Below are 72,089 nucleotides of genomic sequence, written 5' to 3'. Positions count from 1 at the left end.
TTCCATGCTGTTTAGGACTCAGTGAGCCAGGATAAAACTTTATTTCCTTAACAAATAATTTTATGTGATCTAAGGTAACTTAGGTCTTATATTTGCCTCTCACAAGAAGAAAACGCAGAATTATGTTATCCTACTGTCCACAGTGTGCAATTTATTCAACAAATTGATCTATTTTAGTCTTAGCCTACTGCTTGCAAACATGCATTTGGAACATTTTCCCTATGCGAAATGGCTGGATGAGCTTGTTAGGTGGTTTAGAAGAACAGTTTCCTCTGCTGTGTGAACTGGCTCTTGTCTAAGTCTTTTGCCTTGCCTAAGACAGATTTTATTAAGCCATAAGGCACTTCTGAGTTCTGTGATGAATATTAGTGTTTATGCAGGACAGGTATACACCTGGGGTGAAATGGACTCTATTTAAGAAGCAGAATCAAGCCCGGAAAAGTAGGATTAAATGAAGGTTAAAAAGGTCCTATACAGGAGGAAGGGTATCTCAGACTGAAGCTGTTCTTGAACACCTGTAGAATGACAATATTGCTTTGCAGTGAACCTGAAAGGGGTTAGGAGGAGTAGAGCCACTAGTAAATGATGGAGACACTGTGGGTGCACATCAATGTGGCTCCACTGACGTATCAGTGGTGCTGTTAAAATTCACACAGGTTTCGAGCTGACCTAGGGTCTTCAATGACTTACTTGAAAAGTAATTGAGAACACATCAAAATATTCCCAAGCAGCTTCCCTGGGCTGGCTAGGAAGCAAATAGCCTGTACCTGAACAATCAGCTGGTCCAAGTGGAGCATTTGGGGTATGCCCATGGTGTCAATGAATGCAATTCCATTCTCAGCACAGAGCTCTTTATTGCTGTATGTAGGAATGATTTTTCTTCTCTCTTCTCTTCTTCTGAGCCCTCTCTGGCAGTAGTGGTGGCAGGGTGGTAAGATATGCCTCTGTTCTGAATTGCAGGTCACTGTTCTGAGTCACCTCATCTTCGCTAACTGCTGAATTTTGATCCATTGACCATTCTCCTTCCACCATAAAGGGATTTGTTCTCCCTGCTGCAGCAGCTCACAATGTTAGTTTTTATTTTGGGGGAAACTGTATTTTTTTTTCCACTGGTGCTGAATTGAAGCACCAGTACGCTTCTGGATTCAGGATTCTGCAATGGGAACTTGCTTAGACAAACTAATTTACACCCTTCTTTTTCTTTGTCTTCCCCTGGCTCTTGCAGGATCATCTTGTCTGGGTCTGCAGTGTTGGACAAGAGTTAGGTATTTTACAATAAAGAGCACCTGTGTCAGTAGGAAAGGCTGAGATGGCTTTTATTAGAGTATTCTGATCTGTCCTGAAAATGCAGCTCCCAAAACTGGTGCTTTCCTGTATCGGGAATGAAGCTCAGCATGAAGACAAATGTCAGTATTAGCTCCCCAGTAAACTGGGGTAGCAGCTGGTGACCAACGATAGTCAACCATCACTGTATGCCAAAGACAATGTTACCCAGCAATGAGAACATGCATGTCTTTGTGCTGAAGCAGGAGGGGGAACATTCAAGGTGACATTCACTGCTCAGGGGTGCAGCCAGAACTAAAATGACTGACTGTCTCTGATTATCTCCTCCAGCCTCCTCAGTGCTCTGCATTCATTGCATAGTTATGCGAGGATTTAGTGGCAGAATATCCGAAGGGAGAACTTGGGTTCCATTGTTTTAATTACTGCCATCCCCTACGAGAGGTGTCTTTGGGTCTTTGGACAGTAACTTCCTTCTTCACAGAGCACTGTGTACCTAATTCTGGCTTCTGGGCTTACTCCATAAGCCAGTGCTACCACAGTGAGGAGGACTTCCTTGTAATCAGTGCTGATCTGAGGAAGATATTTTCCCTGCCAGGTCCTCATGGGCTATCCCTTGTCACGCAGCCACTGGATTCAAGCAGGAATGTCTCTCTAAGTTATGCTCTGGTGTAACAATGCCTGGCTGTTGGTTGCATATCTGTCTGTGCCGCTCACCATCTGTGGTGCACAGAAGTTTGCTCTCTGGAGAAGATGAGGAATAGTTGAAGATTCTGGGCCTGACATTTGGGTGAAATGTCTGTACAAAGTTGAACTACATTACCTCTGGCCTTGAAGCATGTGATGGTCTAAAGGAAAGTAGAGGAACAAAATGTGGATCTGACCAGTAATTTAACCATATCACTGCTGCTGACTTTTCCTACCTTGCAACAGGTTCCATGCCCTTTCTGTATGAGAGAAATAAAAGCAGAACATGCAGAATCTTGCAGGAAGGAGAGTCCAAATGTCCAGAGACATGCCTAAGAGTTCAGATGAACTGGTCATGTGGATCTCAGCAGCTCCAGTCAGTCATCACGGAATCCAGAGAGCGGGTCTTCTCCGGTGATGGATACTGTGTGTGCAGCTGGTGGTAAGGGCACATGTAAACCCCTAGTGCTCGGTTTTGGGGTAAGCAGACCAAGCTCTCTGAGGAAGTGAGCACTGCAGGCACTTTGGGAAATGCAATTAAATACCTGGGTCTGTGACTTACAGTGTTTGGCCGCCTGACAATCTGCCACTTTATCATGAAAAATATGTCTTACTCGGGCCTAAACTGCTCCCTTCCTGCTGCCTGAAGAAAAAGATTTTTGGCAGTGTCTCCAACCCTGCCCAAGCCCTCTGTCTCTCTCCCTGTTCTCCAAGTCCTTGCTTCTCATCTTTCCCATCGCATGCTTGCTGTCTGCAGGCAGAGAAAGGCAAATAGGAGTTCAGAAGCAGGAGGCTTTATTTTTTTTCCCTATAGACCTAGTACTTCACCCTGTGCTGTCAGGTATCTTCAGACTAGACAGCCTGGCCTTTTTTTAACCCCTTGGGAGGCACTGGGCCTGCTCACCTCTCGGTTTTTCACAGAAAACATCTGCAGAAATACATCTTTCTTGAGATTTGCATGCAAGCTAGAACAAGCACCCTGTCATTCAGGGAAGAGGGACAGAGTCCTTTGTGGAGAAAATATCTCCATTCAGCCATGCAAACTAGCCCCAAGGAATGTCATACCTTTGCAGGAATGTGAAAGAAAGGCTTTGTCCTGCAAGCTAATGCAGATCCCGGGAAGAAGCTCAGCACTGATGGGATGTTGTGAGTGTACCAAAACTCAATGAGAGACTGCAAGGAAGTGGGAAAGGATTTGATTCCAAGGAAGTTGCTTCTGCCCACCTGCATTCTCACATACATATTTACAAACACCAGGATGTGTATGCCCAGGTGGCCTCAACAAGGTCACTTGTGTACAGGATGGAGGACAAAGGGTGTCAATTACAGTGACCTTACAATATTTCCCTGGAGGTTCTTGATTTGTGAGGAACGGGGTTTTTTGGACAGTAATCTTGACCCAGGAGTCAACATTTATTACAATGTGATCTTTTGCTTTAGAATTTTGCTTGCTTCTCCCTCTGTAAGTCTTAAGCAAGATTGCTTTCTGTTGCCTGGGTTTCCTTGTCTTGGGCCTCATGTGATCTGATCTCTTTGTTGGGAGAAAAGGAGGAGAAACAGCACATACATTATGGTGTGTGGTTGCCGGAGCACAGGCTTTCTGATGACAAGTCACCTGAGCCATTGGTCTTCCTTCAAGCAACTCTTTTTCACTGTCAGTCATGTCCTTTTAATCAGCCTGCTCTTACCTGAAGACATCTCACACAATTCTTCCGTGAACAAAGGCAAGATGGATACCACGGACAGTGGCAATTGGAAGAAAGCATTTAATTTGAAGAGCAGGCTCTAGATTCACGTGTGAGTTCGCAGCACCATGTCAGGGGACACCCTGCTTGTAGCCCTTGGCTGGATAGAGCTTGTTGTATGGGTTCAGTTCTCTGGGACTTTAGTGAGGAACTTTGACAAAGGCTTTTGAAAGACTAAGTAAATTGCATCCTTCACAACCAGTTTGCTGACACACTTAAAGTAGGCAAAGGAACACAGTTTTCTTTTAAAGAGGACATGCTGCATTCTCTAACTTACGTGCCATAACCAGTAATGAAAGGAACACGTTTCCTGCACGCTTGCAGGCTTGTTTAACCCTTCTTGGTACACTGCCTGCTGTGAGATGCACGAGGGAAGACACCAGATGGTTAAGAACCTGAGTAACTACGCAGGTGAAACAGGTTAAAAGGCAGTGAACAAAATAAACCAAAAAAGTCTGATTCCAAACAAGGAGGAAGAATGGATTTTGAGGGGTGAGTAGGGCTATAAATAATGTTCTATTCTTAGACAGAGATCACATTTACAGTTTACCCTCCTAGAGTTTTAAGAAGTTAGCTGAGCAAATTGCTAATTAAAAGGTACATAGCTTGAAAAACCTAACTCTAAACATCTGTTAAATATTGTTTGTAGTTAAAACTTGCATAGTTAAGTATAGCTATATTTACCTGCTAACAGAAATTTCTCTGATTTTCTTTCACATTTTAGTTGGTTTAATTAAAGTCAAAGATATTTCTTTATCACATCGGTGGCTGATGCTGGGCTTCTTGAACATCATGTCCTGGCTGTAATGTGTGCTTTGCTAGTACTGTCAGTAAAATCTCACTGTTCCCCTTGTTTGGATCTTACCCCATAAGAGAGAGGGTGAGAGTAATGAATTTTAACAATTATCCTTCTCATTCTTTAATCACAGACAAAATGCACTTGCTCAGTCCTATCCATGGGAGCTGGCTAAGAGCTCCTCTTCCAGCTTCACATCCTTCAGAATCATCCCCAAACTGTCCTTTATCTGTGGCAATGGAATAACTTGGCTTCTGCTAGAGTCTGAACTCCTCAAATGATTCCTTTTGCAGAACTCCCTGTGGCAAGTCCCTTGCTTCAGGAGGAAGTCCTGTCTCAGTGAGTCTCACCTGTTGGCATCTATTTATATGCCAAGCTTAGAGTAATCTTTAGGTCTTTCTTAGGGGTTTGATTATACAATTTAGGTACTTGGTTAGATTTGTGCTTTATATTTAATAGTAAGTATATGTAAAACTAAGCATGTATTCCACGTGTGACTTAAAAACAGGGAAAGACTGTCTCTTAGCATGGTAGCGATGCTATATAAAGGGGAGAGTCTGAGACATCACCATCTCCTCTCCTCTGTCCCACTGACTGTAAATAGTCACTTCCTGATCATTGAAGTAGATTTTCATGATTAGCTAAATAGGCCATGTACAGATACCTTTTTAAAGTCTCCTGCCTTTTCCCTGAAGCATGTAAATCAGTACAGAAACACACTGTAAGGCACATGCTACCCTGTGCTGAGATGGCAAGTAACTGGGATAATGCCTAGCCAGAGAAAACAGACCGACATGGGAATGCATTCAGGCTTCCCAAACCTTGGATATGCACCCCAGAACATGGCTGGGCAATACATGTCTCACCAAACCTGCCTGTACCTGGGTGCTCATTGGGGGGAAGGCTATGGGAGATGCTTATCAAGCCCATCTGCTGCCAGGACAAACAATCACAAATCATGGGAAGGGGCAGTGATCCCAGAGCTGCAGATAATATGGCAGTGATCCCAGGATGGGAAGAGTCAGACCCAGGCAAGAGGTGAGGAGTTAGCTGAGATGGTAAGTGGAGGGAGTGGGATGGGAGACGCTGGAGGTAGCATGAATGTGGTAGAATAGAAGACTAGTTTCAGGTAAGACTGGACACCATTGAGCTAATACAATGAAATAAATCTTGAGTTAAAGGCTGCAGTAATGGACCATCCATATCAAAGAGCAGTAATCAGTGGGTACAGTTAGACTGAGGTATGACTGACTTTGAGTAACAAGTCAAATTATCCCAGGGTCAAGCAGTGAACTGATATAGTTCAATATCTTTATATGCTTTATGGACAAAAACTCAGATGCACCCTCACCAAATTTGTAGACAACACTAAATATGAGCAAGTAGCTGGCACATGAATGTCAGGCCTTCAGTGCAGAAGGACCTCAACAAACTTCAGGCCTGGGCTGACAGGATCCTCAAAAAGTTCAGCAGGAGGAGAGTGAAGCTCTGTACCCAGGGCAGGATGGCCCCAGGCATCAGTGCAGGCTGGGAAGACATCGATCAGCCTTGATGAGAAGGACCAGGAAGAGGACAAATTGAATATGAGTCAACAGTGCACTCTCATGGCAAATAAGGGAAACCACAAACTGGACTACCTGAGGACTGTGACCAGCAGGGAGGAGTTATCATATCCCTCTACTCAATGTTTCTTTTGCTGCATTTTGACTAGTCTGTGTTTGTTCATCCCCCAGGCCTCCTCCCTCCACCCAGAACAAGAAGGATATGAAAAAAATAACAGATGAGGTCTGGCAGAGAGTGACTGAGATGTCAGGGGTCTCAGACACATAGCCAGAGGACAGGTAGAAGGATCTGTTTTGTGTTGTCAGACAAAGAGGATGCTGAGGGTCTGGTAATCACAGTCCACAAATACTTGAAGGCCAGTTAAAACAAGAATGAAGGCAAACAATTTTCAGTGATACCAAACAACAACACAAGGCTGGAGAGACAGCAAAGGTTCAGGTAGGATATTAAGAAAACATATCAACATAGCAGTAGCACTTGCTTGGTCAGATCTCACAGTGACCTCGAAAGCGACCACAGTGACTTCCCAAAACAGCTGCTTTTCCCCAGAATAACACTGCTTCATGCAGAACAGACATTCTTAATCTACAATCTTGCATACAGTTCTCTCATCTGCAAGCAAATACCTGTCAGGATCATTTTTCTTCATTTTTTTTTGTGTGGAATTCTACTTACCTAAAACTTTTCACCAAGCAAATTTCAGGCACATGCTTGAGACCTGTTTATACAGGTAAGGAAATGAAAAAGGAAGCAGCATATTAAAATTAGTCTGTGAACAATCAGTGCTGTCTAAATTGGCTAGTCAATGCCAAGTTTGGGATGCTACCTGCTTTGTGAACAAGTATAGAATAATTTTTCATAAAAATATTCATACAATGTAAAAAAAGAATAGATCACAATGATAGCTAAGGGTGGAAGGGAGGTAGAAAAGGAAGAAAATAAATCACCAAGAAGCTAAAAAATTAGTATCAACAAAAGAGAAAACATAAGAGAAGTAGAAAATTTTGACCCATTTAGACTAGAAAATATTTTACTTGTTCTTAAAGTCATGACAGGGAATGAATGCAAACTGAGAGGGAGATGTATGCAAATTCATGCAAATTTATATGAAAATCATCACATACCATCAGTCTCTTGGCAAGTTACTCAATGTTTCTCTGCCTTAGTGACTGTGTATGACTAAGTTGGAGGGTAAAAGTGAGCGACAATATAAATGTTACAGTGCATTATAGCAAGGATCCACAGTCCTGGGACAGGAGCTGATAGACTGCATTTACACAGAAAAGGCTGGGGCTATATTTCTGCGGCCCTTCTCTCACTCCAGAATTAACATCATATCCTCACTTTTCCCACTGACAACATGGGAAAGCCAGGTACAGAGGGCTGAGGAACAAGTCAAGTCAGGGGACTAATACGTAGTTGAATTTGCTGGTTACTACAACTTCTTCCTCCAATAATTTTACCACTGTGTGAACAGAAATGTTCTGCATTTTGGCTTCTCCAAGATCAGTTCATAAGTATCTGTGTTTGTACCCTCACGTGCATGTTTTCCTGTATTTCAGACTGTATTTAAGGATTCAACTCTTCTGCTTGTCAATATCATTCCTTACACCCACATAAAAAAATGCTAATAGTTGTTTATTCTTTGCCTTTCTTTATGAATTTCATTTATGAATGTTCGTCACTATGGGCTTTGTTTTTATCTCCTGAGACCAGTGGTCCTTGCATGTAACTTCCAAACAATAGGACTAAACTCCTTCCCTTTCTTGTAATGGAGTATAGCAATTTATTGTGGCTTTGGGGAGGTTTTGGTTGGTTGGTTGGGTTTTTTTGCTTCCTTCAGCTTTGTATGAATTGTTCTGGGAGACCAAAGTATTAAAATGTGTAAAGCTATTCATCTGAGGACACCAATAATTTCACCAGGAACCATCCGTTTGGAAAGTGTATGTCAGTACCAACATACAGCTTTGGAGACTGAGCAATTGTCTGAATATCTTCCTAATTCCTTTCATCATCCTGTCCTTACCTCATGTGATGCTGACCTGTAGATTTTTGTCTGTTAGGATAGGAGAAGGGACTGGCAGTAACACAGGGCAGAGACTAGTATTAATAGTTGCCTACAAAATAGTAAGCACATTTTTAGTTTTTTTTTTTTTGTTTCGTTTTGTTTTGGTTTTTTGTGGGTTTTTGTTTTGTTTTTGTTTTTTTTTTAATTAAATGGATTTGCATGCATTTAAAAGCTCCACAGATAAAGGAATAACTTGCATCTGTTTTTATGTGTACAATTAAGTCTTGAAAGAGATTATCTAGAGAGGCTGTGCCATCTCTGGGGTTGGAAGTTTTAGAGACCTGACCGGAAAAAAACCCGAGAAGCCCTGTCTGACCTCATAGCTGACCCTGCATTGAGCAGGATGTTGGAGCAGAGAACTCCCGAGGTCTCTTCTAACCCAAATTATTATATGAATTTGTGAGTGGGAATATTTCCATAGGCAAACTGTATTTCCAGCATATGTCTACCTCCGAAGTCGCAAAGCTTTAGTGTGATAGCATTCCTCTGCCACAAGTTAATGCACATTCAATTAAAAAAATCCCAACGGTCCCGAAATTCCCAATCACCCCAAAATCTTAGTGGGACTAGGACAATAAATGGTAAAACTCAGGTTCTGCAGAGACTTTGCGCTTCAATGGGCATGTATATGCGTATGTCTGCATTGGGTAGCGCTGGCAGGAACCACAGTCTTGTGTCGCTGGGCACATGATGTTGCTCACCAGCAGCAAGAATGTGAAGAGAAGTTGTCAGCCAGATTCTCCTGGTGGCACACAGAGGGCTTGGAGCAAATGGTTTTTAAATCTGCCTCATCTTTGTAAATGCATGTGAGTGCCCAAATCAAGAACTGCAATCCTTGCTGTGCTTGCCTTGGCCCTGAATGTCTACATATGCCCTATATGAGCCTAGAAGGCATGTAGGAATCCAGATCCAACTCCACTGCATATATGTGATCCAGGTAAAGCTATTTTTAGACAATAGGGGGTTCCTAATGTATCAGCTATTTTCAAATAAATTTTAAAGGAACCTATTCTTTCACTTCGCCTTCCCCTGTACTGGCTTTGTTCAGAATTGCATAGCTTTCATTTAGATCCTTTGTTTGACATTTTTCCTCTGGTAGCTTCTGGGATGTTATTTCTTTTCTTTTCTTTTTTCTTCCCTCCTTAATCTGAGGGAACTCGGCTTACCTTCTGAGTTTATTCTCTGCTCCTTTCATTTAGTAACCTGCTGACTGAAAATCTCTGTGATCTAAGACACAGATCTGTTAACTGTATTGATCCTGCCAAAAGAGTAAAACCAGTGTCTGGAAATGACATATGAGATGCTAGAGCAGGTTGCCCAGAGAACCTGTGGATGTCCCAACCCAGAAAGTGTTGAAGAAAGTGTTGGATGGGGCTTTGAGCAATCCTATCCAGAGCAGGGGGGGTGGACTAGATGGTCCTTCCAAACAAACCATTCGATGATTCAGTGATCCCAGGCCAGACCTTGTACTTAGTCCCAACTCTAAGCTTTGTGCAGAGCTATTGGAAAACCTGTGAAGACCTGTCTACCATTGCTGCAGAAGAACTAATGCCATTTACAAGGGCCCATGACTGAGTTCCTATTTCCTCTGTACCAAGTTTGCTTAGTATTTTTATCATATGCAAATGATAAACAGTTTAGTGTGATCAGTTTTAAGTTAACACACTTTCCCTGTTAGACAGGTGAAGCACAAGAAATTAGTATGAGTCTCACTAAGGCCAGACTTAACAGTCCATATGCTGTTTCCATAGGTTTGGATGTGGTATCAACATCATGACTGTCTTAGCAGAGAAAAGCTCTGCTAAGATAGCAGGTGCAAGCTATGGTCAGCCTGGTCAGTGGGACCTTCTGACAGGCTGCAGAGGAGCATAGTACCGCACTGTGACCTTGGAAATTTATTTTTTTAAACATCTCATACTCCCACCTGCCCAATATAAAGCATCTGCCAGAATCTGTTTTAAGTATGAGAGAAATATTCTTGCATTACTCAAAGAAGAAAATGTTCTTTGGCATCAACATGTAGGACAAACTAACCTAGGTCCTGTAACAGCATATCTGAGACTGCTGCTGACTATCTCTTCTCCTGAGGCATGACCAGCATTTCCTTGTATTTTCTTCTCCTAAGCAGGTATATCTGAAGACAGACCGTAGGGTAGCAATGAGAATGTGTGAACTTGAAGTGAATGGGCCAGTGAAGACCAAATAAATAAAGAGTGCAGATAGATTTAATAATGTACATTGTCATCTGCATCATGCATTTCAGGAACCTCGGGGGACACAATCTACTCATGCCCTGCATCCATCCCATGGCAATAGGGAGGAGGAAAGCCTCCTGCATTGGTAAAAAAACAGTCCTGTGTCACTGGGCTGCTGAACTACATCCATGCCACAGTAGAAGTAGGGTGCCCTCTTCTCCTCCGTGCCTCAGTTTTGCCAGTGTTCAGCGGGCTGGACATGGAGCAATAATGTCCACTCTCTTCCCCAGCTGAGAGCCAGGAGATGTCACTTTTTACAGTGTTTAAATAACATAGTCAGGCTATCACCTGGGTAAGCTAATAGATTTATGTCATAGCCCTAAAACCCAAGCCAATGGGAAACAGTAGTTATTGTCTATACCTTTCAGCGTGATCCTTCATTAAGAAAACTTCAAAGGAGCAATATTGATACCAAACTAGTCATCAAAAGACCAGAATACTTTGGAAATTTCCAAGACCTTACAGGAAAAAGTCATAAGTAACCTGATGTCGCCTCAGAGCTGGCCTTGGATTTAGTAGTATGTTGGACTTAATCACTTCCTAAGGTCCCTTCCAGCTTGAAGGACTCTGTTATCCTCTCATCCTATGAAAAAAAACATGGAAAACTCTATCACATCTCAAGAGAAGAGGCACAATGTCCCTGCTGTGCTGTTACAGGACCTGGGTAACCTTGTCCTATCTATTGAGGCAAAAGGAATTTTCTTCTCTGGATTCTGCAAGACTATTCCTTTAATAACTTCACATCTGCAGCGTTTTTCCAAGGGTGCAGTTTTAAAAGATTCAGTGATGTGACAGCTCAGCACAAGGGGGAGGTCTTGCTTTACCTTCCACTCCTCCAGCCCAGTAGACACCTCAGTGGTGCTGAGCTCTCCTAGAGTAGGCTTGTGAGTTGAACCCCCTTGCAGAAAGTTTGACAAGCACATGAGCTACTGCAAGAGAGAGAACAGGGACTGGGGTCAGGAAAGACTTGGGGAGGCAGGAAAGGGAAAAAGAGAAGAAGAATCATAGAATCATAGAATGGTTTGGGCTGGAAGGGACCTTAAAGATCATCTTATTCCAATCCCCCTGCCATGGGCAGGGACACCTCCCACCAGACCAGGTTGCTCAAAGCCCCATCCAGCCTGGCCTTGAACACCTCCAGGGATGGGACAGCCACAGCTTCTCTGGGCAACCTGGGCCAGGCTCTCACCACCCTCACAGCAAAGAATTTCTTCCTGAGATCTCATCTAAATCTCCCCTCTTTCAGTTTAAAACCATTCCCCCTCGTTCTATCACTCCACTCCCTCATAAAGAGTCCCTCCCCATCTCTCCTGTAGGCCCCCTTTAGGTATTGAAAGGCTGCAATAAGGTCTCCCCGGAGCCTTCTCTTCTCCAGGCTGAACACCCTCAACTCTCTCAGCTTGTCCTCACAGGAGAGGTGCTCCAGCCCTCGGATCATCTTCATAGCCCTCCGCTGGGCCCGTTCCAACAGGTCCATGTCCTTCCTGTGTTGAGGACTCCATAGCTGGACACAGTACTCCAGGTGGGGTCTCACCAGAGCGGAATAGAAGGGTAGAATCACCTCCCCTGGATCTGCTGGCTACACTTCTTTTGATGCAGCCCAGGATGCTGTTGGCTTGCTGGGCTGCCAGCGCACATTGCTGACTCATGTTGAGCTTCTCGTCCACCAACACCCCCAAGTCCTTCTCCTCAGGGCTGCTCTCAATAAATGCTCAATGTAGAGAGAGAGTGGTTTTTTCAGCATTTTCAGCACTTGCTGAGGCCACGCATTCGATGTTCAGACTTCTGCAGGCCAGTCCACTCCTAAAATGGAGAAATGTAGGAGAGTTGCAGAAATCCCAGCCTCAACAGTGCTCAACATGGGCAGCATGAGAGGCTAGAACCCCTACTTGGGAATTTAACTTCTGTTGCTTTTGACTGGCAAATCGAAAGATGAAAACTAGAGTTGACGATTCAAGGCATTGCCACTGCTGCCCTCAGGGGTAATTGTCAGCCTTCCTGGCTGTGGGACATGCAGAAGCACAGGCCCCTCTTCTTTGTCTTCTTGGGACCAGCTAAGACAGATTTTTCAGTTTTATACCATCCCATTAAATACTATTGCCAGTCATAGGGTACCACTCAGATGTGTGCTATAAATGTCTACCTTAAAACATGGAAATGATGCCCTAGGCTCCCTTGGGTATGCTTATTTGATCTCTTCTGGCTGCTAAAGGAGTTTTGGGTGGTAAGATGTGAAAACAGCTGGGTGCAGACATCTCGAAGAAACTACATGGAGTCTTTCCCAATGACCCCATTCTTTTCAGCCATCACTATCACCTGGTCTACTGGGAAAGCAAAGAAAGGTTCCCACTGGAGTATCAGCTCCTATAGGAGCAGAAGTGACCACAGCCAAGACCACAGCCAAGCGGAGATGGCTCTCAGCAGTGCTGTTCAGGGGTGGATATCTCATCTCACATGGTATGTCGGCCCTGCTTCTCCTGGAGGTCTGCTGGAGACTCGGTAAATAAGAAGGGAGATTTAACATCAGAACACAGGGGATAAAGACAAGTCAGTCATCTTTGATTCACACTGTCATGATTTACTGTCTTTCTGCCCCATGCAGCTCACTGAGAACCTGACACCACGTGCCTGCTCCAGCTCTAGACTCATTCTCAGCCCCCATCCTGCTCTTTTTCCCCAGTGAGGCATTCCTGCTCTCATGTTCACCCACCATCAGATCTAATTTTGTCCACCAGTCAATCCCTACCCCTGCCTCCCCTGGTGTCCTTCTGCCCCACAGTATCCATATCCTGATGATCAAATCATACCCTTTACTGTGACTCCACTTGCTCTCTGCCACAATGAAAGGCTACTGGCAACCAGTGACATGTGAAGACCAGCGTTGTTCTCTGTTTATCTCCAGAAATTGAGAGATTTTGATCTCCAGGCTAAACAGGCACTTCACTGTTACAGACCTCCACACTAGCTGTTGATTTTTGCAGGGAGTCGGGGAGCACAGAGAAAGTCTTTCCACCAACTCCTCAGCGATGGGTTTGTACCACTGTGGCCCACAATTGATGTCTGGGACATATCCCTGTGCACATTTACAAGCAGTGACAACATCCTCCTGACCTGGCTGGTGGTGCTTCAGGGCAGGGCTGAACTAGCACAGGCACACGGCATGTGAAGAGTTAATAAAAACTCCTGGATTAAAATCATTACATTGTCACTGAAAACCCCTGCTGTTAGCCACAGGGAAGGACACCGTCTGCAGCTCCCTTAAAATAAAATGAAGGGCAATTTCATCCAGTCACCTGCTGCTGACCTATTTAAAGCCCCCTGAGGCAGGGCAGAGCAGGTTGCTGCTGGTTCAGCCTGCAGCAGCCAGGGCCAGGCTGCAGGTGAGGCATCCCAGTACCACCTCTTTGGGGAATGGAGTGCCCACACCTTCTCAGCCTGGACCATGCAAACAGGCAAGCTAGTGCTGCTGGCAGCATTGTTCTACCTCTGCCATGGGTATGCTGCTTGGCAGAGGCTGGGGTGCCTGGCAAGTGATGGGGCTGCACAATCAGCTACACCCAGGTTTGGGGAGGTTGGTCCCCAGCACAGAGCCCAGCCTACACACCCAGATTTTGGGGAGACCTGTGTCCTTCCTCAGCATCTGCTCAAATCCTGCCACGCTCCTTTGGCCTGGGGAAGAGAAAGCTTCCCTGCATTAGCTGCCACAGGAGCTGCTGCTTTTCTCGTGTCTTCCCCACCACTGCCTGCCCGGATGAGGATGATGCGAAAGAGCTGTACATGATCTTTCCAGACTTTCCTGCCCGTGCCTTGCATGTGCCCTTCTGTCATTGAAGACTAACTTCATACTGGGATGTATTAACAAACATAGCTGGCAAGTCAAAGGAAGTGATTCTTCCCATTTATTCAACACTCATGGGGGCACATCTGGAATGCCATGTCCACTTTTGGGACAGCCTGGTATGGGAGAGATGTTGAGGAACCATAATGGGTCCAGAGAATGGTTGCTGAGATGGCTGGAGCTGGAGCACAGGACATGAGGGGAGCTGAGGGCTGGGTCTGGTCTGACAGGAGAGGAGCCTGAGTGGGGTCTAATTTCATTACCCGAAGAGGCTAGAGAAAGGACAGAGCCAGATTCAGATGCACAGAGAAAGGGAAGCAGCAATGGGCACATGTTGCCATACAATGGGACATACAGGGAAATTTCTTCAACTTGAAAGTGGACAAGCACTGGAACAATGTCACAAAAGTCTCTGTTGGAAATCAGGTGAAATGAGTCCTACCCTTGAAATCAGGTTTCCTGTTTTTTCTTCTAAGGAAGATTAGAAACTTTCAATTTTCAAAATGCCTATAGGATTCCCACATCTTCAGATGACTCCATGTATTTCGAAATGTTAAAAATTGCACTGCTAGGCCAGGCTGTGTCTTTTTAACATGCTTGTGATTGTGTGTATTTTTCTGCCTTACCTGCAAGGGAAATCGTAATTTCTAAGGGAACTTGCTAGAGGCAAGAGGTGGATTACTAGAGCTGTGTCCTTCGTTTAGGAATAATAGCCATTAAACTCCTTGTTGCTATGGGGCTGCAATTTCCAGAGGCGATACCCATTATCAGAGAATTGGCTGCTGGCAAGCAGTTAATGAGAGAGCTTTGAAACAGCTCAGTAAAAATCCAGCTTCCCTGCAGACTTCTGAGACATGTATGAAAGAGGAAAGGGAGCCAAAGCTGCATCCAGCTGTGATCTGCACAGATGTGGCATGGTGGCGGCTTCACTATTGCTCCATGGACTGAGGGAAGCCCCTTTCAGACCCAGCACAGGAGGGTTTTTTCAGAGCCCTAGGGGCTCTGCTGGCCTGTGGCAGGTCAGAGCTCTCTGCCCTGAGCCCGGACCCCCTCCCCAGGGCCTGAGCCAACACCACCATCCTGCTGAGCAATGAAAATATAAAGGTGTCTTTAAGCCATGAAAGAGCACACATGAGAGCTGGGGCATGGGGTGTGAAGGAGTTCTTACAGCACAGAGTCCTTCTTCTACTTGTGCTGGGCTTTGGTCTCTTCACTGTGTCTTCCCAGCAGAGAGGAGCTGGGAGAGCAGCAAATCCAGCTCCTTTCACAGAGACGTGTGGTCAGGCCCAATCTTCAGGGACAAGCAGTTTCTCTGAGGCCCAAGGCAGCTGGATGACATAAGGTAACTATCACACTGAGTTTTACAGTCTTCCTTTCTATGTTGTGAGGGCACTGATGGGAATTCTGAGATGAGAAAGCCTTCATCTTGCTTTGTGACTGAGGAAAAAAGAGAGGAAACCAAAACATCAGTGCTCTGCTTCTCCCTGGGCAGAGCCTGGAGCAATGCCCAGGCTATGACAGGCACTGCCACCATGACTGAATGCCCCTGAGCATCTCCCTCACACACGATGTCCTATTGGCAGTGCATCACGGACACCATCCTGGCAGTGGTCCTTCCGGTTGTGTGAAATTCTCCCTGAAGCAGACATGCTGAAGACCCTTGCTCAGGATGCTAAACTTGTTTATAACCTGGAACTGCGAAGTCTAAATGCAGTGTAGCTCAGAGCAGCATTAGGCAGCAAAGACAATGGGATGTGCCAGGTTTCCATAGTTATATGCTGCAGAAAGTGAAGGGAATTTCCCAATGTTTAAAAAAACAATTTCAGCATTAGCAGATCTAGAACATAAAAGAAATGAATGACACTTTGGGGTCAGGAGTAACAGTTCCTGGCTCTTCATTTATTTTCTAGAATCAGCCTCTAACATGGCATATTCATGTCTTAACCAAGAGGGTTAGAAAAACAGGTTTTCATTGAAATGGTGGATACTAATCACATGAATCCAGGACCTGGAGATTGAAGTAACTGTCAAAAATCTCATAATGCAGAGAAGGCAGTCTATAGTAGTTCAGTGACAGAAAGACTGGACTGCCTCATGTGTGTTAACAACCTGTAAATATTCAGCAAGGTTATGGCATCTAGGACATGTACGTTTGATATCTGTGTACAGTTCAGGAAGCAGGGTATTTTTGCATCAACATGTTGGCAAGTTGAGGAAGAAAAAAACCCACATTTTCTGTAGATGCATTAAATAAATCTAATGGGAGGCATTTAGTCTTGTCAGGGAGCAAGAAAACTCTTTGTTTCCTGGGGAACAGGGACTCAGGAGCTGAGGGCAGTAACCTAGCCAGCAGGGCAGGGACCCCACCAGCCAGGACCCAGCCCTGCAGCACCTAAGCGAGGTGCACCTTGAGCAGCACCACCAGACATCGTGGCCAGGTTCAATCAAGAGTCTCCATCATCAGGGAAGCTGGTGTTTATGAGGCAAGTCCAATGTCAATCCACACGTCAGGATCAGCAGAGTCTGCAGCCAGGCATAGGAATGGGTTCGTCTGCACTGGGGACCAGGAGTCTTACAATATATCTCAGCCAAGGACTAAAGGCTCAGGCCTTTGAGCTTAAATGTAGCCCTTTAGGCCAACAAGTAGGGCATGTAAGTGGAGGCTCCAGGTGAGGCTGATCTGGGCCATTTAATGTTCTCAGGGCCCTGACAAATCCTCAGGGAGCATAATGTAGTATATTCTATACTGTGGTATGTAGCAGCATTCTTCATTTCTATAGACTTTTGTTTGATTTTATCATAAATCTGATGATAAACAGTTTTTCAATAAATTCCCAAATCTGGGGTCTTGGGATCATGACACGTTAAACAAAATAGCAAAAACAGTGTACTACTTACTTTGGAGAAACCTTTGAAAATATGTCCAGGCTGCCTCCAATACTGAATATTTCTTCTGAGGCTTCTGACTCTTGCTTTCTGAATTCCTGAGCTGGGCAATGCCAGCAAATGGCAATGCTGGCCATCCTCTCCATCACCATCCAAGTCTGCACCATTGCTAGCATGCCTGGATGCAGGAACGTGCAGCCAGAGCCCATTTGGCACTCTGCTCTATCTTTTGACTTTCACATCTCACTTCAACCGTACAAAACTAACAAGAAAATGAACCAGCTGGTAATGGGACACAAAGGCTGACAATGGTGCCCAGTAGGACACAAAGGACACCCAGTGGGACAAACAGAATCCCTGGCTGAGCTCTGCAATGTGGGACTGTGGAAGGGAAAATCCCCCTTCGCCCTCACCATGGTTCAAAGGCTGGTGTTGAGAGGAGGGCAATTAGAGCTGCCAGTTGCTTTTCCTGCTGCAGCTTCCCCTTTGTCACTGCTAAAAGACTGACAGCCCAATGACAAGATGATAGCGCAGTTGAGCCCATGTCCCTGAAACATGCTCACTGCCCTCCCCAGCAGACAGAAAGTGACTGAACCATTCATTCAAGAGCCTGTCTCCGTTCATTTTCTAATTCCTTCTTTCCCTTTAAGCTACTCATACATCAGGAGCCTATTCATCCACTCAGGCTGTTTCATTTAAGATTGTGCAAGTATTTGGGGTAAAATTTCACCCAGACAACTTCTGTTTCTGTCTCACCATCATACTTCACGGAGATGTTATCATTCACTGCCTGGTCACCAGACCTGTTTACTCTGTAGATAAAGGAGTAGCTCAGAGGTGCTTTTTCTCCCAGTCCAGGAGGCAGCATACCTCTGAGCAAAAAAAAAAATAATAAATCACATCAGTTGCTGCTAGCTAGCAAAACCAAACCTTGGCAAGTTCTCTGTATAGGGATCTGCTCTGAAGCAGTGGACTGGGCAGCAGCCGGGAGCTTCCTGAAGATCTCTAGGTGCATCTTTTTTTCCTGCCTGTGGCAAGAAAATGGCAAGAATACCCTTCAAGGCAGAGATATTGCAGAACAGTACTAGGAAAAAGTCATATGGGAGAGCTTTTCCTTACGCGCATGTGGTGAGGTGGACTTGGCCAACAGCAAAACTCCCACCCAGCTGCCCACTCATTCTCCTCCCTCAGCAGGAAAGGGGGAGAAAACAGGAAAAAGACAGGAGTGAGAAAGCTTGTGGGTTGAGATAGAGACAAGGAAGTCACTTACCAGTTACTGTTGCAGTCAATCCAGACACAATTTGGAGAAAAATAACTTCATTTATTGCTAATTAAAATGTAATGTAATTACAAATTTGGGTAGTGGGAAACAAAAAGAGAAATATTAAGACAACACCTTTCCTCCCCCCCTTTCCCAGACTCAATTTTATTCCTTCACTCTGGATGCCCCTACTTAACCCCTGCCCAAAACTGGCGCAGGAGTGGTTGGGAGCAGGGGGTCAAGGTCAGTACAAAGTGGTTTCTTTCTGCTGCTCCTTCCTCCTCACCTCTCCTGTGCTCCAGCATGGGCTCCCCACAGGCTGTAGTCCTTCAGGAAAATCTCCTTCAGTGTGGGTCCTTCGTGTGCTGCATTTTCTTCAGGAATATCCGTTTGCTCTGACGTGTTTCCCCCATGTGAACATCTGCTCTGGTGTGGTCCTTTCCACAGGCTGCAGGAAATATCTGCTCTGGCATGAGTCCTCCATGGGCTGCAGAGGCTCACTGCTCCAGGAACAGCCTGCCCCACACAAAGTGCCTGTGTGTGGCACTGCAAAGCAGTGGTGAGTGGCTGACTCCAAATGAGCTGGAAACAGAGAGGGATGCAGCATGACTGTCTGCCAAGGCTGTCTGGTACCTGCAGAGGTCTTTTCATTGATTTGCAACTGAGGGGGTAGAGAAGCCTAAAAAGCCCTTGGATGGCTGTCTGTTGTGGTCATTCCCTATCCTGCTGGGCTCCTGGGTGGTTCCAGGTCAAAGCTATTTCACAGGTTGACCTTTGCAGCCTAGAGCTATGTTGCTTTGCTGTAACTGGTGTCGCAAAACACAAAATCTTTTGTGTGTAGTCACTTATGTGCAGTATATGTTTGATCGGGCAGCAGGGAGGACAATTGCTCTTTAACTTCCTGGTTGTGGCTCCCTACGTGAGAGGGGTGCTCTGAGAGAGCAGCCCAGGAGGGAGAGACTGTCCTAGAAACCTGCTCAGGACAGAGTGGGGACAACCTCTTCTTACTCTCCTTCTGCCACATTTTGAGATTTCTCTAAGATGAGACTCTTTGAGCCAGTGGAAGGCCATTCAGTTGCAAGGAGAGACTGAAAAACATGAAAGTGAAACTTATAAAACACTGCTGAGCCAGGAAAGGCTGAGACTCCATCATGGTTATGAGTACGCAGGTCCTTTTCTAGAGGGGAATCACAGAGCCAATGGCTCTCAGAGAGGTTGCGAAATATGGGGGTAGCAAGTGAATTACTGCAAATCACACTGAGTTGGAGACTGAAAAACACTTTTTTTTTTTAATGAACTCTGCAAAAATGGAGTGAAAATGAAGGAGAGATGGGATGTCAATATGTAATATGTAAAGAGCATGAGTTACTGACATGCACTTCTTCTCTTTGTCTATGAGGAAAGACTGCAGAGGCTGTGAAGGAAAGCCTGGGAAGGCTGGTAGCAGGGACAGAAGGAAATAGGAGTTCCCAGAAATGACGTTCACCAAAACTGTGAGGAGCTTGGTCTACTCTAATTAGTAAGGAGGTTGTCTGCAGCCCCATTCAGCAAAATTTGGGCACAGCTGTGGAGCACAGGCACATTGCTGCATAGGCTCCACTTCAGTATTTTGAGCACTGTCAGAACCTGGGCCATTACTGGAGATACTGAAATGAACAGATGGTATTGAAGAGAATATACTTACCTGTGAACATCTGAAGAAGGCAATAGGATGGCAGGGCCCCTGAGGTTGGGGGTTACACGGATTTGGTGCATAACTGGGGGTATGACCATGCCCTCTGCTTTAGAGAGTATTTATAATGTATTTTACATGATAATGGCAGTTCATTATTATTTCCAGCTCACAGTGTGTTAAGGATACCCTCCTCCCCAGCTCCCCATTTTCCACTCTGTTGTATTATTTGAGCCATGAAATCACCAGCAATACTCCTGTTTGGCTGCAACCCTGGACAGATGCTGCATTGTTTGAGGAGGGGTGAGGCATGGCCGATTAATCCGCTGACTGTTGGGATTAGTGCTTCAGAGGCTCTTAACATCTGCAGCCCCAAGACAGCCCCAAATTCATCAGCACAGGAAGCCGGAGGGTAGCAGCAAGGCTGGTAAGAGCTCTTATGTGGGGGGGATTTTCTATTGAATTGCCAATGCCAGGTAGCAAGACAAGAGGGGGCTTCTATGGGAGAGGTGGCAGCCATACCATTATCTTGGCACTTCTGTCACACAGTTTCTTGCCTGTATCTGTGATTCCCAAGACTAAGGAGTTGTTGGCTGTGTAGAGGGAGCAAGGCTGAGAAGCCAGGGAGAGGGCTGGAAAGACCCTGCAGAGCAGGCACAATGGAAATGTGTCAGCCCTGAAGGCCTCGAAGCTCCAGTTCCATGTGTTTGGGAGGTGAGGTGAGGATGGCTGTGGGCTGCCAAACACAAAGTGCTGCCAAACCAGAGGTAGAGAGGGGGAAAGTGTTACCGGGGACTTACCTCATGTGGTTACTGTGGTTTATCTCCCTATCTAAAACCAGTCCCTCCCTGCGGCTCTGCTCATCTGAGCTGGACTTTGTTAATCTGGTAGCAGATTAACAATCTTCCCTTTGTGCTCCAACTCCATTTTTTCCCTGCACTAACTTTTTGTTTCTCTTCATCACAGGGTTTTATGAGCCTTTTGTTTGCAGAAACAGGCAGCATAAGGGATGAGAAGAGACTTCTGAGCAGCCATGGATGGGTTACAGCTGCGGGTAAGGCTCACCTTCTGCAAATCATAACCTTCCACCATCCTTCAGAGTCCCCAGTAGCTAAAGGGAAAGAAAATACCAGCTCCATCTATATCTAGTGAGCCTGTTAGCTGGGAATGATTCCCTTGTCTATCACTGCAGGGAAACTCCATAAGGTTGTTCAGGATTAAGCCCAGAGAGTGCCTGAGCTACTGGCTTAAGCTCCCCCACCTCCCCTTCATGCAAACAACTCAGCCTGTCCCCTCCCAAGCCCTCCCATGGACAGTCAGCTGGAGGCAAGCAGGGGCTGTCCATCTCATGAGTTAATCGCCTCCTGTTCAGATGTCAGGAGGAGATGAAGCTGCTATAAATAGATTGCGAAGCCCTCATGGTTTCAGCTGTGATTCACACACATGGTAGAGAAGCATTAGGAAGAATTAACATTCAATCTCTCAGGCACTTTCCTGAGAGCAAATGCCATTCTGTCCCTGTCACTTAATCTCCTTGCCTGGGGGAGGTCAGCAGCACTTTCTGGAGGGTCTAAATGGGTCAAATGGACAGGGAAACCTCAAGCGGGACTGTTGGAGAGCTAAAAACGGCCACTTCAGCTGGAGTGACTGAACAGCACCTGCCCGTAATACACAGCTGCATTTAGGAACATGGCAAGGTGCTCTGCTCCCGCCTTGCTGGGGCTGAGATCAGGCGGTGTGGTTTTGTTGCGGTACTCACATGCTGGGACACCTGACAACAGCCTCTGGGACTGAGACGACTTCTGGTGATGGTATGTGCAAGGGACTGGGGCTCTTTCTGGCTTTCCCTAAGGGGTGTTGAGATGTGTCTCTGACCGAGTGGCTCGCGGGGTCTGTGGTAGTCTGCCTAGATGAGCATGGTGGGTCAGGACAGTGTACCTGGGTGGTCTATGTGAAATCCCCATTTCTTCCCCTACTCCCACCCTCCTCCTAATTTTTCAAAGCTCAGGGTAGCATACAGCTAACCTACCCATGGGAAGCTGTGTGCACTTGTTCTGCATGTGTTTGCATTAATTTGCATGTGTCTAAGTGCTTGGTAGCATCCATCCCCCTTCCTTGCTGTGTTTATGCTGTTAGCAGTGACGGTCACTGAGCAATGTATGTGAGATGGAGAAATCAGCTGGAAGGGAGGTGAGACCAGACAGGTCCTGGAGTGGGAAGTGTGAGGAGTCTGTTTGTAGGTATCCACCCATCTGTTTGCCTGACCATGTCCCAAGTACAGGGAAAGAGTGGGATTTTTCCTGAAAAGTAGTTTAGAGGGTAGAGCATCTCCTCAGGGTGGTGGATATTCCTCACACTTTTGCATATTTGGTTCCCTGTCAATAAAAGAGAGATCCATGTCCCCAGTTTCATAGCATTGCCAAGGTTTCATTGCTTTGCCATTAGATTATGGGTCAGAGAATCAAAGAGACATTCAGGGCGCTCAACATCCACAAAAGGTAAAGGAGAGTTTGGATTAAAGGATAAAAGTTCAGTGTCGGTATCTTTGGGTCCTCAGTTAGTGGTCTAGGGATTCTGGAGTTCACGAGATGACATATATACCAGAAAATCTTTTCCTTTCACTCTGCTCTTAGGGACCCAGGAATCAGGGTTTCTCAGAGAAGCAAGAAAAGATGCAGAAAAATGGTCAGGAGGAACTGCAAGTTGGTGGGAGAGTCACCTTATTATGATGGGACTAAATCCAAGAGAGTCACCCCATGACTATTCCAGAGCAAAGAGGGCCCTACCCCACTCCCTGCTGCAGGAAAACAGCATCAAATTTCAGCTCTAGGCAACATCCTTCAGTATAAACTGAAGCCTGCCACTGTGGGGGTGATTAAAGAGATCTCAATTCATGGGCTTCTCCTTGTGTGGATATGAGCTCCTGCCTGCTAAGGCACTGTATGAGGTTGTGTATATCTAAATCAAGCTGGTTTCAGTGTCAAAATGTCATTCCCCTATTTAGGAACACATGTCACTTAGTCTGATAGTTGGAATATAGACTGCACATCCCTATGGACTCTGGCAGTCTCAGGTCTGAGTGGGTCTGCAGGCACCTGTATGTTCTTAAGCCACCATTGAAGTCTTCATTATGTTATGGAGGAACCTGAAGTAAGCTGCCTTCCGAAAGTTATGTGAGAATGCCTGAACAGGATAAAGGGTTTCAGAAATAGTTGTGAATACAGTATTTCTGTTACTGTACAGAAAGTGGAATTGCAACTTAGAGTTTCAGCAGGGGCTAGATTCCCCAGCTGGATCCTTACAGAGACACAGACTAATGTGCAAGTCTGGAAGTGGCTCTGCAGGTTCCTTTGTTGTGAGTGACAAGGCTCAGATGACTTGCAGAAGCTCTTGCATGACCTATCCTGTATCTCAAAAAAAAGAAGAATCTAAAAGGAGCATTTTAGTCTGTCTATCCTACAAGTGAGTCCAGACAACCTGAAACAGCTTTGGAATGTGGACCATATTGGATGCAAATGGCAGGCCATATGTTTTATAACATTAATTGCCAAACTTTCAAAAGCATCCTATTGACCTCCTACAGTCAGTGAAAGAGCACAGCTCACGCTTAGGCACCTAATCATTTGTCATATATTCCTTGTTTTTCTTCAACATTTATATGGTAGTATCACCAACCTGGATGGTCTCCAGTGTTATGAGAGCTGCACAAACCCAAAATATTAGCCAATTTTCAAAAACATGGCATCTGTATATGCCAAGCATACAGATGGTACATGATATAATGGGAATTACAGGCAAAAAATAGAAGAGTAAGGGCAGTACACACGGAAAAAATCACTCATTCATCTGTAAAAGCTGGATCTGCTCAGATGATCTGGCTGGTGGCTGCCATAAACAGATGCTGGACTCTGGATAAAAGAGGTCGAAAAGTTATCCAGGAATAAGTTGTGATGGTTGAGAAGGGAGGAAATGAGAGCTGTAGCAGAGAATCCTGCCAGCCTGGGCTGATGAGGTTCATCTGCAGGAAGGGGAAAAGGCAAAGGGAGTGGATGGTTTTCTTCTACAAGAACCAACAAGGTAAGGAGAGTAACGGTTTGCAAACCTCATTGGAAAACAAGAAGTGATCTCTGGTTCTAGTTATTTCAGTGTGGCCTGGTATGCCCAGCTCTGGTGCCACAATAGTATTGGAATGAGTCCATATCCCTGCAGTAGCTTTATTCTCCAATGTAGTGTGCTGCTTTCACCTAGCTTATATGCATGAGAAGATTTTTTTCTTCCTCTGAGATCTTATCGTTTCTACTTACAGCAGGCATCCAGCAGCCGGAGCCTCCTCAAACTCACTGTTATGGAGGTGAAGTGGATTCACGTGTTGGTCATCTTCTTCTTCCTGTTGTCTGTTGCAATGACAGGCTGCTTTCTGTGGCAGTACAGCCTCCCCAAGGTGGAGCCCAGTGAGTAGTCAACTTTAAGCTTGGCCATGGTTTGACACAGAAATATGTAAGGCCGATAAATGCCTTCCTTCTCATGTGGATATTTTTATCCAAAGAACATTTGCCCGAAGAGCGCACAAATTTACCTCCTCCTAGCTGGTGTAAGGACACAGAGGAGGTGAACATTGGGTTGATGGATTACCACGTAACTCTGCTGGTGTCCAGAGAAGTACTATTACTTCTGGCACTGACCAAACTAGGTTAATTGATACACCAAGGAAACATTTTATTTTACATTTTATTTTTATCTTTTTTAGCATCCTGTTGTAAAAGTCACTCCAGTTCAGAATCGATTTTGTTTTACACCTTACCACGTGCTTCAGCTTATGGCTTTGCTTCCTTTCCTATTCCTTAATCTTAGCTCTTTGAACGGGCACAAGCCCCCGGTTCACACTACAATTCCCTTGTGTATGAGCTATCAACAGATAGACTAAAGGCACTGTATGTGCAAGGATGAAATATATACAGTGTAACTGGATCAGAGTTTTAAGTAGCCCAAAGGTGGCATAAAATCCACTGTGAAGGTGCCAGAGGTGCTTCATAGACCAATGTCTGAAAAGATTTCAGACCCTACATTTTTATCACAGAGTAGGAATAGCTGCCTGTAGGCTCTTGTGTATCTGTCCCCATTCATCTCAAAGTTTTAATAATGATTTTTCTCTTCTCATCTGTATTTCTAAGGCTTCGTGCTCAGTTGGTAAGTGAAAAGATAAATAAGCATTTTGTTTACAGCTTATAGTGCAGAGGAGCTGTGTTTATGAACACCTTGTGATCAACTGGGAAGATAGTGCCTCCAAGAATTCGCATCTCTCACTGAGTTTAAAGGTCTTTGCTTGCCACAAAAAACCAAAATATGCCTCTGGCATATGCAGGATGCAGCTAATTCAGAAGACAGATAATATACTAGGTATGCAGCATATCAACTGTTGTTGCAGTATTAGATTTCAGGTGGCACTCACAATTCACTCCTACATCCATTTTCTGAGGTTAAAATATGCATGGGACAACTCTGTTCTCCTGAAGCCAAACTCAGACTTTCCCCTAGACATGGGCAGGGCACTTTCATGGCATCTAAATCCACTGTCAAACCCACTGTCAGGTATCCTACAGTCTTCTGTAGTCCCAGTTCCTTACTCTTGAAGGTTGCAGAGCCTGTTGAAGTCTACTGCAGCTCTTCTCTGTCCCATGTGCTATACCATATGAGAATAGGCAATAACAGAGCACAGTGCCCTCTTCAAGTCCTGTTTTATGTGAGATAGAAACAATTCAAGATTGTCTATTTGCATATGCAGAAGTGTCCTTCAGCTTTGGACAACACAAGCAAGAAAGCTAGTGCTGACTCCTGAATGAGGTTAAAGCTTGTTAGCGTCTTTATTCAAGTCACATATGCTACTTTGAAATGTTTTCTAGGCCCATCTGTGATGGAAGTGAGATCAGAAGCTGTGCAGATGTGCCCCCGCTATCCCGAACCAGTACCACTGGACCACCCAATCCCCATTCTGAAGGACGCATTGGAGAAGGTCTGTAAGGAGAAGGGAACAAGGAGAGGCAGAACTCATGACTTCTTTTCTGAAGATGTAAAGGGGAGAATATGTATTTTGCCCCTGAGCATCTCTGGGGAACAAGGTGGGGAATCGAGGAGGAGAACATCATGTGAATCTGGAAATGGGTGTATAAAACTCCTTCACTGAACATACAGAACAGGTCAGTAAGCAGTTATCTTATCTATAGGGTAAGCTATGATGAAGAAACATTATTATTTGTCCATCAGAAGGTCTAGTGAGCATACATCAGTAAAAAATGATGGCTCTTGGTATCTTGTCTACTATTAGGCAGCCTTCATGTCTTGGAAAGTGGGTGACTTAGAACTAGTTCCTATTCATCAGTGACTGCCAATTCCTCATTTTATTGCTTTGCTGGCTTTTTCCATGCCACCATTTAAAAATTAAAAAGTTACTTGTAGGTATCTTCAGGGGAATGGAGAGGAAGGGGAAGAGCATCTGAGAGGCTTTTACTCAGTATTGATATATTTTCTCTGAAATTTTAGCACTCTGAAATTCTGGTGGTCTCTGTTGCAATGAGGAAATACTGCACCGTTGCCTTGACTGCACGGACCATAAGAACAGCAGTGCTCTGATAGGACACCCCTGGTTTTGTAGACCCCTATCATATAATATATCCTCTCATTTGTCTCTTTCTCACAACTAGCTTAATTAGTCATAATAGAAACTGTCCTACAGCCCTGATCATTCTTTTTACCCTTCTTTGAATCTTTTATAACTCTAGCATATTCTTGTGGAGATGCGGGAAATCAGTACTGTATTCAGTATTCAAGGTGCAAGTGGATCAGGGATTTACACAGTGATAAAACAGTGTTTTCTGGTTTATTTTATGTTACTTCTCTAATAATCCCTCATATTTGATTTACTTTTTTTTCTGCCATGGGGAACTGAGCAAATGTTTACATAGGACCATCCGTCATATGCCCCAAGGCATACCCATCCATAGCCCCAAGGTCTGGTTCCTGAGTGCTAATGACCAGCTCACTGCCCATCTGTGTGTATATGTTGTGAAGTTAGGGTTGCTTTTCTGCATGCACATCGCTTTATCTACACTGAATTTCAATTGCTGTCGCTTCACATTCATTTTTATGAAGTCTCTGCCGCTGTCTCTGGGGTTACTGTAGAGAGGTATTTTATTATTCAATTAGGATAAGTCAGAGAGGTGGGGGAATGTGCAGAACATTGAGTGTCCATCACTAACCTTGCTTCTTTGTGCTCCTCAGAAATAAAGTATTCAAGCATTCCTTTGAAGTAGGCTGGTGAAACTATTCCTATTTTGCAGATGGAATAAGGCACAGGGAACCTGAACCTGATGCATAGGAAGACATAGGTATTTGAAGGGGGCTTAGGAACCAGCAGCTCAAAAGTGTATCTTCAGATGCCTTTATGGTCTGCCTAAGTCTGTGGACACTCAAACCCACACTAAAGATCTTGCACTACCTGAGATAAACTACCATCCTGCTAGTCCCAGGCCAGGAACCCTGGAACTGGACAGTACCAGATGTCATTATATTGCACACAGGGGAGACTTTTTCCTGGCCCACAGCAGCTTGAAACAGGAGGGTGACGTTCACTCATGGTTGAGGCTTAAGGAAACATTTCTCTTTTAAGGATAAATACTTTTGCTTATAAGAAAGGCATACGTTTTCTTCAGAAGAGTCTTGCTAGTGGCCAAATCCAAATGCTGAGTATTGGATTCAATGACACTCGAGTCTAGAGAGCATCACATATTTCTATCAAATTTCTGCAGGTCCAGGCAGGTCTACATGTCAGACTCTTTCCGAGAAAACTCTAAGGAGGACCATGCTTGCTGGCACGAGACCAGGCTGTTCTCTGGAGGTGCCCAGTGTGTGCCCAGTGTGTGTCCAGCAGTGTGCCCAGGTGGCCAAAAAGGCCAACAGCATCCTGGCCTGTATCAAGAACAGTGTAGTGAGTAGAACCCGAGAGGTGATCGTCCCCCTGTACTCGGCACTGGTGAGATCCCACCTCGACTACTGCGTCCAGCTTTGGGCTCCCTACCACAGGAAAGACATTGAGGTGCTGGAGCAGGTCCAGAGAAGGGCAACGAAGCTGGTGAGGGGTCTGGAGCACAAGTCTTACGAGGAGAGGCTGAGGGAGCTGGGGTTGTTCAGTCTGGGGAAGAGGAGACTGAGGGGAGACCTTATTGCTCTCTACAAGTACCTGAAAGGAGGCTGTAGAGAGGCGGGGGTCGGTCTCTTCTCCCAAGTTACAGATGATAGGACAAGAGGCAATGGCCTCAAGTTACGCCAGGGGAAGTTCAGGTTAGATATTAGGAAATATTTCTTTACTGAAAGGGTTGTCAGGCATTGGAATGGGCTGCCCAGGGAGGTGGTTGAGGCACCATCCCTGGAGGTATTCAAGAGAGGAGTTGACATGGTGCTTGGGAATATGGATTAGTGTTGGGTGGTGTGGTGGTGTGTGTGGTTTGTTTGTGAGTGTTGTGTGTTTTTTGTTTTTTTATGGTGTGTTTTTTTTGTTTGTTTGTTTGTTTGTTTGTTTGTTTTTTTCATCGGTTGGACTAGATGATCTTAAAAGGTCCCTTCCAACCTAGGTGACTCTGTGATTCTGTGATGTACCCAACCACACTACATGGGCCACTGGTACATGGGGAGGGGAGGGAAAAGAACCACTGCAGAAGGGCAAGGCACAAGTTGGGTGTTTCCACTGCTGGCTGTCAGTGCACCTCATTGGCAAAGAGGTCCAGAGGACATGATTTGTCTTGTCCTTTCTTGTCTCAAATACTGGGCTTGGAAGGACATTTCTTATGTCTTAACGTTTCTGTGCAAAATATAACTTATGCATGATGATGAAATAGCTTTGAAAAAGTCATAAAAGAGCAAGACCAATGCATTCTGGTTGCAGGAGGTGGGTGGAGCACAGCTGGCTGATAAATTCTCCTTGCCACAACAGAGACCAAAGAGCAATCGGAGCCCTATAGTGGCTTAGTGATGTTTCTCAGATTGCAATTTAAACAGGATACCTTGTTTCATGGCATAAAAACTGTGATGGGGTATTTGAAAAGCCTGGATCTTTTTCTCATACATTTTTGAACCTAGAATACTAGTGCAAAGAATAGATGGACACGGTACAATTTAAAAAGGAAGAAATTGCAATTATTAGGTTTTAGCATTTGTTTTTAATCATATAAGCATCATAGTTATTTCAAGGATGAGCACCACATTCTTCAACACTGTGGACATGTAGACTGAAAGAAAGATACTGGGTTATTCAGCATAAGCAATTCAAAGGACCAGAAAAAAACACTTTTAAGTGCTTGGAAGTAAGGAGGGCTGATGGTCTGGATCTTCTATTGCCTGTTACAGACTAGATGCATTATAAGATTCTTCATGTGGAAATTCCTAACTTCCCATCATTCTCCAGGTAGATATGATGCTGCGCCAAAGGATTCATAGCTCTGGTCTCCCTGCCATGTCTGCCATTGTTATCTACAATGACACTGTGCTCTGGACCGGCAACTTCGGAAAGAAGAATGGTTCGGACCCCTCCTCAGTAGTGCCCAATGAGTACACTATTTACAGGTGAGATAGATGTATCACAGGCATGAGAGCTAGAAAAAGAGCCTATACATATGGAGATCTGATACCTAGGAGTAGAGCCACTGTCACAAACAGTATGTTCTACTGGCTCAGGTCCACTGCAGAAACCTCTTCAGAGTTACACTGAAACTATGTGAGACAATGCTTCAGCTAGTCCCTAAATTATAATATGCTTGTGGTTTACTGAGTTGTTTACTTTGGATTTTTTTAAAATTTATTTTTAATTTGATCCGACAATATTTTAAATTGGAATAGGAGTGAACATCCTGGAGAATCCGAAAACACACTACTCTTCACATTGGAATGTCTCCATGCTTTGAGGAGGCCTAGGGCACAAATCTGAAGACTGAGAGCTAGCACAGATTTTGTGAACAGTGAGAAGACAGTGTCATAGGACTAAAAAAGAAAAAAGTTTCAATCTAGCAAAAAATGGGTGTTGGGAAGAGTATCTACTGAACAGATAGGCCTGTAAACTTATTCATTCTCCTAGTGAAGTCAAAGCCATATTGGCCATTATTTTTTAGATAAAGATAGAATAAAGCTTTTTGTGTGTGTTAAAAAACAAAAACAAATACAAAGGAAGTGTTTTCTTCCTTTAAAGATCTATTTTCAGTGATTTACAACTGTGCTATATATGAAACATACGAGCTGCACACTGACTATCAAATGTTGTCCTTAGAATGAACAATTTTGGAAAGTTTCAGCAGCTGTTATTACCTGGTTTTTCCCGTCTGCATCACAAACTCCCTTCATAGATGACTTCACACTATTTCTTCCCAAATCACAGAATGCGTTTGGGTTGGAAGGGACCTTAAAGGTCAGCTAGTTCCAGCCCCCCACCATCATCAAGGGAAGGGGAACCCATCCCTGGGTGGGCTTGAACCACCAACCTTTTGGTTAACAGCCAAATGTGCTGATCATTTCTGCTACGGAGACTCCCCCTGAAGAATTTATCACCAGTTAGCATCATTTATGGTCAGAATTATGGCAGTATCTGATTGTCTTCAAACCTCTGACTTTCGTTCCTGATTAATGAAAACACTCTTGGCGAATGCTTTCACTCTAGGCTGTCTTGCACCGGTCTAACAATTTCACCTCTAGCGGCACAATATGAACGCCCACATCTTAATGATGTCCCCATTTCCAAAAACCAACAAAAAAGAACCAGAGTTCTATTCCAGAAGACCTTTTGTAAATTTGACTCCATTCTGAAGCCACACAAATATTACCATTGATTATGAAATGTAAAACTTTATGGCATTTCAACCTTAAAATTCCAATAAACTACTTGCAACTTGTTATGGCACTTACTAAGCAATAATTTATAAAATATGTCATCTTATGATTTATCTAAGTGAACAGAAAAAGTTCTGTAGCTCACTGCACTATTCAGGAGATACTACTGAAGGTTATATTGCAGTCCATATAGGCCAGAGATAAGGATATTAATTCAAGCTTCTTACTTGCATTTTAGCTATTCCCTTCTGAATTAGCAAAAGTATTGCATGTAAAGCTAAAGGCAGTAGGTCAGTTGGGTGATCTCATTGTACTGACCATCTTTCCTCTCAATTCACGGATTTCTTAATGTTTAATTTCTACAAATGTTTGTTCCTTAACAGAATTGCCAGTGTCTCCAAGATCTTTCCCACCATTATGTTGTATAAGATGTGGGAAGAAGGAAAAGTCACATCTCTTGATGACCCATTGGAACGTTACGCCCAGAACTTTGTTATTAAGAACCCTCTGGGAAGGCTCAAGGAATCAGAACAGAGATACACAGCAGACGGGCTCATTTTTTTGGAAAAAGGTTCAATGCCACTTAAGCCATCACCTGTTACCTTGCGCAGAATGGCCAGCCAGCTCTCAGGTGAGACAACACTGCTACCTGCTTGTCCTCTGCTCACCACTACGCCACTTTAAAGAGACCACACAGAGTACAAACCACATGTCAGGGATAAAAAAAGTTGTTGTTGAGGCCATTTCCCAGAGTGGACCCTGCACCTCTGCACTTCCCAGAGGTCAGGCAGGACCCTTGGAAGCAAGCTGTCAGCAGCTTCACGAAACGCTAAAACGAAACTCTTGTCCAGGCCACCTGCTAAGAAGCGGGCCAAGCTACACTGTGGGCTGGGGAGTTGTCTTTCCCATGCAAGGTGAATATATATTTCTTTTAACACAGTAGCATGACCTGAAATCAGGTTCTAATTGCATAACAGTTTTTTTGTACTCCAGCCCAGAGTGCTCTCAGTTCTCTGAGATGTAGAGTTGAGGGTCAAAGTGGCACCAAACCTCTTTGCTATGAACAGATAGACCTTGATCACTGAGCTAAATTTAGCTGTCAGTGTAGTTCCTGATCTGGGATTCCTGACCTATTAATAGCTTTGTACTTGCTAGCAGAAGACTATTAATCTACTGCTACCTTCATAATTGGGTAACCCTTACATTAAGGTAAGAAGGAGCTCACAGGACTCAGGAGAACTTTAACCTTTCTCAGAAATAAAGCTACTAATACTTGACTCAGAGATTCCAGAATGTAATGGCCAAAGAGACTGTGACAATATCTCATGTAGCATTTTGATTAAACTCTGTAGCACCGGAATTATTCCACGTTGGAATAAATGCCCTAAAATTAGGATCTAAGATCAAAATAGCATGTAGGCAAATGGCAATACCTCAGGACAGGGTACAGCACCACCTGAAGCAAACCAATATCAAATAAGGGTTCCTCAAAAAGGGATGATGTAACTGAAATCTGGAAACAAACAGAGAAACATCCCAAAGTGGCCAGTGGCAGCAGGGGGCAGAAATTTCTTTCTGTGTGCACAGCCCTGCCCAGCACCTCTCCCTGCAGGCAGGGTCTTGCTCTAGCCAGCCTGATGATGTCCTCAGGGCCACTAACTCTGCCTGGTCCCCTCTGACTCTCAGGAGCACCTGAAGCTAGTCTGGCTGCTCCTTGAAGGAGCAGTGTGTGCTGGGGCTGCCCTGTCATCTAATGAGGTGTGAGGTATGCCCTAGTAATACTTGTAGGAAGCATATGTCAAAAGTGGTCATAGCATAATTGCTTGTAATGTGCAACCATTCCATTGTTTCCACTGCTGTGCTAGATTTGTGCCCCTACTTAGCTCCTTTTATGTTCCTATGTCTTTTTTTTTAAGAATGTGGCCCAAATTTCCAGACCGCACCAGCAGGGTACACCAACCAGATTGGACCCTGATAATGTAGCAGAAGGAGAAGCACAGTTTCAAAATCCCAACTGAAAATCAAATGAATGTTGAGGTCACATGTTACATTTCCTGTCTGTCAAAAACCATAAAGGAAGAGGTTCTGCTTAGTATCAAGATCAAAGCCACTGCGTGACATATTGTAAAGTGTTTTTCATCTAAATTCTTCCAGTAGAAACTGGTCTTTAATATATCCTCATTATCTGGGCTTATCTACATTGCGTATTACAAAAGTAACTCCAAAGACTTTTTTCCTCAACAATTCATGGATTCATTGGTAGACGGAAGCTCCAGCTCGTTAAGACTATGATTTTCAAATATATATGAATGATACTATGAGATGCTATTTTAAAGTATTAGCAGCATGCTTATCACATCAATTAGCAGCCCATGAGGTATAAATCAATGACTGTGGATTTTCTGTTATGCTCACACATTCTCTGGTTTATCATTTCTAATGAACCTCAAGAGAGACATTGCACTGCTGTCATGGTGCTGGTTAAATTCTCCCAGCAGTGCAACATTTTCTTTGCTGTCATTGTGGCAAGGTGAAGATGGAGGATCTCATTGTCTACTGGAAGATGCTGGGTGCATCTCTTATGTGGTCATTCAGCTGCACAAATAATCGCAGACCAGAAGTAGAAAAAGTGCTCTCCTTCCAGTTCAAATCCCAAGGTCAGAGAAACAGGTGTTGCTGCTACAAAAGAACAGGGCCTCATTCAGCTTTGCCATGATTAAGCGCATGCTCACTGAGCAGACGATTGCAAGTCATTTTTCTGTCATGTACCCTTCCTGATTTCCTCCTAACCTCTAAATCAAAGTCAGCTGCAAACTGCAATGAGGATTTCATTCCAGATGTAGTCCAAGTTCTTGACTTGACAAGCCATAGATCCTGTGCAAAGAAGTTGTGGCATCTTAAAAAAGTCCTGGCCAAAAGGTTTTAGGGAATTCATGTTCAGTGTTGTGAAATTAAAAGTAAAAAGAACTTCAATTTTTCTACATTCAGAAACCCTGAATAAATGTTGCTAAAGCTGGGGAAAAAAAAAAAGGGGGGGGGGGAAGCTAAAAAGAAAAAAAAAAAAAGCAAAAAAAAGCTAAAAATACTTTAAGCCAAGCTTGGAATGGTTCAGAGATGTTCAAGCCTTCTGTAGTGAGGTATAAAGAACAAAAACCTGTTTAAAGAGGCTGTTACACACCTTTGCAGTCAAGGGAATACAGTCACACAGAAATACAGACAGGGATTTCCCCAACACCCAATATGCCCTTCTCTTCCAAAATACATTTGGGGATACATGGTATTTTTAATCATTCATCAAGGTATTTTTACTGAAATGTAACAACCCAGAGTTGGTGCCGGGGTAGGACTTACCATTACACAGATTCAGTGGTCCATTACTTGAATATTGTGTTCTGCGGTCCAGTGTGAACAGGTCCTTGCAGCACGTTTACTATGTGTAAAAAGCACATGTGTGCATCATTTTTGTTTCCATCTTGCCATTGAATCTTGCCTTTTGCTCTCTCTTCACCAGACTTAAAGTTTCCGGGACCATGATTTGTCTCAAATTGTTAATTTCTCTTTTCCATGGCACAGGTCTGCCCAGGAGGCTACGATCTACCAGCCTGCTGTGGAAGGGCAATACACAAGAAGCTCTAGCTCTCCTGAAAGACGATGTCTTGGTTGCTGATCCTGGAACCAGGTCAGGTATATTCACTTACGAGCTTTTGGTCTGGGTTTGTGCTCTCCACTGATATAAGCCTCACCTGCAGTCTTCATGGCCAATGAATAAAACAGCCATCTTAGACAAGCCTAAAGGGAGCTTCAGCCATTTATCCATACACCTCTTTTATCCTGGAAGGAGTGACTGTTGGAGGTGCCAGGTTTTTTTTAAAATGCGTATAGAGCCTGAGTGAGAAGCCTAGATAAGGCAAATTAAACTGCTATAGCTAGGTCCAATGAGGCTTAAATTGAGAAAGATGCAGATTTTCAAAAATGGAAAGGCATGTTAATTTAATTGGTTTAAATCATCATAGATTTCACTTAAAATCATGCTATTTCTGTAGTGATTTGTATGTCTCTAAATTATCCATAAGTTTTATTAATGTTTGTTACAATTTATATAGCCTGTTAAAAGTCTATTTCCTGAGTAGTTGCAAACACTGAAAAATATGAATAGGATCCAGTGGACAGCAGGTGAGTGAAAGGATTCAGACTAACTGGGAAAAGTTTTCTAAGTCTGCAAAATTTCTAGGTTAATATAATTAAATGCTGAAATAATTTGCCAAGGTTGCTGAGGATTCACTTTCTAAGAGTTAGAAAACTTTTAGAAAACTCAGTGGTTCAATATTGGCAACCTTGCATTAGTCCTGTCCGATGTCATGTAGGAGGTTACAATAGATAGTCCTTAAAGGATTTTAAGACTTTAATAAGATCATCTTCTTTTATGCTTACCATTAAGATACATAAGGACATCCACTCCAAGTCTCTGAAACCCTTATTACTGGACTTGTTGATAGATTTTACTGTCTCCCTGTTCCTAGATATACTTCATAGCTAACATCATTCTTCATAAAGGAGATTCTCATTTATTTATATAGAAATTTTAACATATTCTTCTGTATATGTTGAAATTCAACTTCATTTCAGATATAAAATTTTAGATCCAGAATGTATTTATTCTTGGGGTAGAAATATATATGTACATCGTGATTTTATTCAGCTAGATGGTCTGAAAATTGTTGAAGTGGTACCAAATTTATGATCTAAATAAGCCTCAGTGAGATGTGTGGTTTCACACAATTAAAAAAACCCAGACAAACAAGGTTGAAAACAACATGAATTTTTAAAATGTGTTTGAAAAGAAAGTTGCCCATTTGTGTCTTCATGTCATTAAACTTCATTCAAGTATAAAGACTTATATAACTTTATGGATATTAAAGACTGAAGCACTCAGGTGTCTTTAATGACTCAACATTGCTGGATGCTGCTTTGTTGACTTTTAAGTGCTTTTTAAGTTGTTTTATCATCTTAAAAGTACCTAGCTTAGGTGCTTAAGGGATTGTACAATGTTAAATCTCCAAAAAGGCTTGCTTGGGATTTTGAGACCTCTAAGGTAACGTAACTCCCACGTAACTAACTAACTCTAACACGTAACTCCCAACTCCGCTTTTAAAAAGAATGGATATATTCTTTGGTGAACAATTATAAACAATAAGTCAGGATACGCAAACATATAGAGGTTTGTATAAAGTTGGGGTTTTTTTTCAGTTTTCCATCTCCAGCCCTCTTTCTGTAGATAGTGTTTAAATAGCTCTGCTGATGTTCTCACAGGAATTTTTTCTTTCTTTACGTAACAACAAATCAAGGCAACAACATTCAGTTTTTTTCTCTCCCTCCTTCAGCTCTCCTCTCTCTTTAGCATGTCATCTGATAAAATGAGAATTTTTCCCCAAAGAGAGACCTATCCACTGTTTTTTCATTGTCATACCCACAATGCGTCACTGAGGTAAGGCTGATCCAGATATATTCTTCCTTTTCAGATGCCACTACAGCAATTTGGCCTTCTCACTGATGGCACATGTGCTAGCTGACCATGCAGCTGAGGGCCAATACCAGCGCTGGATCTCGGAGAACATCCTGGACCGCTTGGGCATGGAGGACACTGGCTTCGACATCACCCCACCCATCCGCTCCCAGATGGCTGTGGGTTTCTATGGCAGCCATCAGCCAGCCCCTCTCTACGACCTTGGCTGGTACAGGCCCTCTGGCCAGATGTACTCCACAGCTGCTGACCTTGCCAAGCTGGCAATGGTCTTCTTAGGCACCTACCACCGTCGTCTCCTAGAACCTGACACAGTGAAGACAATGCTGACCCCACTGTTTAAGTGCTCCACTGAATACTTTGCTAACAAGACCGGCACACCCTGGGAGATTAATGAGCAATTGGGATATGATGTCATTAGGAAGGACGGAGACCTTGATGGTTATTCAGCTACCTTCTCTCTTATCCCCAAGCTCCGCCTGAGCTTCATTGTGCTGATGGCAGGACCCAGGCCTCAGGGTGGAGATATTGTGACTCAGACATATGAGTATCTTATTCCTGCCATGGAGACGGCCTTCAGAGAAGCAGAGAAAAGCTTGATTCCTCCTCCAAGTCCAGGCCCTTATGTAGGCTACTATACTTATTCCAACCTGACTTTCTATGAGATCAAAGTTGGACCTGGTGGGGTGCTGGTCATGCAGCAGTTTGGGCCTCACGTGGAAGAGCTGATTCCTGAAAAGTACCGGACAATCAAGCTCCACCACCTGGAAGATCGTGTTTTCCAAGTTGTTTTCGACAGGGAGTTCCCATGTGTTCTGCACCTGGGCTCTGCCTCCATCTCACTGGAGACCCAGAATGGGCAGCTCTTCAACTTTTATCCATTCGATCGCAAGGGTTTGTCTCCTGGCTTTGATGCACCAGGGCTAAACACATATAATGTGGTGCGTGTACTTCGTAAACCTGTATTCTATAGTTAAATGTCCCCTCTACTTTTCTGACCACATCTGGGAGGTGGCTCCAAATCTGTGTCTTACCAGACTCTCCTGTCTGTGTGGCTTTATGGATGCCATGTAAAGGGGAAAGATGGTGACAAATGACTCTTTTGCCCAACAAATATGTCATGTCCCACTTCTAAAATTACTCTAATGGCTTGCAGTCCCTGGCAGCGCACAACAGGTCAGCTAATATCTGGGAATGTCTGCAGAAAAAAGACGTGGGAATGTGCTGGATGGATGGTGTTTGGATGCCATAAAAAAAAGCTGAGCACTTAAGTCTTCACACTTACATTGTCCGTTTGATGACCATTGTGGTGATTGACTGGTATCATCAAAGGGCTGAGAATTTCCTGTGTCTCTCAGAAAATATCTCTTCTTCAGTCCAAGGGTTTTCCAGGGCTCTTCAGGAGCTCATCTACCATGAACAAGATTCCTCACCTGGGTTTGCCAAAAGCATTATGTGCTAGAAAATGGCACCAGATTGATACCAGGCCCTGCTTGTGATACCTGGGAAGGGAGGGTTCTTTCCTGGGTCACAACAAGTAAACTGTGAAAAGAGCAGATAGCAATGTGGTTATGTCTTGGCTCCATGGCTTTCTGTTTAAGTGGTGGTCACACAAAGAATATTGCAACACTTAAGTACAGAAGCTGAGGCTTAGGCCTGTGAGCAGGGCCACATGAACATATACTGGTGTATTCCAGCTGGACAAAGGTTTGTGACTGTCTCAGTACATAGGCAAGTGTGTGACTGTGGTGTTTAAGTTCAGGAATGCATGGTGATCTTTATGTGTGTTTTGGGCAGGGTGTCTGTATGGATTGTGTTTATGCAGGTATGAGGGTGTATGCAAAGGGAAAGTGCATTGGCCTGGGGACCACTACGTTTAGGACAAGTGCTCCTGCAAGCAATCTGCAAAACCACAGGTGCATTTTCTTCTCCTTTCTTGTGCCCACTCGATGCCAAGGCAGGCAGGACAGATGATATGTCATTAATGACCAACACCATATCACTGTGTTGGGAACAGTGTCAGGCATGAGTGCAAGACAGGGCAACTACCACCGACTGAGGAGTCTTGGCTCTTGAAATGCCCCTTCAAGTTTAGAAAAGTATTGTGATTGCAGCCTTAACTGGAGCCTGAAATAAATACAAACAGAGGGTCAGGACAAGATAACTCTTACCTTAAAATGAATAGCCTAGCTGCAGAGTACGGCAGTAGTGGTACAACTTGGAAATCCTGAAGGAAGTGCAAAAGGGTAAGCATACTAGCACAACCCTTCAAAGTGCATGTTCTCCCATACCATAACTTGTATGAGGTTGGATCATCTTGCAGCTGCATGTCTCTGGACTTGTCTCAGAGAAGATGAGAAAATAAATATCCCTGCCTCCCTTCTTCTTTCTTGTCTCTCTCAGTTTTCACTCTGTATGCAGTTCTTCAGCTTCAATTTTGAGAAGAGAAACCATCACTGAAGGCCTAGAAGTCTATGATTCACAAACTCGGTTCCCTGCCTTTTTTCAGACAATTTAATTTCCCTGGTAAACATATGAAATAATGTAAACCTTGCCTAACAGGCAGTCATGGTTGCTGCTGCATTGGTTTCCTTTGGACTTTGTAGGTGATTACATTTTATACCTTGTACAACCCCATATGTGCAAGTATTTAATCTGAGCTATAACAACAGCAATAAACTATAGCAAATTCTTGCTGTTCTCATGTGTGGTCATGCCCAGATGTATGTGTGCAGGCAGATAGGTTGCACTATGGTTGATTTTGTGTGGATGTGCCTACACTCTGTCATTGCATGCCTGACACAACAGTGCTCTCTGGGCTTTGAGCCCACAAGACGTAATGTGTGATTGTAAGTCACGTGAGTGGTCTAGCCCTGGTCTTTTTGAGTGAGGGCTAAGTACCAGTTTGGGGCTGTTCTTCTTGCTTTGGAACAAAAGAAGTGATTGTTTACCCATCAGCTACCTTTAGAAACTTTTCAAGAAAAATTAAGATTTATATCCCATGTCACTCATAGGGCAGGATGAAGCACAACACTGGACTATCTCTATCTGTCTGATCGAGAGGTTAAGATGTTTTACTTTTCCATCAGTAATGTAGACAGTAACAAGTCTTTCCTTTTCTAGTGAGCCACCCTCAAGACTGAACACTGACACTCTTTGGTGTCTTGCTTGTTCCCGTAACAGCAAAGTACACCTCTTTGCTATTCATAGTGTGAACCCACACCTGCATTAAGGCCTGTCTCACCAAGCCTTGGGTCACACTGGGAAGGTGAACAAGGGCTCCCTACATTGCCCCTTCCTGTGGGCAGGAGAACACCTGGCATGGAGAGGAGAAAGGAGACCTTGGGATGCCTGTACAGAGGATATGGGAGAGGCTGTGTGTGGCAGGCAGAGCAAGGTGAAGTTTTGGAGGACCCCAGTCAGCCACGGAGTTGCAATGCTGAGTCAATGCTACAAACACAAATGTCCGATTTCTTTCTGACACTTCATACTTAACAGTATTCTAAGAAAGGAAGAACCAGCTTCTGTGACCTGGTGCAACCTGACTCATGCTAGCAGGTGCTTTATACCAGCTTTAACAGTTCTTCACAAGCTTTCCATTTTAATACAGACTCTAAGTTACCATTCTGAGCAATTTTTTAAGCTTTTTTGTATGCTTGTTTCTGAATTTAAAAATATCCCAATGTTATTTCACCTCTGTCAGACTTGCTCCAACAATAGGTACAACAAACATGTAAGACTCTACCTAGCTGCTCACTTTTCACCAAAGTGTGTACTTTATAAGGTGACTACATGTGTCTGCAGCACCCTATAGAAACATGTTTTTATAATTACTCATCAGGGAACCAAACAAATAGAATATGCTTTATTAACATACCCAGCATCCAAAAGAGAAAAGAACAAAACTTATTCATTGGTTCAGGAGACCAAGGCTCTAAGGAGCACTGGTGAAACCACATAATATTGTAATTGTGTCCCTGAAAACTGTATTTAGTCTACAAGTTAAAAGGCTCTGGGCCACTAAGAATGAGATTAATCTGGCAGAACATAAAAAGCTATATCTGAGCTATCCCCTTTAAAGTCCTTTCTACTCAGTGAGCTTTAATTACTCTAGTCACTAGAGTTGAGAACACGTTGATGAATCACAGTCTATGAATCCTCAACCTACAGATGGTTGAGATGGGCCTAACCCTTGCTATCACAAGCAACTCTTCAGTTAGAAGTGAAACACTTTGCTAGGATTATGAAAGTATTATCTGTCTACTCTCAACTTGTTACATCAGCATTGCCCTGAAGACCTGAAGTTCACTGATTAGCAGGCCCAAAGCAGAACATCCGTGATATTTGTTGTGGTCCCATGTTTGGGATTTGGATAGTGAGGTAAAACCTCTGTGCTCAAAGAGCAATTAAGAACTGGCTTTGCTATCTCCTGTGCAACCCAGGGAGGTGAAGACTTCTCTGGCCATCACAGGATATATGGATAACGGAGCTGTCTTGCGGAGACAGGATAGCCCTGCTTTTCATCAGCAAAGACAGTAAAATCACGATAACTGAGACTCTGTGTAGTTCTTTGTTTCCTCGAGGGGCTGCCATGCCCGATAATTGACCTTTGCCTCGTTACCTGTGAAATGCATATTAAAGTTGACAACCCTGTTTATGCTACTGAAGATTTTAGAGATCATGCTAAACATATATGACTATAGCTCGTCTCTCCACCCAAACCATACTACACATCACCTGGGAAAGGGAAACCTGCTAATTTTGGGGATAAAAAGATGGAGAAAATGACTGTTAAATTGGAAGAGAAGAAACTTGGTCCCTGACGCACCAGTCAAGGGGCTGCGTTCTCTCCATCCACCCCAGGCAGGGACACCTTTCTGGGTAAGGGCTGTGCTTTTCACCCTCTGGTGAAACAGCTCCAGGCTGTTATACTATCATTACTTTTGCTAGCAATTTACACCTTAATTAATTAGTGCTATAGTAGTTAGTGAATTTATCAACGGCAATCTCGAATCTGTTCTGTTGCTCTCAATAATGTAACTAATTTTGATTATCTGTGAATCTGTCTCAGTGAAAGTCCTTTGCTGGGGCTCTGACAGCAAATCAGTGAAAGTCCTGGGACTCTGACAGACAAATATTGAAACTACAGTCCTTTTAATGCAACACCATGGTAACATAACGTTATTTAAGACAACTTCTTCCCTTTTAGAAAAACTCCATCTTTAGGAATATTAGCTCAAGTGAAGATGATATCAAGCTTCGACCTACATTTTGAAAACAGCAATTTATCCCTACATGCTTCATTTCTTCATACTTATACTTCTCCTGAGCCAGAGCAGTGTGGCCCAAGTTGTTTACTGGACAGCACCTTTGCAGAGCTTTTTTTGTTTCAATGATGGGAGTAAGATGTTGTGTCTATCTGCCTGCAACCACCACCAGAGCAGGACTCAGAGAAAAAAAGGATGAAGTCAGGCTAGACTGGGCTAGACTGGCTTTGGTGTGAGAGTCTAAAAGTTTATTAAACACTAACTCTGGGCTACCTATTTCCTCCTCAGAAACGTATTGATGATCTTGTCACAAAGGGATGTGTTAAACCCCTGTGATGAGAAGCACAAGCTTTTTGAATTTTCAGGAGCTTGTAGGAGTTGTTTAAAAAGAAATGTCAGCATCCACCCTTTAAGAGAGAGAAGAGGTTAAGAGAGCTGCTGGGTCAAAGCTAGTCCCTGTCTCCTTTTCACCCATGAAGTGAATGTCAACAAATGTTTAAGTACTTCACAGTTAGCAGGGAAGCTTCAATATATATTGCCATTAGGTGCAATTCTCACTCTAGATAAGGTCATATATACTTCAAAATGCAAAGGCTAGAAGTCTGTTTGCAAGTTTAATCCTTTCTCGTCCACTCACTTCTGCCTTTATGAAGAGTCTGACATGTCATGACTTGGTTTACAGAGTTGCAGATCAGCAATGGTGAAGAAAATAGATGCCAAAAAATCCCAACACTGTCTCCAGAGAAGTGAGACAATCTCCATTTACATTTAATAAACATTTGTGCAGTGCAGCTGAGCATGAGCTGTTGGCTTAATGTGACAACGGCTCTCTGTAGGGCTCATCCTTGCAGACATAACAGTAGTATATCACCAGCAAAGACAACCCTGGCTTTAGTTCACCAGGTAAAATCCTGTGTTTGCACAGGATTCCTGATCCTGTGACTGTGGGGGACACACTCGGTGGGCAGTTTCCAACATCACTAAGAGACATAGCTAGTATCTAAAGTCCAGTATAAGATGAACACTGTGTTCAAGTGGAAAGTTGCTTGTAGTAGTGTCCTGGCCTTGCAGTGAATCCCAAAGGAGGGGAAGACTGTACATCCAGCTCAGCAGCAGACCAGATCTTGGCAATAGCTATTGAAATGAGAGGAGAAGAGGCTGTAGATGATAGGATTGATGTCAGAACTCAAGATGAAGATCCTTAGCAGGATGTGGACACCCTGGAAGATCATGTGCACCTGGTCTGCCCAGTGGACACCAGAGCTCCACAACAGCCTCTCTGCCTGAAACATCAGCCAGCATGTCATGAGCACCACTATCATGACGTGCAGACAAGAGGAATCAGGAAATGAAAGCGAGACAAAGGGTTAAACAAAAGCAGAGCTCAGGAGCAAAGAGGACTGGCTGAGAAACACTGTTAACAGTGTCCCTAAGGACTGCCAGGGACCCTAGCCAAAAAAGTTGCATGCTGTTAGGTGAGGGATTGCTCCAGTGGGACATGCTGAAGTGAAGCTCAAACCATTTGATGCTTTTTAGTCAGGCATTTGGCTTGGTTTTTGCATTGTGGAACATAATGACTGAAAAGTTTAACAAATTGGCCACAAAAGATATCACCCAGCAGGGACTGGAAAGCCTGGAGGAGAAGGGAGCAAGACAAAGGACTTCATATTCCCTAGAAAGAAAGATCTGCTAGCCTGATGTTAACATCAGGTCTCAATATAGGGATAAAGGAAAATAGGTCTCAGGGTCTCCAGGTTTGAAGTAAAAGGGAAAAATGAGCCAGGAAACCAAGAAAGGCTCTGCTTTTTGCTTCTAGTGGCACTTTTCCATCTGTCACCTCAGTCTGAATGAGGTGGTATGGCAAGAGCTGAGCCCTAGTCCTCTGAAAGTAGTGAAGAACTGCCTAGATTCAGTCTTGACAGGATTTGTCCTGGTTTGGGTGTCTTCAGGGAACTAAGGGAAAGTGTTTTGTATCACTATGAGCCTGACAGTCAATGCTTCTAGGTAATATGAACCATGCATTTTCATATTAGATTCACAGAATCATAGGATCGTTTTCATTGGAAAAGACCTTTAAGATCATCAACTCCAACCAAGTTAACACTACACCATGTCCCTCAGCACCACATCTACACGTCTTTTAAATGCCTCCAGGGATGGCAACTCAATCACTTCCCTCAGCAGCCTGTTCCAATGCTTGACAACGCTTTCAGTGAAAGAATTTTTCCTTATATCCCATCTAAACCTCCTCTGGTGCAATTCTCTTAACAGGCTGTAACATGAATTTTCATAAATTGGGGCATTGTTATTCATTACTTTCATAGTAGGCAGGATTCCTAGGTATATATTCCCAGAATATCACACAAGTGATATTTTGTGACACATGGAGGGGCAGTCAGAGAGCTTTTGGTATTTGAAGCATGCAGTTTGCTTTCTCCTAGTAATCACTGCTAGAGAGAGGAATGGCTTATGGCTCCCAAACTGTGTGTCTGCCCAAGCACAGTACTTGTTTAAGTAGTTATAATGATGATCCCCTATGTTTCAAAAGTGAAAATGAGCATAGGTAGCAATTTTGAGAACAAAGGAGATAAAAAATGGGTATGTGTTGGCGGTTGAGATAGCCCTTGGTTAAAATCTCAGAATTAGGATTTTGTTATTAAAAAACAGCTACCATTTTGTCCAATTACCAGGTGGTCTTTAGATGTCAGAAATTACTATACCAGCCTCAGGATGCAGAGCATATATGGAGTATTGCAGAATGCAGAGAAAATGTTTGTAGAAGCACAAAGCCATTGGACAGATAGTTGTGCTGGAGAAAGGACTGCAGGCATGTGGCTTCTCACTGAGTTATCCAGTGACTTGGGGATGAAACAGCTGGACTGAGACTGATCAGATATGGTTATAGAAGGGGCTATAATAAAAGCTGATCACATCAGTCCCTGGTAGCTCCAGGAGAGATCTCCTCCTCTCCTTATTAAAATGTGAATAGGATGGAGAAAACTGGAAAATATTTTGCAATACTAAGCTAAAATTTAAATTAAAAAGGGCGTGATAACAGTGAGAGATGCTAAAGTATTTCAAAGAGCTATTTACATTTGCTCTTTAAATAACTTACTTAAAGCTGCTGCCACTGTGAAATGCAAGATCTCAACATACCCAAGAGATCATGCAGGTTCATGTATTTTGTCTTGACTGCTTACACAATATTTTGTTGATCTTTTTTGCCTTCCGCTTTTCCTGTGGGTATTTCTGTTGAGCTTGATATCTTCATATCTTCCTCTGCTTCTGTTTGGTTCCTCAAAGACAGCTGCCCCTTGGTAAAGTGGCAGTCAATTATCTGGCAGAACACTGTGATAATGATCATGGTGACAAAGAAGTCAATGGCAGTGCTCTGAATAAGCAGTCTATAGATCTATGTAGTTTTCAGCACAGTGCATATGACAGATTCCTCTATCTTCCCTAGAGAGGGAAGACAGAGATAATAAATATCTTGGAGAGACATGATGGGAATAGCACAGATTAGATGTAATATTCAAAGATGTAATGAGCCAGCTGGCATGATCATAACATATTTGGTCTATCCCCAACACTGGATCATGTTGGCAATGGCTTTGTCCTGAAAACCACCAAGGACAAAGACTCCCTACTGGTCTAGTACCAGAACCCCTATTGCACCATCTTTTTCAGATGAAACTTTTCCTGATGTCCAACTTGAACATCCCTATACAATGTGGCTGTTGCTTCTTACATCTACCAAAAAGGAATTCAATCCATCATCTTTTTAAATGCCATTAAAAGGTTTGTTTGCTGCTATTAGACACCATCACCCCTTCCTCTCAGCTGGACAAAGCAGACCTCATAGGTCATGTGTCACTAGCAATCATCTTGATCAGCCTCAGCTAGACCCTGTCCAGTCTCTCTACATCCATTTTGAAATGGGGTCCTCACATCTTGATGTTGAAAAGTGCAGTAGCCTGGGGCATCAGCAGCTCAGAAAGGATAATTTGACCAGTGTTACAGTAAGTGTGTAGAAAGATGCCTCCATCTTAAAACTTTGTAACCAACTCTAATTGACAAAACTGAGTTCATGGAGAAAAGGAGAAAAACTACTGAATGAAGCACCTCATCTCAGCTAGTTTTATCTAACACTTCTCAGGAGGAAGGGACTCATAATTACCACCATTTCACCTAAAAAGAGAAAAAAAAAATATCAGTCATTAGAAAAATGCACATTTTGTTTTGTTTGAGGATTACAGTAAGAAAAAATAAAGGATCTGATCCAAAAAGGGCTGGAGGTACTGTGATGTTCACAGCAGCAAAGCTGAGATACTGTGCTGAAGCCTATGCCCAAATTATGCATTCTCCAGTTGAAGCCAGCAGATGTTCTACAACTCTCATTCTCAGTTTGGGCAACACTTTTACAGCATTGCTTTGTACTTTCGTTTCTGAGTTCAGGTGCCAGTGTCACAGTTTTCCTTTGAAACAAAGTGTCCTTTTTTTATTATAGCAATGAGTCCAAGGAGCCTGAATGCAAATCTCTCAGATCCATTTCCTGTTCACAAAGAGTGGCATTTTTGCCTGTCCTGGTCAATGCTGGACGCCCAGTAGCCAGGCTAATCCATCACTACCAACCAGAAGCTGTAGAATCATCAGTACAGAAAGAGATTAGGAAGTCCCTAGCTCAGGTGGTTCAATTGTTTACACAGTGACCACCTAATGTGACCCATTTGGGAACAAGCAGCTTACTCAACTTTCCAGTCTGCTCTTGCCCTCAACGTGCTGTTAGATTTCTCGCTCCTTTTCAGACTCAATGCAGCTGCTTTAGCTTGTCTTCACAAGAAGCTCACATTATCCACACATTGTCCATGAAAGCACTTTTTTCCCAACTTCCTGTACTGTGGCACACCCAATCCATCCCCTCATGGCTAACAAGCAGACATAATTTTAATGGCAAAGGTAGAATTATGGCAGGGAAAGCACTGGCATTGCCAGGTTGAAATACAATAATACTACAGTCTGCAGCGTTAGGCACATTGAAAAAAGGATTTAAAAAATAATAATAAAAAATAATATATATATAAGTGGACCTTTCATGCCCAAACACACTCAAGGACATCTCAGAATAGAAAAAAAAAAAAAAAAAAATCACCTTCCTAACTGGACAGGAGGATTCCATGCCCTTTGGCAGACCTATAAACAGGAATTGCAAGAATGCAACAATAGTTCAAGTATATGATGCCATCCCCAGCGACAGCCTCCCTTGATAGCCATTCCTTTATCAGAACCCAATTATCAGACTCATGGTTTGATGCCAACTCTTCCTGGAAAGCTGCTCTGCCTAGTTTCATTTAGCTCACAATTTATTCCTCTAAGGAGTGATATTTATGCTAGAGATGGGCAAGCACATTTTGTTTAATTTCAGTTCCACCTGAGTACCGTGGGTTAGATGGCCAGATGCAATAGCATCCTGCTAACAAAAGGTTGTGGAAAAACATAAGAGAGAAGTCAGCAGGAAGATAAAATGAACACAAGAGGGAGCTGAAAGTAAAGGGATTCTGAGGTGCTGCCTAGAATAAAAATGCCCAGTCACAATTTTCAATCACATTTAACTAATTATTGAATATACTGTTGAAGATGTAACAAAAGCAGTTGCTTAAACGGAAAATCTGAAAGGTGGGAGCAATGTGCTCCAAAATTGAAACACATTGTGCTCTACATTCACCCAAACTGTGAGTGAAAGGATCTCTTGCTGACAACAGGCCAGTTCCAGAATGAAAAACGCTAAGCTGCCATACCTCCTGTAGTAGCTAGTAAACTCTTCACTGTGATACTCTGCAATGCAGATTCTCCTAGGCTTGTGTTTGACTGCAGGTGTTCTGAGTTCAGTCGCATCATCCCTGAAACTCTGTTGACAATGTGCTGCTTGTAAGAGTTAAACTCCCTCAGGGATGTTACGCCGGTTCCCTCACTTGCCATTGCACCTCTGTGCTCCTTCCTCACCAGGGTGTGGAAAAGTCTTTTATCACATAACTTAACACTGTCCATGTGTGTATGTGATCCTTGGTGCGTGCCAGGAAAGCTGGGACAAACTGAGATGAGGGATCACCTTTCTCTGGATCACCTTACAGACTGAGAGGGGTTACTGGCTGGGGCCCTGGGACACATTATAGGACACGGGGGAAGAGCATTTGAGGATTGCACAAGACTTACTATGGTATATTTAGAGGAGGTAGGGAAAAGGAGGATTCAAGGGGATTTGGGGAGGAAAAAACATGGAAAAATAAAGGAATAAGGGAATAAGAGGAGCCTCAAGCTCCCCTTTCTCTTGTCCAGCCTGGAAGACATCAGCCCACAGTTTGGCCCCATCCCTGTGTCATCTGATGCCACAGAAAGTCCTGCATCTGTCATGTGTGCTTTCCTGATTGATCTCTCTGAGTCAGGAGGGGCCAGACTTCATTGGGGTAGTGGTCACTTTTTGCCATTGCAATGCATCCAAAAATGGGACCTGCCCACAAAGAAGGGGCACACAAAGAAGACAGTGGGTGCACTGTCTCCTGGATGGCTGCCAGGATGGCTGGCTTCCTAGAATTTTACACCCAATATTGGTTGATCTATACAGGGAGGATGATTTAATTCTTCCAGGAGGCAGTAGTTTCAGCAACAGGGTTATTGTGCTTGGCCTTCTTTTGTATGTGCTTGAAGGAAGGAATCACAGGTGATATCCTATTGTCCTGACACCCTCGTTACTGAGACAAAGTGTGAGGTCATTGCAAGATGTTTGGGAGATATCCCAAGAGTGATCCTCTGCAGTGGAAGCTGTGGTGCTGCTGGCAGCAACCAGGAGCTTACGTGCGGTGTGAGTTCAAGGCTAAGCAGACCATGGGCATGTTTACAAAGTGCATGACTCTCATGAACTCATGAAATCACGGAATCATGGAATCATGGAATTGTCAGAGTTGGAAGGGACCTCCAGAGATCATCTAGTCCAATTCCCCTGCTAAAGCAGGGTTGCCCAGAGCACATCACTCAGGATTGCATCCAGGCGGGTCCTGGAGATCTCCTGAGAAGGAGACTCCACACCCTCCCTGGGCAGCCTGTTCCAGGGCTCTGTCAACCTCACCGTGAAGTTTTTCCTCATATTTGAATGGAATTTCCCATGTTCCAGCTTGTGCCCATTGCCCCTCCTCCTGTCACTGGGAACCATGAAAAGAGTCCGGCTCCATCCTCCTTCAACCCACCCTTTAGATACTTATAAGCATTAATAAGGTCTCCCCTCAGCCTTCTCTTCTCCAGGCTCAAGAGCCCCAGCTCTCTCAGCCTTTCCTCATCAGGGAGATGCTCCAATCCCTCCATCATCTTTGTTGCCCCACACTGGACTCTTTCCAGTAGTTCCCTGTCTCTCTTGAACCGGGGATCCCAGAACTGGATGCAGTATTCCAGTTGTGGCCTCACCAGTGCAGAGTAGAGGGGGAGAATGACCTCCCTCAATCTACTGGCCACATTCTTCCCTACGCAGCCCAGGATTCCATTGACTCTCTTGGCGACAAGGGTACATTGCTGGCTCATGGATAGTTTACTATCCACCAGGACCCCCAGATCCTTCTCCTCAGAAGTGCCTTCCAGCAGGTCCACACCTAACCTATATTGGTTATAGATTATTGGTTATAACACCTGTGGTGGAGATTCACAGGCTTCTAGGGTAGCTAGGGCACCATGTTGATCAACACGTCAACATCCTGTTGATGTGCAGCTGGGATTTAATCTGTCACTCCAATAGTCTGAAGAACAAGCAGTATGGAAGCAAGCTAGCACACACTACATGTTCTGGAAAATACCCAGTGCTCCCTGGTGCAGAAAACAAATGCTCAAGATAGTCATGGGTACAATCGCCAATTACCCCGCATACAGGGGCAAGACACATCAGACAACTGCTTTTATGTAACTAGTCACTTCGTGCTGACGTGTTGGTTTTACACATTGTACCTTCTGCAAGGGCACCCCTTGGAACTCACTCAGAACAGCCAAAGTAATGCTTAAAATGAACATATATCCAAAAGGATGGCAGTGAAAGCAGACTTTAGAGAAGCAGTCTGACATGGTGAGCATACAGCAATGCCTGTGAGGCCAGTAAAGATCTTGAAGACCCTTGCAGAGTGTGTGTCCAAAGTCCTCATGGCCATGACAATCGTCTTTTTTGACATTGCTAGTGCTCTACTGAGGGGCCTTTTGTTCAAAAAAAAAGAAAAAGTTATTAGATTTGGGGCAAGATTGCAGAGAATACTCCTTTTAGATGCTGTTGCTTATGTTGGTCCCTCAGCGCATTCAGAAACTTTTTGGTGACCTCTGGAAGCCAATAGCAATCTTTTAAGTGCCTCAATCATATAACACATATTTGCTCAGTCCCAGCAAGAAGTTGAAGACTAACCTCTACTCTGCATCTTTCCCACTTCCATCCTGTCCTCAGAAATTGTTCAGAACAGTATCCCCTCTCTAGGATGTCCTTTTCAAGGTAAGAAGCCATACAAATTCCTGGTCTGCTGGGGTAATATTAGCTGATTGTTAGAAGGACTTCTCTGCCCAGCTTTGGTGTAGACATAGTGATCATCTAGAGAGACTAAACATTGCTTTTGTCATACAGCAGTTGAAGACTCTAGGATGTCAAGTTGTGCCAGCCCCAGCAGAAAATGGCAGGGTGATTTTGGACCATCTAGAATTGCAGGGCTGATATGTAGGGAGGATTCATGTGTACGTTGAAGACCTGCTTTTCTGCCATCCACAGCTGTCTTGCTATTTCAGTTACTATGAGGAAACCCCCTAAACTTCATAACACTGGTTTAGCCTAGAGTCATTATTTCGTAATCTTTGCACATCAGCACTGAAGTGTTACATCAGTGAATCCTCTGGGCCCAGTAGTTATATTTTTACGAAGACCTTTTCCCGACAAATAATATAACTCAGGATCCCGGGAAGCTACTAAGCGAATTAAAATCCAGTGCACAATAAACAATTCAGCTTTAAAAAATACACAATGCAATAAATGAACCAGAATAGGTCCCATTCCAACCAAAAATGGAAGGTTAGTGGAAGCAGTATGACCTCTGTAAAGCATCGAAATATCCAGAAGTGCTGTATAAAAATGTCCAGCCAGCTTAACAGAAACACTGTTTTTTTTGCTTTGATTGAACAATATCATGTAGTTTCTGGAAGGCACTATAGACCTCCTACAGAGAAATAGCAGAGAAATAGCAAATCCATGCCTGTAAGTCCCTGAGCATTACTTGTGCCCAGTGCAGAGCAGCTGGGTTCTTGTGTGAGAAGAGGTCAAGGCCACAGGGTATGCCATGGATTCAGTCTCCTGCTCAGAGTTGAAGTCAGGTCTTGGGTCAAGTCTCCGAGGTGGACAGTGCCATAATTTCTCATAAGTTTGAAAAGTCTTCTATAATTCATTGCTCTATCATGTATCTTCCCTGACTTCTTACAAACTGCCCTGGAAGATCCTGAAAGAACTGGAGGGTAACCAGGATCATAGAATCATAGAATGGCTTGGGTTGGAAGGGACCTTAAAGATCATTTTGTTCCAACCCTCCTGCCATGGGTAGGGTCATCTCCCACTAGGCCAGGTTGCTCAAAGCCCTGTCCAACCTGGCCTTGAAAACTTCCAGGGACGGGGCAGCCACAGCTTCTCTGGGCAACCTGGGCCAGGGTCTCACCACCCTCACAGTGAAATATTTCTTCCTAATATCTAATCTAAATCTACCTTCTTTCAGTGTAAAACCATTAGCCTTTGTCCTGTGACTCCTCTTCCTGACCAAGAGTCTCTCCACGCTTATCCTGTAGGCCCCTTTAGGGAGCCTGGGGGTACTGGAAGGGGCTCCTAGGTCTCCTCAGAGCCTTCTCGTCTCCAGGCTGAACAGTCTCAACTCTCAACTTGTCCTCACAGCAGAAGTGCTCCAGCCTTCTGATCATCTTCACGGTCTGCTCTGGACCCACTCCATCAGGTCCATGGCCTTCTTAACGCTGGAGGCCCCAGAGCTGTACACAGTACTCCAGGTGGGGTCTCACAAGAGCAGAGTAGAGGGGCAGAATCCCCTTCCTTGTCTCCCTTGGCCACGCTTTTTTTGATGCAGCCCAGGATGCAGTTAGCTTTCTGGGCTGCTAGGGCACAATGTTGGCTCATGTAGAGCTTGTCATCCACCAACACTCCCAAGTCCTTCTCCTCAGAGCTGCTCTCAAGCCATTCTCTGCCCAGCCTGTATTTGTGCCTGGGATTGGCTTGACACAGGTGCAGGACCTTGCACTTAGTCTGGTTGAACTTCATGAGATTTGCACAAGTCCGCCTCTCAAGCTTGTCCAGGTCCCTCTGGATGGCATCCCTTCCTCCAGCGTGTCGACCTCACCACGCAGCTTGGTGTCATTGGCAAATTGGCTGAGGGTGCACTCAGTCCCACTGTCCGTGTCACTGACAAAGATGTTAAACAGGTCTGGACCCAGTACTGAGCCCTGAGGAATGGCACTTGTCACTGGCTTCCATTTGGACATTGAGCCATCGACCATAACCATTTGAGTGCAGCCATCCAGCCAGTTCCTTATCCACTGAGTGGTCCATCCATCAAATCCATGTCTTTCCAATCTACAGACAAGGATGAACAAGGAACTGCTGGACAAGCTCAGGACCAAAAAGGAGCCCTATAGAGGGTGGAAGCAGGGACGGGTAGAATGGGCAGAATATAAAGAAACTGTCCAAGTGGCCAGGAACCAGATCAGGCAAGTGAAAGCCCAGGCAGAACTAAATCTAGCCAGGGACATCAAAAACAATAAGAAAAACTTCTATAGATATGTCAGGGATAAAGGCAAGACTAGGGAAGTTGTGGGCCCTCTCCGGAAGGAAACGGGAGACCTGGCCTCCCAGGATATGGATAAGGCTGAGCTACTGAACAACTTTTTTGCCTCAGTCTTCACTGGCAAGGGCTCCAACCACACTGCCCAAGTCACGGAAGGCAAAAACAGGGGCTCTGCGAATGAAGAACTGCCCACAGTAGGAGAAGATCAGGTTCGAGAGCTCTTAAGGAACCTGAAGGTGCATAAGTCCAAGGGACCTGATGAAATCCATCCACAGGTCCTGAGGGAGCTTGCAGATGAAGTTAAGCTAAGCCGCTTTCCATCATATTTGAGAAATCGTGGCAATCCGGTGAAGTTCCTGCTGACTGGAAAAAGGGGAACATAATCCTGATATTCAAAAAAGGAAAAAAAGAAGACCCAGGGAACTATAGGCCAGTCAGCCTCACCTCTGTGCCTGGCAAGATCATGGAGCAGATCCTCCGCAAATCTCTGCTAAGGCACATGGAAAATAAGGAGGTGATTGGAGACAGCCAACATGGCTTCACCAAGGGCAAATCGTGCCTGACAAATTTGGTGGCCTTTTATGATACTGCTACAGACTTGGTGGACAAGGGCAGAGCAACAGACGTCATCTACCTGGACTTATGCAAAGTATTTGACACTGTCCCGCATGACATCCTGCTCTCAAAATTGGAAAGTCATGGGTTCGATGGATGGACCACTCGGTGGATCAGGAACTGGCTGAATGGCCACACTCAAAGGGTTGTGGTCAATGGTTCAATGTCCAATTGGCAGCCAGTGACGAGTGGTGTTCCTCAGGGGTCAGTATTGGGACCAGTGCTGTTCAACATCTTTGTCGGAGACATGGACAGTGGGATAGAGTGCACCCTCAGCCAATTTGCCAATGACACCAAGCTTGGTGGCATGGTCGACACACTGGAGGGAAAGGATGCCATCCAGAGGGACCTGGACAGGCTTGAGGGGTGGGCTTGTGCAAACTGCGTGAAGTTCAACCACGCCAAGTGCAGGGTCCTGCACCTGGGACGTGGCAATCCCAGGCACAAATACAGGTTGGGCAGAGAATGGCTGGAGAGCAGCCCTGAGGAGAAGGATTTGGGAGTGTTGGTGGATGAGAAGCTCAACATGAGCTGGCAGTGCGCACTGGCAGTCCAGAAAACCAACCGCATCCTGGGTTGCATCAAGAGAAGTGTGGCCAGCAGGTTGAGGGAGGTGATTCTACCCCCCTCTACTCTGCTCTCGTGAGACCGCACCTGGAATACTGTATCCAGCTTTGGAGTCCTTGACACAGGAAGGACATGGACCTGTTGGAATGGGTCCAGCGGAGGGCCACGAAGATGATCAGAGGGATGGAGCACCTCCCCTATGAAGACAGGCTGAGAGAGCTGGGGTTGTTCAGCCTGAAGAAGAGAAGGCTCCGGGGAGACCTCACAGCAGCCTTCCAATATCTGAAGGGAGCCTACAGGAGAGCTGGGGAGGGACTCTTTGTCAGGAAGTGTAGTGACAGGACAAGGGGTAATGGTTTTAAATTGGAAGAGGGGAGATTTAGGTTAGATATTAGGAAGAAATTCTTTGCTGTGAGGGTGGTGAGACACTGGAACAGGTTTCACAGGGAAGTTGTGGATGCCCCATCCCTGGAAGTGTTCAAGGCCTGGCTGGATGGGGCTTTGAGCAACCTGCTCTAGTGGAGGTGTCCCTGCCCACAGCAGGGGGGTTGGAACTCGATGATCTTTAAGGGTCCCTTCCAACTCTAGCCATTCTATGATCCTATGTCTAGCAAGGTTAAATTTTTGTGTTCGGTTCACATGCAAAAAAAAAAAAAAAAAAAAAAGGAAGGTTTTACAGAAATATCTTTCCTATTTATATATTACAATAGACATCCATGTACCATCTGTACTGATTTTTTAGCAATATTAGAAAAGAGTAGGTACTGAGGCAATGAAGCCACACCTACTAAAATGGGAAGAGATTTAAATCACATTGCTTGAAGATGTAGTTCACTGTTTTTGTTTAGGCTGTATGTTGCTAATGCTTAATTTATTTGAACAATTGGGAAGCATTTCGTGATGAATCAATGACATTTATTTTTCATTTGGAAGCTCAGAACAAACCAAATTTCTTCCTCCACTGTGAGGTACTGTAGTAAATGTATTTTACAAAATATTTTGTGTGCAGATGTAAATGCATATAAAAACTTGTAAATCCATGTAAATAGATGTAAATATAGTCTCTTGAAGAAAAAGAAATTGCCTATTAAGGCGTTTGGGGTTTGATGGTTTTTTTGATGAGTGTGATGCAAGCATCTGTTTGCTGTTGCTTATGTTGCTCACTACAGAGATAATACAACAGCACCTTATGGCTGGAATTCCCAGAATTTTCCAATTGTGATTTCATTCCTACTCTCAAAATTACAATTTCATAGATCCTCATAAACTCACTACGGGAACTACTGCTTAGGCTGCAGGTAGATGATAAAAGCAGTGTTATCTCCAGGTTTAATCCCTTCTGCCTTTATGCACAAAGGGCATAGGAAGTGGAACATAGTCCTGCCTATGGCACACTGCGTGACACACACCGTGGGCTATGGGCCCTCTGTGGTGTCCCACAGTCCTGTATCCTGTATGCATGCCATCAAGCATTTTAGGTGAGCAGGAAGTTGTTCTACTGTGGTCTTCCCTCATCTGGTGTCCTGGCCAGGGAACCAGCAGTACATTGTGCTCTCCCTACCTGTGCTAGAAAACAAAACAACATAGAAAGCATTCCTTAATGGGTTTAAGAGATTTTCACCCCAACACAAAGAGGCACTTCTGCTTTAAAAGAAGGTAGAGCATTTGAGTTTGCATTCAGGATCATCTTTTTGCCCCAGGAAAATGTTCCTTGTGGAAAGAGGGAGAAACCCCTGTGTAACCAACATCTTCAGAGGTACCTAAGTGAGCAGCACTTCATCTCTGTCAAGAAGACTTGACTAGGGTAAAGGTAAGCTCTGGAAATCTTCACCAGAACGTGAGCTTGCGTCAAAGAGACTTCCATCTCCATAAACCGCAGCCATAAATCTCAAGGTCAGGGGAGGAGGAGAAGGGTATAAAACATGCACTATTAACTGTTAATCTGGCTGGAGGCCATGAAGAAAGGCTCCTTGGAGATGAAGCAAAGGTATGTGTCTCAAGGGATCAATGAAGAACTGTGTCAGACACAAGGAGGCTGGGGATTTGCAGAGAGATTTCCCTTTTCCCAGGCAATAAGTAGACTAAAATTGATCCCAACCATTCAGCCTTGGAAGCCTTTGTATGGTACCACATTTTGCAAGGAAAGACTGTGCCTGTCAACTCAGGGAGCTGTATGTTTTAGAGTTATGTTAGAGCTGCTGCGTTTTAGAGGAGACCTGTGCATTAGCTGTTTTGCATACCAGTGGCTGAAACATATACATGAGCATGCACATATCTCCCCTTGCCTACTGTAACTTGTTTTTGTGGTAGTGCCCTACATTACCTTAGCATGTTACCCACTAGCTTTTCATAGAATCATAGAATGGTTTGATTTGGAAGGGATCTTAAAGATCATTGAGTTCCAACCCACACAACATTTCTTACTTCCTTCTGCCTGCAAAATGGGGTTAACATGTTTCTTTTCTGTCTGGAACAGAGGTTGATGAAGTTTGGCACAGGAATTTTTGAGGTAATATTCACTGAAGTCTTTTCTTAGCAGAAAAGATTTGGAGATATCAGAGATGCTGATATACCTGATGCATTCTTCAGTGTGTACAGTGACCCACCCTGGCCCAACTTTGCTTTGAACAGATGCTTCTGAGCATATGAAAGCCCCAGTGGTTTACAGGTGACCTTCGTTGTCCCAAGGAAAGATCTTCTGTGGCCTATCATGGTAGACAGTCAAGAACCCACATGATACCTGTCCCCTACGTTCCCCCTGGCCTGGAAATTAGGATTAATATTTCTCCTGAATGGTGTGCTCCACTGCTCTGGGAAGATGTGCCTTGTGTAACACCACAAAGTATTAATTTAAAATTTCAGCCCAACCTTTACTGAGCAAGAGCTTTACAGAACCTGGATCTGGAACAGATCTACAACTACCTGAAAGCAGGTTGTAAAGAGGCTGGGGTTGGTCTCTTCTCCCAAGTCACAGGCCATGGGACAAGAGGAAATGGCCTCAAGTTGCACCAGGGGAGGTTCAGTTTGGATAGAAGCAAAAATTTTTACACTGAAAGGGTTATTAAGCCCTGGAATGGGCTGCCCAGGGAGGTGGTTGAGGCACCATCCCTGGAGGTATTCAAAAGATGGGTTGATACAGTGCTTAGTGACATGGTTTAGTAATGTGGGGTGTTGTGGGTTTTTTTTTTGGGGGGGGGTTGGTTTTTGTTTGTTTGTTTGTTTGTTTGTTTTTAATCAGAGTTAGGTTGATGGTTGGACTAGATGATCTTAAAGATCCCTTCCAACCTAGACGATTCTATGATTCTATGCTGACTGTGACTCATAGCTCCATATTTTAGGAAAAAACATAGTTCCAAACAACTGAGAGATTGCTATTCCTCTTTAGAGGGTCACACAGGCTGGGAGTTATGGGGAGCATTATGTACAATGGCAAGGAATTCCAGTTTACAGGATTAGGACTTGTGGGAGAGGATGACATTACGTATCTCTCTTTCTGAGGATTATTTTTGCATCCAAGCATTTGGGCATCCAGATTTCTCTGGGAATTACCAGGGCAGCAGCAGCTTCCAAGCCAGGTGACAGAAGGTGACACAAATTACTGTACAGAGAGCTGGATTTGGAGCTCTGTCCCTGTTAACCCCTGCAGTGCTGGAGGTCTGGGATTTTGCGCAGACAACCCCAGTAAAAGCTGCTGACTTGCAAGCACTGTGTTCCTTCTATGAGAGGTGGCATGTACTAAAGGTGGCTCCATGGAATATAGCAAAGGTCATTGAGATAAGAAGCCGGAAAGCGTGCTTCTGTCACTACTGATTCATGGGAAATATCATCTGCTGCTGTGTCAACATTAGTTATAGTTTTGTGGGCACAGTCAAAAAGTGGTCCTCAGAGCACAAGCTGCTTTTCTTTGCTATGAATGAGACCCTGAAGATTTATCCTGGTTCTTGGTTTTGTTCTAAGCTATTTGGGTACATTCTCCAAATATTCATGCAGTCAAGTCCCATGAAGTCTATCAGTTTTGTACAGCTGTGAATCTGAATTCAGCCACAAGATCCTATCCAATTCTTGCTTGTTCTTGAAAACAAACCTGAAAGTAGGGTCTTCTAAGAACCCTCCTATTTCCCAAACTGTTCCCTATCACTGAATAAAACAAAAAAGGTTATATACACTACTCAATCTTTTGTACACCACATCTGTGTGTTATTGCTTTGCAGCTTGCATGTGTGTTGAATCTCAGGCAATTCACTCCTCTTCTACAGATATTTTCTGCATTAAAAAATAAGACCAAGGGTTTCTTTTCTCATTGAATATTTCAGGTAAAATGCAAACAAGGAATATTCCCCCTTGCCTTTACTGGTTTCTAAGAGCACCAGACTCCATCCTCCTGTCTTTGCTGTTAGTCCAGGCCTCCACCACCAGTGCAGCGGAGGACCACGTATCTGCACTGTCATACTCAGGGCCTGTATGGATGAACACAGTTTGTGCATGTTGTAGGGACACCCTGTCCTGCAAGACCCATCCCATGCCTTGACAATAAGCATGTATGCAGCAAGCATTCTGCTCCCAACTCACTTATTTCACACACCCCCTATGCCCACAAAGAGCTCTGAGAGAGCTGGGATTATTTAGCCTAAAAAAAGAGAAGATTCAAGGACAGTCTCATAAATCTACATTAATATCTGATGGGAGAGAGTTCAGAAGATAAAGGCAGACTCTTTTCAGTGGTACCAGGACAGGAAAAAAGGCAATGGGCACAAACTTAAATACAGAAAGTTCCACTTAAACATAAAGTATTTCTTACTGTGAAGTTGGTCAAACATGCTCACAGGTTACCCAGAGAAGCTGTGAGTTTCCATCCTTGGAGATATTAAAAACCTGAATGAACACAGTCCTGGCCAACTTGCACTAGAGGACCCTGTCCTGAGTGGGGAGGTTGAACGAGACAATCTCCAGAGGTGCCTTCCAACCTCAGTGATTTTGTGATTCTGTGACTCTGTGACATAGCCCTGAAAATATAGTGACCTCAAAGAACATAATCACAGGATCCCAACAGGACTGGTGGGACAGAATCACTGGAATCTCCTCCTCACAGTAAGATTACGCCCAATACTAGACCAGGATAGTCATGGCTTTACGTAGTTAAATCTTGACTCTCACTAAGGACAGAGATTCTCTGTCTCTCTGGTGGCTTGTACCTAGGCTGCACCATCCTCTTGAAACACTTTTACTCCAGTCTCCAGCCTCAATGTTTTAAAACACACCTTGTGGCTGTTCCTTTTGTGTTGTCTGGCACCACTGAAAACCATTTGGCTCTGTCCCCTATGTAACTGCCTTCAAGCTGTACATACAGTTTAATCCCCCTTAGTCTTCTTTTCACCTGGCTAACACAGACCATCCCACCTCACCTCTCCTTGTAGGCCCTGTGTCTCAGGCCTGACCATCTTGGTGACCCTTCTCTATGCCCATCACAAACTGGAGGGCCCATCTCTTGACATTGGTAAGAGCAGTGTCTGGCAGGGTAGTCTGGGCCATGAGCAGCCCAGACAGGATTTTTTCCACTCTAATTCAGATAATTGTCTCTGTCTTAGATAGTTGTCTCCTAGTCCAGTTGGCAACACTGAGAAATACTTGTCAAAGCCTATGTAAGTCCAAATTCATGTTTCACAAGCACCAATACACATTAAGATGTATTTTAAAGAGAACTTTGGGGAAATGCCATGTAAGAGCACACAGTGCAAAAGCAGTCTTTAGCATGCATCCACTTGGAGTGTGGCTGGGCTGCCAACATGCACACAGCCGACCTTGTGATGACATTCAGCATCTGTGATGCCCTGGAACAACACCAGTTTTGTTCAGAAGAAGGGTAGTTAGGATTTCTTAGCTACAGAAGTGTGTGGATGACCAAAGCCAAGCTAGAGGTGTCAGCCCTGCTGTGTGAGGCTGAGTCAGAACATATCACCTGCCCAACATATGAAGAGACAGACGTATTTCAAAATGAGATCCTGAACTGTTGTTGTTGTGAGCAGGAAATGTCAAGGAAAGATGTTAAATTTCACCACTCTCTGACACTCAAAAATAGCCACCTGGGTCTGCAATTCATAACAGCCAACCTTCCTCCGGCCCGGAAACATGAGCAGCCATGAAAAAGCCTAGCCTCAAAGATTGGTGCACCAGGTTGTTGTCTCCCCTTCTTCTCCACCTCCTCCCAGGAAAAATTCCTTACACCAGGTGTTCTTAACATCTGAAAAAGCCTTGCACAGACATAGTACATCACCAGATCTGTGGGCTGAGGCTGTCCTAAGCAGTCAGGGAGTTCTGACCTTGCTTGGGTACATGCATTGAGTAGGTGCTCACTGGACAGGAGTCCAGCTTGGCCTGCCCATTCACCTCTCATCAAACTGTCCTCCTTCCTCTCCCTGGCCAAGGAACTGCTATTTCCTCTGCAGCCCTTGGTTATGCTATTTGCCTTGGTTTTTTTTCACATCTCGCATCAAATGTGTAATCCATTATAATCCTCAGAATTTTGCAAAACTGCTCCATGGTCATTAGTTCCCGTGTGGTTACATGTAGCCAAGTACTCCTGCTGAAGTTACACAGCATGTACCTTCCCACCTTTAACAGTATTCAATAAAAAATAAAGGGCTGCATCTCCAGGCTGCCAGGAAAGACCACTCTTACTCCGAAGTGTTTCCCTGTACAAGTCATCCTTCACAGTTTGGTTTCATCTGCAAATGTAAGCAAAATCTGTTCAATACAAGGTGTAAAATGGAAATATTGAATAGTGCTGGCTCACACAGACTCCTGCAGAATCACACTTGACACAACACCCCAGTTTGACAGTGAACAATTCATAACTCCTCTCTGAGTGTGTCTTTCTCAAATCAGTCTTACAAGGATGTTGTAATTACACCATGATGAGATAGTTTTCTCAAAAAAAAGCACAATAAACTCGAATTATTCAGTTAAGGTTACACTTGAAAGACATGCAAATATAAGTGGGAAGTACACAATGTGCACAATCAGATAAGGCTTTTTTCACAGCTGAGTTACTTTCTTAGGCACAAGATGTTGCAGAACACATGAGTTTGTTTTTAAAGACAGCATGAGTTGGCAGGAGAGCCACAACAGTACCTCTCATCACTTCTGGAAAGATTTAGGGCAAGCTGAAGTGCTTTAACATTTTTTCTTCCTTAACTATGGGTGGATTATTTTGATTTGTAATATCACTTGGAATGACTTGAATTTATCATACATGCAACAACAGCAGCCCTCTGGTGGTTTTTAACCCTCCCCAATTGGTCTGTTCTTTTGGTCTGAACTCTGCATTAATATAGGTTTAATGCAATCTTTTGTTGGAAAATTCCATCTATACCCAGGATATAAACTGACAAGCATTGCAGTCTGCTATACAAATAAAATGCCCACAGCCTGAATGCCTAAGAGGAGAGTATGAGTCTACTCATTCTTTGCTAATTTCTCAGTGAGCAGGTTTCAGATTTGAATTATTTAAGAGTACCCGTTCAAAAGGGCTCAGGGCCCTGCAAGAAGCACTACGGAAGGAGGTGCTTGAAGCATGAAGCTCACTATTGTTGCCTTTCTTTTTCCATCTCCACCTTATGTCACCCTTCTTCACAAAAAAATGCACATTCCACCACATCCTTCTACTCTGTAGCTGATTTAATAGCTCCACTGTTCAAACAATGCCACCACAGAGATTTTAATAATAATGTTATCATCTAGAATGATTTTCTGCATGCCTCACCACAGATCTGAGCAGACTCCCTGGGATACTCTTCCCAATTTCCCTCTGATTTTCTACCCTAACTGAAATAAAAAGAATGAAAACAGTTACATTTCTGATATTTCTTGGGGTTTTTTTTGTGGTTTGTTGTTGTTGTTGGTTTTGGGGGTTTTTTTTGGTTTGTTTTTTTGTTTTTTACACAAGTTCATCTCTTTCAGGACATCATTTCAGGGACGTGTTGGGAAAATGTAATGATATTCATTATCTCAGTACATAGAAGCACAGGTGAAATTTCAGTTTGCAAGTTTAGTAGAAAAACAAAACCACAACCTTGCTGATCTAGAGCAGGTATGTTTCTATGTAGGTACTGGGTTTGTCAGGCTGTATAGTCTTGGCAAGAGGAAAACATGAAAGGTCTTCCAACAGTAAAACATGAAAGGTCTTCCAACAGTTACAATCAGCAGTGAGCATTGACTAGCTATTTTGGAATAAATCCCCATTAGGAGTAATAGAATTGGTAATGTTTATCACCTAGCTGGGGGGTGGGAGGAGACAAAATCAAAATCCAGAATTCATCTCAATTTTTGTAGTGAAAATGCCATCAGTGCAAAAAGAGGCAAACTGTGCTGTTTGCTTTTCTGCCTATTTCTTTTGCAGACTTCCTGTTCCCATCATGTAAAGGGATCTGCAAATGTTCACACTCAGGGTGAAGTATGAAGTATCAGATTCTGTATTCTGGAAGATGATTAGCCAGTTGGATCCAATATCCCATTTACAATCACTTTTAAAAAATGTGAGGAATCAGAGAACAATGCCTGATGCAGAATTTCTCAGCTCACTGCCTACCACCAGGAGAAGCCAAGTGGGTCTGGTCCATACCATGGGCTATGCCAACAATCAGAGTTTTGTTATTGCTTGCTAGCATAAGAATCCCCAAAAGGGGAATCTTCTAATGTTGCAAAGGGGATCTGCTGCTGCAGCTCTGGGCTGTAGAAAAAGAACCAGATCTGTAGTTCGGGTCTCTGGTCAGTGGTCCCTGCTAGGCAGTGATGCAGAGTCTCAGCATCTCACCTGCTTCATGTCCTCCTGCTCCATGCATAGCTGGCTGGAGGCTCGCAGAGCACACAGAGGTCGGGAGCAGAGCAGTAGGTTTATGTCTCTGCTGCCTGGACTATGGGCCTGGCCGTGAACAAATCAGGGAGAGATCAGCAGCTGAGATTTGGCAACTTTGCAGCAGAGAGACTGGATACAGCACATTTAGGTTGGAAATGTTGAGGGCAAGGTCTTTATTGATAGCACATGACTCATGAAGAAGGAGATGACTGGGCTCCATGAGGAATGTATATTTCATTAGCTAGATCATGGGAAGACCTAACTGCCATTTGAGTTTAATGGATCATTATTTCATTGTTCTTGCAGGACATGCTTTGAAATGCTTTTTTTATATCCACTGCCTTGATGAGAAGTGACCACTAACTGCAAAAAGGTTTCTGTTCATTTACTTTCAACAGGTGGCAGGATGCTCTTGGCAAAGGTCTACTGAAAAGCAGACACATAATCTCTTAAGGTAAAAAAAGGTATTGTTTGTATTTTGCAAGATTTTGATGTGAAATAATGAAAAATCCACAGCAGAGTTAAAAAAAAAACAACAACAAAACCAAAAAAAATCACATCATTTTTTCTAAAGACAGAGCAACAACAAAATTAGTTTGGTTTATATTATATTATATTTATGTTTTATATTATATTTATATTTAACAAAATATGTTTTCAACATAATTTAGTTATAAGTGGTCTCACTGAAAATCAAAAATAGATTAATTTTTCCCTTTAAAAAAGGAATTGTCAACATTTGTGGGACAGGTAGTAGAATAAATAATGCTGCTTTCACTTGTCTGCCCATGAAGAGATCCTGAAGCAACCAGTACAAAACCACAGTGGAAAGCAGTCATTCTCACTGCTATTTACCATGTAGCTGAAATGATTTCCTCTTACCCCATTTTCAGTAGCTACACTCACCTATGCATTGCACTGGGGACCAGGATCTAATTTTGCATTCTGGTGTCCTGGATAGCATAAGAGTTTGCACGTCAAAATCTCCTTGCTGATCTATGCACAACCACTCTATCCATGATCCACTGCCTACATTTGCACATCTCGTGTGTATATTAGCAACCTGGCTAGGCAATCTTTTTACCATGTGTCGATTTTTCTTTTATCTGAGAGTTGCCTAATAAATAAAATAATAATCAATTATTTCAATAATAAATGAATAATCAATAATAAATGAATAATCAAAACCATTCGGTGAAGCACATCGTACATCTTGAAGTTGTATTTATATTTTGAATCCCAAAGCGCTCAGCCAAATCAGTTATGAAATTTCTGAAAGTAACTTTCATGGTACTGGTGACAATAGACATACAGTTCCCACGCTTTTGGTAACTTGAAGAACAGCATCCATCCTCAGAGGAACCACCAGGGCTAAAATGGTGTACACGTGTACACATACACACAGACAAAGGGAACAATTTTCACTCCATTGTTTTTTTGGAATAACTAATTCCAAGTGAATTAGGATAAAGATCTTAGGGAATACTTCAGATGCTTTAGTCATTCCTTGAAAAGATAGTGACACTGTAATTAAGAATTCTGTATTATGGCAAAATTAGTCCATTTTTAACATAATGAGATAAACAAGCTTCTTTTACAAATGGGGATTCCTGTATTACTGTGTTCCCTGAACTGGTGAAAGGCAGGTTGTGTCCAAGATCCCTGCTGTGGGGAGAAGGCCATTAACCTCATTTCCAGCAGAGACCAATTTCTTCAGAAGAAAAAGGGAAGGCAAATGCCATTCCAGGCTGCAAATTGTTTAGTGTTGTTCAACCTTTATTCCAACCTTTGTTGTACATATTCCCTTTATACAACTTAGTTGTACATATTCCCTTTAAACACCTTAGTTCTAACACCTTCAAGTTTTAACGTGCAAACTTTTATCTCCTCCTGAAGGGATGCCACTCTTCTGTAAGACATGGAGCCTCAGAGCATCCTGTGGCACGTCCCCCCACTGGCCACAGCTTTGACTCTTACTCCAGAAGATGGGAATGCTTTTAAGCTAAAACCAGACTAAAAAAAATATCTCCATTTAGAATAAAATCTAGAAATTTATCTTCCTAAGCAGAAAACCCAAGTGACCAGTGGCAGCAAGAGAGAGAAAGGCCTGTGCACAGCCCTGTCCTGTCCTGTCCCTTTAGTAGAGCTGTGATTACAGTGGAATGATCTGACAGCAGAAAATAAATCTCTGGTTTGGTGTCTGAGCACCCCTTACTGCTCCCTTCTGAGCTGTTTGCAGAGGAAGTTTACCCTGACCAGGAGAGCAGCCAGAAAAAAAAAGGCAGAAATTAATCACAATATGTTTTCAAAGGGTCTACATGTATATACAGGAAGCCTGCAAGAACGCAGAAGACATTTTGAAGTGGAGAGGATGCATAAAGCATAGGCCATCTACCTCTGCTTGCATGGACCTACTTTAAGGAGTCTTCTAGCCTTAGGTTATAGAGAAAGCAAGCAAGACCAGAAGAAGATCATGTGAAGATCTGCGATTTGACTTTAGTGAATCATTATTTCATTGTTCTTGCAGGACATGCTTTGAAATGTTTTTTTTACATCCACTGCCTTGATGAGAAGTGACCACTAACTGGTCACTTTTTCATTGGAGTCATGGGGAGTTTCGTTTGCTGCCTGCATTGCTGATGAGAAAAGATCCAGCTGCAGAAAGCTGGGTGAGCCAGCCTGGAGTGATGTGGCCAGATCCAGGCAGCTCAGAAGGTGCTTTCTAACCCAGAGGATCTGAACCAGAGCCTTTGGTCTTGTGGTTCCTAGCTGTCAGAAAGGGGTGACTGCTCAAGGGGGACAGCAGTCTGAGGGACTAGGGACTGCCTCAGCAAAATGCCAGACGGAACAGCCAAGCAGTGTCACTTCTAAAGAGAACTGTTATTTTGCATATATTATGCAGGTTATCTTTCTGTTGTCCTTGTCCCCCAACTCAAAAGATGCTCTTTATTGAGCTCTATGGTTTATTGTTTCTCAGTAGGGAGGCTGAGCCAGGTGGACATCAGTTTATTATAAATTTCTTTCAACTTAAGGTCCTTCTTAGCAGAGATTAATCCAGTGGCTTCTAAATTTTTAACTTGGTGCTTGTGGCTGCCAATCAGGTTCTAGCAGAAATATTTCCAAGCAAAGGCCAGATTCAATTCACCTGCATGATGCAAACTGCAGATTGAAAATACTGAAAAATCTCTTTTTTCTTTTAGTTTTTTATGTTAGGTTGATATGCAAGAGGGTTTGTGGCTTATTCACCATCAGAGGCAGGTAATGTTGAATTCCTAAAGGCTTAAAAAAATTTCTGGGCAGAGCTACTGTGTAACAACAGAAATCCTTCACTATAGCATTTCAGGGTCATAGACAGATTAATGTCCTTTTAAAATAAGAATTCTTCAAAACAGTGAAATAGCTTAGATTCTTGATTCAGTAAAGTGAGATTTTTTTCATACACAATCTTTATTTGCAATAGTTTTATACTTATCTATAAAAAATGAGATAGAAGGTCTTTGTTAAAATGAAAGGTCAGCTATTAATATACCTTGAAAGAAAAGATTTTTGTATTATTCAGTACGTGCCTTTTGCCTCTGATGTTCTGGAAAATTCTCAAAATAATCAAATTTAGACTGCAAGCTGAGTTAGGTGTGCAGCAGTAAATTAAAAGACCTACAGACAAAACAAAACAAAAATAACACTTTAAAAAAATAATGCATCATGACTAAGTAACCCAGTTAAACCTTAACTCTTTTGTACCAAGAAACCACAGAACAACTACTGCTATAACTGCAGATTTTATAGTTTCAGATAAAGTGTTTTTTAAAACATACAGATGATTGGTTTTAGTCTTCCTCCATCATGGTATCGTTAGAGGGCAGAGTTAAGGCAATTGTTGCTTTATGAACTCTGCACTTGTCTAAAACATGCCCTCTTTTAGTTTCCTGATTTTTCTGGGGTAGAGCTGTAATACCTGTAAAATCTGTAATACCAGTCCTAGCTTACTTTTGAAACTGTAGGTTTCAAAAGCTGATTGATAGCTAAGTGCAGAAGACAATTAAATTGTTCAGAATTGGTCTTTGCTCCCCTGTATGAAAAACCTTGAACAGGAGATCTAAGATATCTTCCTATATGGCTTTTCCTCTCCTTCCTGTTAAAGATATTCAGCTTCCTATGAAGTAGTTAAATATTCATTCAGCTAAAGAGAGACTGTTCAGTGTGGTAAATCAAGAGCAACTTGCTGGAAAACAGCTTGTAACTTGCTGAGGAGGGCATTTTTCTACATCTGGCTCAGGATTAAGAGGGATTTGAACCAGATACCTTGTGCAGTAGAGAAGCACTCCAGCTATGAAACCACTAGGGTGAGGGCCATGTCCTTTATCTTGGCCGTCTAAAATACCCTTTGGTTTGTTTTCTGTGTCACCCACACCTCCATGGGCTGGGTCCTTCTTACGTGATGCACTGTCACTGTTGCTTGGTGGATGGCCAGGCAGCCTGATGCCTACAAGATACCTTAACATCACATTGTGATGTCTTAGCAGGTGTCAGTCCTGAGCTGCAGCAGCTCTGACTTGCTTTCAGCCACCCCAATGAACTTTGTGCCAGTGCTGCCACATGGAAGCCCTGTTCCTGATGTACACAATCTTGCTTTGCATGCAGTTAGGTGCAGGAACTTTGTGTGAACTGTGAGGCACTGTGGCTCCCTCAGTCCCAGTTTCTGCCATCTTCCACCCACAGACTTGTAAAATGTGACTATTGTGACCTCATTTTGAGGAATTCACTCTGGCAGTCTGAGTTCTAACCTAAAAACTGACACTGTCATCCCATCACTCCTGACCCAAGATCTTCCTGACAGACAGCCCAACCCTTTACAACCTCCATTGCGCCCAGCTGACGCATTGACGTTTCACTTTGCTTCAGCCAGAGGGATGTATGACATGAAATCAAGCCATAGCACATCACTAGATACATAGCATGAGGACACACATTTAGAGACAGCATGAAAAGCCTTGGTTGTAAATCTGTAAGGTTTTGGATCATTTGTATTGTACCTCAACCGATTTTCCCCACTGCTTGAAGATCAGACAGTCACCCAGAAAACGATGCCTTGAGATGACTGTTACTTGCCATCATCAGGACTCTTCTGCCATCTCCTGGGAAAGCAGTGCAAACACACTCAAGATGGATTTTTACAAGAGGATGCATTACTAAACCCAAAGTTACAGAAGGGAATTTGAATGTTAATTTTTGCCCTTTTCTTAGAAAACAAAGCAAACAAACAAAAACAACAGAGAAACAGGCAAAGTGCTGCTCAGTCTTTATAAGGGGTTCTAACACTTAAATAATTTATTTATGCTTCTTGGACTCAAAAAAAATGTTAGGCTATTAATGGTTATAGACAGACACTTCAGCCAAAAGTAATGCTCATCTGTGCATGAAGCCCAGTCCAAATGAGGCACTGATTCAACAAGACAAGCAAGTAAAATCTATTGGAAATATTTAAAGTGGTGTGTTTTCCTCTTTAAGCCCAATCCTTTGATGTTAGCATGCCCTAATTACCATACATAATAACAACTAGAATATTTTTAAGAAAATGAGTGAATTTCTTACAATACATTTGAATCAATCTGGTCTGAAATATCACTAGTTATTCGGGTTCTCACCTTCTAGTTCTCAGTCTGGTATCTCCTAGCTTGCTCTAACGCAGAAGTAAGGTTTGAAAAGCTATTAAAAAGACCATAAGTATGAGTGCTTGTTCCTAGCCAGTTCCTCTAGTTCTTGTCTCAAGCAATACTGACAAATACCTTGATAAATTCATTGCTGAGATGGACATTTACACTTGTGATGTAACAAAGACATGGTCTACCTACCCATATCTTTGCAATGGTAGGAAAACAAAAATACTTTTCATATACCTAAATCTTAGCCTACCTAGGAACAAAGGATAAGATTTATATAATCTCCTAAAACTTTTCTATTACATTGGTTACAAAATGGAACTTCCCTAACTAAAACATATTAACTTCCTGTCCAGCTCAGAATGAGCAGAGATGAAGTCAGTAAAACCTACTGTAAAAGTAACCCCTTCCTCTCTTTCCTGTCCCTGTGTCCCTCTGTTGAAATCTTATCTTGCCTCTGTTTTTCTGGCCAGTCCATCAGTGTGCATACTACGCATACAAAGATCATAAACTTACACGTCTTTTCACAGAATCACAGAACAATATGTGGCTGGAAAGCTGCCCAGAAGACAAGGACCTGGGGGTATTGGTAGACAGCCGGCTTAACATGAGACAGCAGTGTGCCCAGGTGGCCAAGAAGGCCACAGCATCCTGGCCTGTATCAGGAACAGTGTGGCCAGCAGGAGTAGGGAAGCAGTGGTGCCTCTCTACCAGGCACCGTGAGGCCTCACCTCGAATACAGTGTTCAGTTCTGGGCCCCTCACTGCAGGAAGGACATTGAGCTGCTGGAGCGTGTCCAGAGGAGAGCCACCAAGCTGGTGAGGGGTCTAGAGAACAAGTCATATGAGGAGAGGCTGAAGGAACTGGGCATCTTTAGTTTGGAGAAGAGGAGGCTGAGGGGAGACCTCATTGCCCTCTACAACTCCCTGAAAGGAGGGTGTAGAGAGGTGGGTGTTGGCCTCTTCTCCCAAGGGAATAATGACAGGACCAGAGGAAATGGTCTGAAGTTGTGGCAGGGGAGGATTAGATTAGATATCAGGAAGAATTACTTTACTGAGAGAGTGGTCAGGCACTGGAACAGCCTTCCCAGGGAGGTGGTGGAGTCTCCATCCCTGGAGGTATTTAAGGAACATGTAGACATGGCACTTCAGGCCATGCTCTAGTGCCTGAGATTGTTGGGTTGGGTCTTTTGTTTTGTGGTTTTTTTGGTGTTTGTTGGTTTGGGGGTTTTTTGGTGTTTTTTGTTATTTTGTTTGTTTGGGGGGGTTTTGTGTGTGTGTGTGTATGGTTGGACTCGATGATCTCAACAGTCCCTTCCAACCATGAAGATTCTGTGAGTCTGTGATATGGGGTTGGAAGGGACCTCTGGAGATCATCTAGTCCAACCCCCTGCCAGAGCAGGTCCACCTAGGGCAGGTTTCACAGGAACGTGTCCAGGTGGGTTTTGAATGTCTCCAGAGAAGGAGACTCCACCACCTCTCTGGGCAGCCTATTCCAGGGCTCTGCCACACTCACAGGAAAGAAGTTCCTCCTCATGTTTAGATGGAACTTCCTATGTTCAAGTTTGTGCCTGTTACCTCTTGTCCTGTCACTGGGCATCACTGAAAAAAGACCGGCCCCATCCTCCTGACAGCCACCCTTTAAGTATTTATAGGCGTTGATCAGATCGCCCCTCAGTCTTCTCTTCTCCAGACTAAAAAGACCCAAGTCCCTCAGCCTTTCCTCATAAGAGAGGTGCTCCAGGCCCCTCATCATCTTTGTAGCCCTCTGCTGTGCCCTCTCCAGCAGTTCCCTGTCCTTCTTGAACTGAGGACCCGAGAACTGGACACAGTACTCCAGAGTACTGGACCTGCATTTCCTGGATCTACATTAGCTCTGTGGTACCCAAAAAGAGTTTTCTGCAGGGAGAGATGTTCAAAACAAATGCTTCCCTTCCTTCTCAACCTCTGCTTCAGGCAAGGAAAGGTGATAAAAAGGTGATCCAGCAAGCTAAAGGCAGGTCCTGCTAAGCCAGGGTATTCCCCAGAGATGCCACTGCGTTCCCAGGACTTGCTTGGCTTGTTGTTCATTTGATTGAACCCTTCTCTGCTTTCAAAGCAGGCTGGCTTAATGCAGGAGATATCGTCAGAAGGTAACTGCCATCCTTCCAGCTTTGTGTTTGGATAAAAAAAGCAGTTGTAGCAAGGTACACTGCTGAGTCATATGACCTGACAGCAGTTCACCTTGCATGCAACACCCAATCTGCTCAGTCTTCCACCAAGAGCAGTATGAGAAGATGGGCAGCATAACATCCATTATGACCATGCTGCTGATAAACTGCAGGATGGAGATTACATGGATGAGAGACAGATCCTAATTCTATCTACAGTCTATAGCTTAAAAATTGTATGCTTTCTCTGTCCTCAGAGCTCCTTCCCTGTGTCTAAAATTATAACATATTAGTAGCAAGTTCCCAATAAAGGGAAATCTCATTCACAGAATCATAGAATTGTTTGGATTGGAAGGGACCTTTAAAGATCATCTAATCCAAACCCTCTGCAATGAGCAGGGACATCTTCAACTAGATCAGGTTTCTCTGGTGAGACCCCACCTGAAGTAGTGTGTCCAGCTCTGGAACCCTCAGCACAGGAAGGACATGTTGGAACTGCTGGAACGAGTTCAGAGGAGGGCCACAAAAATGATCAGACGAATGGAACACCTCTGCTGTGAGGACATTCTGAGAGAGCTGGGACTGTTCAAACTGGAGAAGGCATCAGGGAGACTTTATTTTGGTACTTAAAGGGGACTTAAAGGAAAGATGATGACAAGCTTTTCAGCAGGGCCTGTCACAATAGGACAAGGGGCAATGGTTTTAAACTAAAAGAGGGTAGATTTAGACTGTATATAAAGAAGAAATTTTTTACACTTGGGGGTGGTGAAACATTGGCTCTGATTGCCCAGAGAGATGGGAGATGTCCCATCCCTGGAAACATTCAAGGTCAGGTTGGATGGGGCTCTGAGCAACCTGATCTAGTTAAGATGTCCCTGCTCATGGCAGGGGGGTTGGACTAGATGACCGTTAAAGGTCACTTCCAACCCAAATTATTCTGTGATTCTATGTCAGGTAAGGCTTGTTTTCAGAATTTCCAGCCCCTTGTCTTGCCTTGCCTTGCCTTTTGAACAGGATTTAACTCTGTGAGCAATCAGGTTCAACCAGGACTGGCTTCAGAGAGGCATCTTCATTGTAAACTGAAGCAAGAGCTAAAGGAAAAGCTGAGTTTCTGGGATGTCTCAGCTCATTCATTGCAAGCGACCAAGTGAGTTTCCCTGCTCTCTGATGCACACAGAACTTGAGACTCCAAAGCTCAAGGGGAGCAACCCTCAGATTTGCTAAACAGATGAAACAACAGTGTCCCACTTGAAAGAAATGTCCTTTATTATCATCATGTGCACTCACCATGCCACAAACACACACTAATACAGGCCCTAGGCTGACACGAGTCCTCAGGGAGATAGGGATGTCCTGGGCCTGGCAGAGATGTGTAGTTTGGTGATCATGTCAGGGCAGTACTTGCACACTGAGGAACAGACAGATTTTTGGGATACATGTTTCTAGTACCATCTGGGAAACATCTGAACCTTCATCATCATCTTCACTTCTTTAAATTAAATCCAGACACTCTGAAAGAGATTGCAGTGAACTTCTCACTGCTGCATTAAAATTGTGTGATTTGATCAACTGAGTTGTTCAAAGGTGTCAATAGTCCAATAGAGGCCAGATATATTTTATAGAAATGTTTATAAAGTGCATATAAGAGTGACAGTGCATGGGAAATAGAAAGGCTGATAGAAGTTGACCTTGTTTAAGCT

The 72,089-nt window shown here is 43.7% G+C and overlaps 1 protein-coding gene across 1 annotated transcript; it reads left to right on the top strand.

Moving 5' to 3' along the window:
• The first annotated feature begins 21,061 nt into the window (after positions 1 to 21,061).
• On the top strand, positions 21,062 to 39,125 carry LACTBL1 (lactamase beta like 1). Its single transcript, XM_074161744.1, is given in 7 exon segments — positions 21,062 to 21,106; positions 24,359 to 24,503; positions 25,953 to 26,062; positions 29,507 to 29,664; positions 31,302 to 31,549; positions 34,492 to 34,597; positions 36,438 to 39,125. Coding segments are annotated over 7 exon segments (1,791 nt in total). The 3' UTR covers positions 37,417 to 39,125.
• Positions 39,126 to 72,089: the final 32,964 nt, after the last annotated feature.

This window comes from Numenius arquata, chromosome 20 (assembly GCF_964106895.1).
Source record: "Numenius arquata chromosome 20, bNumArq3.hap1.1, whole genome shotgun sequence".
Taxonomy (NCBI): Eukaryota; Metazoa; Chordata; class Aves; order Charadriiformes; family Scolopacidae; genus Numenius; species Numenius arquata.
Note: the sequence above shows the minus strand (reverse complement) of the source record. Positions and strands in the feature narration are given on the sequence as shown.